The 66527-nt window shown below is 44.8% G+C and overlaps 2 protein-coding genes, 1 long non-coding RNA gene and 1 pseudogene across 11 annotated transcripts; 2 read left to right on the forward strand and 2 right to left on the reverse strand.

The window, feature by feature from the left end:
* Window positions 1-33559: 33559 nt before the first annotated feature.
* LOC125529815 (uncharacterized) lies at window positions 33560-46619 on the reverse strand. Of its 8 annotated transcripts, none has more exons than XR_015598923.1 (6): window positions 46170-46619; window positions 44899-45079; window positions 44696-44754; window positions 42953-44590; window positions 34259-34331; window positions 33560-34124 (listed from the first exon to the last, which is right to left on the reverse strand). It is a non-coding gene; the product is annotated as an uncharacterized LOC125529815 (long non-coding RNA). The 8 variants fall into 8 exon arrangements; XR_015598920.1 differs by having other exon boundaries at window positions 33561-34121; window positions 34259-34323; window positions 44899-45082; window positions 46170-46617; XR_015598918.1 differs by having other exon boundaries at window positions 33561-34124; window positions 34259-34323; window positions 44899-45082; window positions 46170-46617.
* Window positions 34322-37744, forward strand: LOC125534994 (uncharacterized). Its single transcript, XM_087513944.1, has one exon. It carries the CDS (start codon window positions 35403-35405, stop codon window positions 36807-36809), a length of 1407 nt encoding a protein of 468 aa, XP_087370070.1. The 5' UTR covers window positions 34322-35402; the 3' UTR covers window positions 36810-37744.
* Window positions 46620-50980: 4361 nt separating the features above from the next.
* On the forward strand, window positions 50981-55478 carry LOC125529816 (cullin-1). 2 transcript variants are annotated; one of them, XM_087513947.1, is made up of 9 exons: window positions 50982-51088; window positions 52361-52514; window positions 52614-52707; window positions 53631-53816; window positions 53932-53979; window positions 54057-54242; window positions 54333-54419; window positions 54770-54856; window positions 54949-55478. In XM_087513947.1, exons 2-9 carry the CDS (start codon window positions 52387-52389, stop codon window positions 55033-55035), a joined length of 903 nt encoding a protein of 300 aa, XP_087370073.1. In that variant the 5' UTR covers window positions 50982-51088; window positions 52361-52386; the 3' UTR covers window positions 55036-55478. The 2 variants fall into 2 exon arrangements, with proteins under 2 accessions (XP_087370072.1, XP_087370073.1); XM_087513946.1 differs by having other exon boundaries at window positions 50981-51088; window positions 52361-52707.
* Window positions 55479-55491: 13 nt separating this feature from the next.
* LOC125529814 (protein LATERAL BRANCHING OXIDOREDUCTASE 1-like) lies at window positions 55492-58033 on the reverse strand (annotated as a pseudogene).
* Window positions 58034-66527: the final 8494 nt, after the last annotated feature.

Genomic DNA, 66527 nt, shown 5'->3' on the forward strand with positions numbered 1-66527 from the left:
AAAACAGAATGATTATTTGAAGGTTTAGAGTTTGGCACATACAAATTTACTTGGAACGGCAGGTAGATACCGCATATAGGAAGGTATAGTGGACTCATCTGGAATAACTTTGGGGTTTAAGGGATTGGATGCACAAGCAGTATTCCCGCTTAGTACAGGTGAAGGCTAGCAAAAGACTGGGAAGCGACCAACTAGAGAGCGACAACAGCCATGTACATGCATTAAAATTAATAAACATTGGATGCAAGCATGAGTAGGATATAATCCACCATGAACATAAATATCGTGAAGGCTATGTTGATTTTGTTTCAACTACATGCGTGAACATGTGCCAAGTCAAGTCACTTAAATCATTCAAAGGAGGATACCACCCCATCATACCACATCATAATCATCTCAATAGCATGTTGGCACGCAAGGTAAACCATTATAACTCATAGCTAATCAAGCATGGCACAAGCAACTAGGATCTCTAATTGTCATTGCAAACATGTTTATTCATAATAAGCTGAATCAAGAACGAGGGACTCATCATATTTACAAAAACAAAAGAGGTCGAGTTCATACCAGCTTTTCTCATCTCAGTCAGTCCATCATATATCATCATAATTGCCTTTCACTTGCACGACCGAACGGTGTGAATAATAATAAGAGTGTACGTGCATTGGACTAAGCTGGAATCTGCGAGCATTCAATAAATAGGAGAAGACAAGGCAATATGGGCTCTTGGTTAAATCAACAATAATGCATATAAGAGCCACTTCAATAATTTAATTATGGTCTTCTCCTACTGACCCCCAAAGAAAAGAAAAGAAATAAAACTATTTACACGGGAAAGCTCCCAACAAGCAAAAGAAAAACGGGAAATATTTTTGGGTTTTCTTTTTAATTATTACTACTACAGCAGAAAAATAAACTACTACTAATTTTTTTTGTTTTTCTTAAGGTTTAACAAACACACAAGAAGAAAGCAGGAAAAAGAAAATAAAGTAGCATGGATATTACAGTGAAAGAGTATGAGCACCGACATTTAGCAATGAGTGTGTGTGAACATAAATGTAATGTCGGTGAGAAATACGTACTCCCCCAAGCTTAGGCTTTTGGCCTAAGTTGGTCTATGGCCACGGCTGGCCTGGCGGATATCCATAATAATAGTTGTTAGGGTTGTACTGTGATGAGGAAGAAGAAGGCTCCGATTGCCACTGGCTGGCAATCATCTTCGGATCCCACTGATAGTTAGACTGCCGTGCAGGATCAAATTGTGGTTCCGGTTCTGGCTCCTCGGCTGGTGCAGGGTTCCGGTAGGCGTGAATAGCCGTCAAAGGAACAAGGTACGTGCCTATAGTCAAATCAAACAAAGAAGGAGCGGGCAGGATAATAGTCTCAGGGTGATGTTTGTTAAAGAACAATTGATATTTAAGCTCTCATGCCCTATTCTTAACAATAAAATCATGTGCCACCATACTTTTATGATCTAGATAAACACGGGGCAGCACCTTTTCTTCCTTCTCGGCATGCCTAATAGGTATGTTAAAATGTGCAGCTAGGCGTGTAGCATAGATGCCTCCAAAGATGGGACCCTCAGTACGGTTCATACTTAGCCGTCTAGCAATAATACCGCCCATACTAAAAGTGTTATCACTGTATAAACCGTGGTGCAGAATAATTATATCAGGGAAACTAAGGTTTCCACAGTTTCCATGTCCAATTAAACAACGACTAGCAAATAATGCAAAGTAACGTAAAACAGGAAAATGTATGCTAGTGATTCGTGCATCGGAAACCTTCCTAGTTTCTCCTACGGTCATAGTATCAATAAACCCAGCCACATCATCATAATGTGGTTCTTCTGTCTTGCCCTCAAAAGGGACTAAACAAATCCTATAGAAATCATAAAGTGACATCTCCTTATGCTCATCATATAAATGAAACTCCACCGTAGGTGGTGAGTTCCTAGAATGAAAATGAAAGTTTTGCACAAAAGTATTTGTGAGTAAGAGATACTGATCGCATTGGTCGTGGAGGAAAGCGGTGAGGCCTGCATTGTGAGCCAATTCATGAAAATCTTCATAGATACCGGCTGCTCTCAAGAAATCATCAGAAGTCCATTCACACGCCCGAATCTCCGCGGTGCGCGGCAAATTATACTTAGGCTTCGGTGCCTTTTCCTTCGAGCTTTGGCTCGATGAGCCCCTCAAAAATCTCCAATAAAACTGATAGCAACTACTCCTACAAGTGCCTAGAGCCTATATCAAGCATTAGAACTACTTGGAACCATACAAATTTGACATGCAAGCTCAAGAACATGGTCACCTATGCAGCACAAATTTGCAAAGAATAAAGCACTAGAACAAAAACTAATTGGACCAATGGAGGAGTCACATACCAAGGAACAATCTCCCCAAGCAGTTTTGCGAGAGGTGCTTTGAGCAAGGAGATCGAAAATCACAGCAAAAGTGGCTGCAACTCGTGCTTGAGTTGGTTTTTCGGGTTTGTGTGAGACAGAGGAAGAAGATGGGTGCTGGGATAAGTGGAGGAGGGCCACCGTGGGCCCACGAGGCAGGGGGCGCGCCCAGCACCTCCTCCCGCGGTAATTTTTGCATAGTAAATCCTCAAATAATCCAGAAAAAATCATATTAAATTGGCATGTCATTCTGAGGACTTTTATTTTCGGGATATTTTAATATTGCACGGATAAGTCAGGAAACAGACAGAAAAATACTATTTTTATTTTGTTTAATATAAATAACAAAAAGTAAAAGTGGGGTACAGAGGGTTGTGCTTCTAGTTTCATCCATCTCATGCTCATCAAAAAGAATCCACTAACAAGGTTGATTAAGTCTTGTTAACAAACTCATTCTGATAATCATGAAACCGAAGAAATTTCGAATAACACTAAGTTACCTCAACGGGGATATGAACATCCCCTATAATAAGAATATCATATTTCTTCTTGACAGTAGGAAGAGGAAATTCAAAACCTCCAAATATAATTGATGGAATTTTTCCAATAGAGTTGATACTATGAACTTGAGGTTGTTTCCTCGGAAAGTGTACCGTATGCTCATTACCATTAACATGAAAGTGACATTGCCTTTGTTGCAATCAATAACAGCACCTGCAGTATTAAGAAAAGGTCTTCCAAGAATAATAGGCATACTATCATCCTCGGGAATATCAAGTATAACAAAGTCCGTTAAAATAGTAACGTTTGCAACCACAACGGGCACATCCTCACAAATACCGACAGATATAGCAGTTGATTTATCAGCCATTTGCAAAGATATTTCAGTAGGTGTCAACTTATTCAAGTCAAGTCTACAATATAAAGAGAGAGGCATAACACTAACACTGGCTCCAAGATCACATAAAGCAGTATTAATATAATTTCTTTTAATGGAGCAAGGTATAGTAGGTACTCTGGGGTCTCCAAGTTTCTTTGGTATTCCACCCTTAAAATTATAATTAGCAAGCATGGTGGAAATTTCAGCTTCCGGTATCTTTCTTTTATTAGTAATGATATCCTTCATATATTTAGCATAAGGATTTGTTTTGAGCACATCAGTTAATCGCATAAACAAAAAGATAGGCCTAATCATTTCAGCAAAGCGCTCAAAATCCTCATCATCCTTTTTCTTGGATGGTTTCAGAGGAAAAGGCATGGGTTTCTGGACCCAAGGTTCCCTTTCTTTACCATGTTTCCTAGCAACAAACTCTCTTTTATCATAACGTTGATTCTTTGATTGTGGGTTACCAGGATCAACAACAGGTTCAACTTCTACATCATTATCATTACTAGGTTGAGCATCATCATGAACATCATTATCAATTTTTTCATTAGGTTCATGTTCATTACCAGATTGTGTTTCAGCATCAGACATAGGAATATCATTTAGATTATCAGGTGGTTCAGCAATAGGTTCACTAGAAGTTTGCACAGTTCTATCATTTTTCCTCTTCTTCTTTTTAGAAGAACTAGGAACATCAATATTATTTCTTTGAGAATCTTGCTTGATTCTCTTAGGGTGGCCTTTAGGATACAAAGGTTCCTGAGTCATTCTACCAGTTCTAGTAGCCACTCTAACATCATAATCATTTTTCTTACTATTCATTTCATCAAGTACTTCTTTTTGAGCCTTAAGTACTTGTTCTACTTGAGTGGTAACCATAGAAGCATGTTTGCTAACAAGTTTAATTTCACCTTTAATATTAGCCATATAATCACCCAAGCGTCTAATCATATAAGCATTTTCTTTTAATTGTCTACCAAGATAAGCATTGAAGTCGTCTTGCTTAAACATAAAGTTATCAAACTCATCCAAGCACTGACTAGCAATTTTAGTAGGAGGAACTTCAGCTTTATCATATCTATAGAGAGAATTTACCTTTACTACCTGTGTCGGGATATCGGGATCCGGAGGTTCTTCAATAAATAAAGAATTAAGATCATATGTTTCTTCAACAGGCGGTATATTAAGACCATGTGTTTCTTCAATAGGAGGTAAATTCTTAACATCTTCATCTTTAATACCTTTTTCTTTCATAGATTTCTTTGCCTCTTGCATATCTTCGGGACTGAGAAATAGAACACCTCTCTTCTTCGGAGTTGGTTTAGGAATAGGCTCAGTAATTGGAGCAGGGGCTGGCTCAAGAGGTGGCTCAGGAGGTGCCCAATTATTTTCATTTGTCAACATATTATTCAATAGAATTTCAGCTTCATCTGGTGTTCTTTCCCAGAAAAGAGAACCAGCACAACTATCCAAGTAATCTCTGGAAGCATCGGTTAGTCCATTATAAAAGATATCAAGAATTTCGGGTTTCTTAAGAGGATGATTAGGCAAAGCATTAAGTAACTTGAGAAGCCTCCCCCAAGCTTGTGGGGGACTCTCTTCTTTAATTTGCATGAAGTTGTATATTTCCCTCAAAGCAGCTTGTTTCTTATGAGCAGGGAAATATTTAGCAGGGAAGTAATAAATCATATCTTGGGGACTACGCACACAACCAGGATCAAGAGAATTAAACCATCTCTTAGCATCACCCTTTAATGAGAACAGAAATATTTTGAGTATATAGAAGTAACGCGATCTCTCATCATTAGTGAACGGGGCAGCTATATTATTTAACTTAGTAAGATGTGCCACAACAGTTTCAGATTCATAGCCATAAAACGGATCAGATTCAACCAAAGTAATTATATCAGGATCAACAGAGAATTCATAATCCTTATCAGGAACACATATGGGTGAAGTAGCAAAGGCAGGGTCAGGTTTCATTTTATCTCTAAGTGATTCTTTGTTCCATTTAACTAATAACCTCTTAAGCTCATATCTATCTTTGCAAGCTAAAATAGCGGCAGAAGATTCCATATCAAAAAGATAACCCTCGGGAATAACAGGCATATTTTCATCATCACTATCATCATCATATTCAGATTCAGTAATTTCTTTTTCTCTAGCCCTAGCAATTTGTTCATCAAGAAATTCACCAAGGGGCACAGTAGTATCAGGCATAGAAGCAGTTTCATCATAAGTATCATGCATAGCAGAAGTGGCATCATCAATAACATGCAACATATCAGAACGAATAGCAGAAGCAGGTGTAGGTGTCGCAAACTTACTCATAACAGAAGGTGAATCAAGTGCAGAGCTAGATGGCAGTTCCTTACCTCCCCTCGTAGTTGAGGGATAGATCTTGGTTTTTGGATCTCTCAAGTTCTTCATAGTGATAAGCAGATATAAATCCCAAGTGACTAAAAGAATAGAGCTATGCTCCCCGGCAACGGTGCCAGAAATTAGTCTTGATAACCCACAAGTATAGGGGATTGCAACAGCTTTCGAGGGTAGAGTATTCAACCCAAATTTATTGATTTGACACAAGGGGAGCCAAAGAATATTCTCAAGTATTAGCAGCTGAGTTGTCAATTCAACCACACCTGGAAACTTAGTATCTGTAGCAAAGTGTTTAGTAGCACAGTAATATGATAGTGGTGGTAGCAGCAACAAAAGTAAAGACAGCAAAAGTGATGTTTTTGGTATTTTGTAGTGATTGTAACAGTAGCAGCGGGAAAGTAAATAAGAGTAAACCAGTATATGGAAAACTTGTAGGCACTGGATCAGTGATGGATAATTATGCCAGATTCGGTTCATCATGTATCAGTCATAATATAGGGTGACACAGAACTAGCTCCAATTCATCAATGTAATGTAGGCATGTATTCCGTATATAGTCATACGTGCTTATGGAAAAGAACTTGCATGACATCTTTTGTCCTACCCTCCCGTGGTAGCGGGGTCCTATTGGAAACTAAGGGATATTAAGGCCTCCTTTTAATAGAGAACCAGAACAAAGCATTAGCACATAGTGAATACATGAACTCCTCAAACTATGGTCATCACCGGGAGTGGTCCTGATTATTGTCACTTCGGGGTTGCCGGATCATAACACACAGTAGGTGACTATAGACTTGCAAGATAGGATCAAGAACTCACATATATTCATGAAAACATAATAGGTTCAGATCTGAAATCATGGCACTCGGGCCCTAGTGACAAGCATTAAGCATAGAAAAGTCATAGCAACATCAATCTCAGAACATAATGGATACTAGGGATCAAACCCTAACAAAACTGACTCGATTACATGATAAATCTCATCCAACCCATCACCGTCCAGCAAGCCTACGATGGAATTACTCACGCACGGTGGTGAGCATCATGAAATTGGTGATGGAGGATGGTTGATGATGACGACGGCAACGAATCCCCCTCTCCGGAGCCCCGAACGGACTCCAGATCAGCCCTCCCGAGAGGGTTTAGGGCTTGGCGGCGGCTCCGTATCGTAAAACGCTATGATTTCTTCTCCCTGATTTTTTTCTCTCCGAAAGCAAATATATAGAGTTGGAGTTGGCGTCGGAGGGCATCCAGGGGGCCCACGAGGTAGGGGAGCGTGCCCCCCACCCTCGTGAGAAGGGTGTGGGCCTCCTGGTCTTCATCTTTGGCAAGGATTTTTTATTATTTTTTCTAAGATGTTCCGTGGAGTTTCAGGTCATTTCGAGAATATTTGTTTTCTGCACATAAAACAACACCATGGCAATTCTGCTGAAAACAACGTCAGTCCGGGTTAGTTCCATTCAAATCATACAAGTTAGAGTCCAAAACAAGGGCAAAAGTGTTTGGAAAAGTAGATACGACAGAGACGTATCCCTGGACCGGCCGGAGCTCGAAGTGTTGCTGAGGGGAACTGGAACCGACTGCCGGAGCCTTGATCTGAAGAAGAGGACGACCATGGCGTGAAGCAGCGGCCGGAGCAGGGAGCAGGGAGGCCGGAAGGCGCGTTCTGGGAGGCGCCATGCAGGTTGTCGGTGAGGGCGATGGAGAGGTCCAGCTAGCCGGGCCGGTGGACGGAGCGGCGGGAGCTGCATGGTGCCGGCGATGCTGCAGGTCTCACGGGCCATGCCGGGCAACGGACGCAGCTCAGGGGAGGCGCGGAAGCGGGGCTCGCTGGTGGTCTGCTGGACAGGCGCGAGGAAGGAGACGCTCAGAGGAGGCTCGCGGGCAGGCAGCAACGCAACTGCACAGGGCTCCGGCACGCGCGAAGACTTGGCGCGGGGTGATGGCGCCATGGGAGGTGCGCTATAGAGGGAGAGAGGGAGGCGTGCGGGATCGAGAGGTGAGGAGGGTATCGAGCAAATGGAGATGGGATCGGGCCTCTCCTGGCGGCGCGAGGTGAAGACGAGGGAGAGAGGGAGCGATCGGGATGGGGTTTCGCTCGGGCCTAGGGTTAGGTTAGGTTAGGGAGTGGGCTGGCGCTAGATGGGCCTTGGTGGGCTGAGGAGAGCATGGCTGCTAGGTGGGTTAGGCCCCAGAGGCCGGTTAGGCTCTCTCTCACTACTAAAAGAAAAGAAAAAAACAGAGATTAAGAAACAAAAGAAAGAGGAGTTAGGGGAAGAAGTTGGACACGCAGATAATTTTCCCGGACTCACAAAAATGTGCTTAATCCAAGAAAAATGGAGTGGGCATGAAAGAAAGATTAAATTCAAATTCCTTTGAATTTAATTCAAATGGTTCGAAAAGGAAGTGAGGGTTAGGAAGGTCCAAAAATGTTCGGATTTTTTGTGGAGCTCCGAAAAATGAAGAAAGGATATATGACAAAGTTAGAGACCAAGAGTTGTGATAACAAATGCATTGAGATTTATTTTGCAAGTGTGTTCCGGTTAATTTCAACAAATGGAATATTTAATATAGCTCCCTAATATCGGGAGGATATGTTATAAAGAGAATCACCATGTGAATTCCCTCGGTTTAAATGGATCAAAGATCCATGCAATTTATTTAGTTGAGTTAAGAAAAAGAAATGACATGATGGCATGATGACATGATGCAATGCACACGATGCAAAGATGAATGCAACAGACGATACAAATCACACAACGAAACCCGGAAACCCTGGAAGGCATCTGAAGCTCTGGTCTTGGGGCGTCACATCGTTGTTATCATGGCTATGCTTATTCCTTATACCAAGAAGTTATGCATGATATTGCACCTGCTGAGATGGAAGATATTGATGTCACAATTAAACTTGCCAATATACTATTTCACCAATGGGAATTGTTAGAGATGTTGAAGTCTTGTGTGGGAAAACTAAATATCCTGCTGATTTTCTTGTTCTTGGTTCCCCACACGATAGCTTTTGTCCCATTATATTTGGTAGACCCTTCTTAAATATTGTTAATGCTACCATAGATTGCAAAAGAGATGTTGTTACTATCGGTTTAGATGATATGACTCATGAATTTAATTTTTCTAAATTTAGTAGACAACACCGTGAAGAAGAATTACCTAGTAAAGATGAAATTATTGGTCTTGCTTCTATTGCCGTACCTCCTAGCGATTCTTTAGAACAATATTTGCTAGACCATGAAAATGATATGTTTATGAACGAAAGAAGGGAATTAGATGAAGTATTCTTTAAACAGGAACCTATTCTGAAAAACAATTTACCTGTTGAAATCCTAGGGGATCCTCCTCCACCCAAGGGTGATGTCGTGTTTGAGCTTAAACCATTACCTGGTACTCTTAAATATGCTTATCTTGATGAGAAAAGGATATATCTTGTTATTATTAGTGCTAACCTTTCAGAGCATGAGGAAGAGAGATTATTGAAAACTCTAAAGAAGCACCATGCTGCTATTGGGTATACTCTTGATGATCTTAAGGGCATTAGTCCCATTCTATGTCAACATAAAATCAATTTGGAAGAAGATGCTAAACCAGTTCGTGATCATCAACGCCAGCTGAATCCTAAAATGAAAGAAGTGGTAAGAAAGGAGATACTAAAGCTCCTTAAGGCAGGTATAATTTACCCTGTTGCTGATAGTCAGTGGGTAAGCCCTGTCCATTGTGTCCCTAAGAAGGGAGGTATTACTGTTGTTCCTAATGATAAAGATGAATTGATTCCTCAAAGAATTATTATAGGTTATAGGATGGTAATTGATTTCCGCAAATTAAATAAGGCTACTAAAAAAGATCATTACCCCTTACCTTTTATCGATCAAATGCTAGAAAGATTGTCCAAACATACACATTTTTGCTTTCTAGATAGTTATTCTGGTTTCTCTCAAATACCAGTGTCAGCCAAAGATCAATCAAAGACTATTTTTACATGCCCTTTTGGTACTTTTGCTTATAGACGTATGCCTTTTGGTTTATGTAATGCACCTCCTACCTTTCAAAGATGCATGATGGCTATATTCTCTGACTTTTGTGCAAAGATTTGTGAGATTTTCATGCACGACTTTTCCATCTATGGATCTTCTTTTGATGATTGCTTGAGCAACCTTGATCGAGTTTTGCAGAGATGTGAAGAAACTAATCTTGTCTTGAATTGGGAAAAGTGCCACTTTATGGTTAATGAAGGTATCGTCTTGGGGCATAAAGTTTCTGAAAGAGGTATTGAAGTTGATAAAGCCAAGGTTGATGCTATTGAAAAGATGCCATGTCCCAAGGACATCAAAGGTATAAGAAGTTTCCTTGGTCATGCCGGTTTTTATAGGAGGTTCATTAAGGACTTCTCAAAAATTCTCGGCCTCTGACTAATTTATTACAAAAAGATATACCATTTGTCTTTGATGATGATTGTGTAGAAGCATTTGAAATACTTAAGAAAGCATTGATCTCTGCACCTATTGTCCAGCCACCTGATTGGAATTTACCCTTTGAAATTATGTGTGATGCTAGTGATTATGCTGTAGGTGCTGTTCTAGGACAAAGAGTTGATAAGAAACTAAATGTTATTCAATATGCTAGTAAAACTCTAGACAATGCTCAAAGAAATTATGCTACTAGTGAAAAAGAATTCTTAGCAGTTGTATTTGCTTGTGATAAGTTTAGACCTTATATTGTTGATTCTAAAGTAACTATTCACACTAATCATGCTGCTATTAAATATCTTATGGAAAAGAAAGATGCTAAACCTAGACTTATTAGATGGGTTCTCTTGCTACAAGAATTTGATTTGCATATTGTTGATAGAGAAGGAGTTGAGAACCCCGTTGCAGACAACTTGTCTAGGTTAGAAAATGTGCTTGATGACCCACTACCTATTGATGATAGCTTTCCTGATGAGCAATTAAATGTCATAAATGCTTCTCATACTGCTCCATGGTATGCTGATTATGCTAATTACATTGTTGCTAAGTTTATACCACCTAGTTTCACATACCAGCAAAAGAAAAAGTTCTACTATGATTTGAGGCATTACTTTTGGGATGACCCACATCTTTATAACGAAGGAGATAGATGGTGTTATTGTTGGGGAACGTAGTAATTTCAAAAATTTCCTACACACACGCAAGATCATGGTGATGCATAGCAACAAGAGAGGAGAGTGTGTCCACGTACCCTCGTAGACCGAAAGCGGAAGCGTTAGCACAACGCGGTTGATGTAGTCGTACGTCTTCATGATCCGACCGATCAAGTAGCGAACACACGGCACCTCCGAGTTCTGCACACGTTCAACTCGATGACGTCCCTCGAACTCCGATCCAGCCCAGCTTTGAGGGAGAGTTCCGTCAGCACGACGGTGTGGTGACGATGATGATGTTCTACCGACGCAGGGCTTCGCCTAAGCACCGCTACGATATGACCGAGGTGGATTATGGTGGAGGGGGGCACCGCACATGGCTAAGAGATCCAAAGGATCAATTGTTGTGTCTCCAAGGGGTGCCCCCCTCCCTGTATGTAAAGGAGTGGAGGAGGGGGAGGGCCGGCCCTCTCTATGGCGCACCCTAGGAGGAGTCCTACTCCCACCGGGAGTAGGATTCCCCCCTTCCAAGTAGTAGGAGTAGGAGTCAAGGAAAGGGGAGAGAGAAGAGAAGGAAGGAGGGGGCGTAGCCCCTCCCCTTAGTCCAATTCGGACTAGGCCTTGGGGGCGCCCAACCTTTCCTCTCTCTTTCCCCTAAAGCCCAATAAGGCCCATATACTCCCTCGCGAATTCCCGTAACTCTCCGGTACTCCGAAAAATACCCGAATCACTCGGAACCTTTCCGATGTCCGAATATAGTCGTCCAATATATCGATCTTTACGTCTCGACCATTTTGAGACTCCTCGTCATATCCCCGAACTCATCCGGGACTCCGAACTACCTTCGGTACATCAAAACACAAACTCATAATATAACCGTCATCGAACTTTAAGCGTGCGGACCCTACGGGTTCGAAAACAATGTAGACATGACCGAGACACGTCTCCGGTCAATAACCAATAGCGGAACCTGGATGATCATATTGGCTCCCACATATTCTACGAAGATCTTTATCGGTCAAACCGCATAACAACATACGTTATTCCCATTGTCATCGGTATGTTACTTGCCCGAGATTCGATCGTTGGTATCTCAATACCTAGTTCAATCTTGTTACCGGCAAGTCTCTTTACTCGTTCCGTAATACATCATCCCGCAACTAACTCATTAGTTACAATGCTTGCAAGGCTTATAGTGATGTGCATTACTGAGTGGGCCCAGAGATACCTCTTCGACAATCGGAGTGACAAATCCTAATCTCGAAATACGCCAACCCAACAAGTATCTTTGGAGACACCTATAGAGCACCTTTATAATCACCCAGTTATGTTGTGACGTTTGGTAGCACACAAAGTGTTCCTTCGGTAAACGGGAGTTGCATAATCTCATAGTCATAGGAACATGTATAAGTCATGAAGAAAGCAATAGCAGAATACTAAACGATCGTGTGCTAAGCTAACGGTGGGTCAAGTCAATCACATCATTATCCTAATGATGTGATCCCGTTAATCAAATGACAACTCATGTCTATGGCTAGGAAACATAACCATCTTTGATCGACGAGCTAGTCAAGTAGAGGCATACTAGTGACACTATGTTTGTCTATGTATTCACACATGTATTATGTTTCCGGTTAATACAATTCTAGCATGAATAATAAACATTTATCATGAGAATAAGGAAATAAATAATAACTTTATTATTGCCTCTAGGGCATATTTCCTTCAGTCTCCCACTTGCACTAGAGTCAATAATCTAGTTCACATCGCCATGTGATTTAACACCAATAGTTCACATCACCATGTGATTAACACCCATAGTTCACATCGTCATGTGACCAACACCCAAAAGGGTTTACTAGAGTCAATAATCTAGTTCAAATCGCCATGTGATTAACACCCAAAGAGTACTAAGGTGTGATCATGTTTTGCTTGTGAGAGAAATTTAGTCAACGGGTCTGCCAAATTCAGATCCGTATGTATTATGCAAATTTCTATGTCAACAATGCTCTGCACGGAGCTACTCTAGCTAATTTCTCCCACTTTCAATATGTATCTAGATCGATACTTAGAGTCATCCAGATCTGTGTCAAAGCTTGCATCGACGTAACTCTTTACGACGAACCTTTTGTCACCTCCATAATCGAGAAATATATCCTTATTCCACTAAGGATAATTTTGACCGCTATTCAGTGATCTACTCCTAGATCACTATTGTACTCCCTCGCTAAACTCAGTGTAGGGTATACAATAGATCTGGTACACAGCATGGCATACTTTATAGAACCTATGGCTGAGGCATAGGGAATGACTTTCATTCTCTTTCTATCATCTGTCATGGTCGGGCTTTGAGTCTTACTCAATTTCACACCTTGTAACATAGGCAAGAACTCTTTCTTTGACTGTTCCATTTTGAACTACTTCAAAATCTTGTCAAGGTATGTATTCATTGAAAAAACTTATCAAGCGTCTTGATATATCTCTATAGATCTTGATGCTCAATATGTAAGTAGCTTCACCGAGATCCTTCTTTGAAAAACTCCTTTCAAATACTCCTTTATGCTTTGCAGAATAATTCCGCATTATTTCTGATCAACAATATGTCATTCACATATACTTATCAGAAATGTTGTAGTGCTCCCACTCACTTTCTTGTAAATACAGGCTTCACCGCAAGTCTATATAAAACTATATGCTTTGATCAATTTATCAAAGCGTATATTCCAACTCTGAGATGCTTGCACCAGTCCATAGATGGATCGCTGGAGCTTGCATATTTTGTTAGCACCTTTAGGATTGACAAAACCTTCTGGTTGCATCATATACAACTCTTCTTTAATAAATCCATTAAGGAATGCAGTTTTGTTTATCCATTTGCCAGATTTCATAAAATGCGGCAGTTGCTAACATGATTCGGACAGACTTAAGCATAGATACGAGTGAGTAACTCTCATCATAGTCAACACCTTGAACTTGTCAAAAACCTTTTGCGACAATTCTAGCTTTGTAGATAGTAACACTACTATCAGCGTCTGTCTTCCTCTTGCAGATCCATTTAACTTCAATGGCTCGCTGATCATTGGGCAAGTCAATCAAAGTCCATACTTTGTTCTCATACATGGATCCTATCTCAGATTTCATGGCCTCAAGCCTTTTTGCGGAATCTGGGCTCATCATTGCTTCCTCATAGTTCGTAGGTTCGTCATGGTCAAGTAACATGACCTCCAGAACAAGATAACCGTACCACTCTGGTGCGGATTTCATTCTGGTTGACCTACGAGGTTCGGTAGTAACTTGATATGAAGTTACATGATCATCATCATTAGCTTCCTCACTAATTGGTGTAGGAATCACAGGAACAGATTTCTGTGATGAACTACTTTCCAATAAGGGAGCAGGTATAGTTACCTCATCAAGTTATACTTTCCTCCCACTCACTTCTTTCGAGAGAAACTCCTTCTCTAGAAAGGATCCATTCTTAGCAACGAATGTCTTGCCTTTCGGATCTGTGATAGAAGGTGTACCCAACTGTCTCCTTTGGGTATCCTATGAAGACACATTTCTCCGATTTGGGTTTGAGCTTTTCAGGATGAAACTTTTTCACATAAGCATCGTAGCCCCAAACTTTAAGAAACGACAACTTTGGTTTCTTGCCAAACCACAGTTCATAAGGCGTCGTCTCAACGGATTTTGATGGTGCCCTATTTAACGTGAATGTAGCTGTCTCTAATGCATAACCCCAAAATGATAGTGGTAGATTGGTAAGAGACATCATAGATCGCACCATATCTAATAAAGTACGGTTACGACGTTCGGACATACCATTACACTGTGGTGTTCCAGGTGGCGTGAGAAGTGAAACTATTTCACGTTGTTTTAACTGAAGACCAAACTCGTAACTCAAATATTTTACCTCTGCGGTCATATCATAGAAACTTCTATATTCTTGTTATGATGATTTTCTACTTCACTTTGAAATTCTTTTTTACTTTTCAAACGTTTCAGACTCATGTTTTATCAAGTAGATATATCCATATCTGCTCAAATCATCTATGAAGGTCAGAAAATAACGATACTTGTCGCGAGCCTTAACACTCATCGGACTGCATACATCAGTATGTATTATTTACAATAAGTCAGTTGCTCTCTTCATTGTTCCGGAGAACGGAGTCTTAGTCATCTTTCCCATGAGGCATGGTTCGCAAGCATCAAGTGATTCATAATCAAGTGATTCCAAAATCCCATCAGCATGGAGTTTCTTCATGTGCTTTACACCAATATGACCTAAACGGCAGTGCCACAAATGAATTGCACTATCATTATTAACTTTGCATATTTTGGCTTCAAGATTATGAATATGTGTATCACTACAATCAAGATCCAACAAACCATTTTCGTTGGGTGTATGACCATAGAAGGTTTTATTCATGTAAACAGAACAACAATTATTCTCCAATTTAAATGAATAACCGTATTGCAATAAACATGATCAAATCATATTCATGCTTAACGCAAACACCAAATAACACTTATTTAGGTTCAACACTAATCTCGAAAGTATAGGGAGTGTGCGATGATGATCATATCAATCTTGGAACTACTTCCAACACACATCGTCACCTCGCCCTTAACTAGTTTCTGTTCATTCTGCAACTCCCGTTTCGAGTTACTACTCTTAGCAACTGAACTAGTATCAAATACCGAGGGGTTGCTATAAACACTAGTAAAGTACACATCAATAACATGTATATCAAATATACCAATGTTTACTTTGCCATCCTTCTTATCCGCCAATTACTTGGGGTAGTTCGCTTCCAGTGACTAGTCCCTTTGTAGTAGAAGCACTTAGTCTCAGGCTTAGGTCCAGACTTGGGCTTCTTCACTTGAGCAGCAACTTGCTTGTCATTCTTCTTGAAGTTCCCCTTCTTCCCTTTGCCCCTTTTCTTGAAACTAGTGGTCTTGTCAACCATCAACACTTGATGTTTTTCATGATTTCTACCTTCGTCGATTTCAGCATCACGAAGAGCTTGGGAATCGTTTCCGTTATCCCTTGCATATTATAGTTCATCACGAAGTTCTAGTAACTTGGCGATGGTGACTAGAGAATTCTGTCAATCACTATCTTATCTGGAAAATTAACTCCCACTTGATTCAAGCGATTGTAGTACCAGACAATCTGAGCACATGCTCACTGCTTGAGCTATTCTCCCCCATCTTTTAGCTATAGAACTTGTTGGAGACTTCATATCTCTCAACTCGGGTATTTGCTTGAAATATCAACTTCAACTCCTGGAACATCTCATATGGTCCATGACATTCTAAACGTCTTTGAAGTCCCGATTCTAAGCCGTTAAGCATGGTGCACTAAACTATCAAGTAGTCATCATATTGAGCTAGCCAAACGTTCATAACATCTACATCTGCTCCTGCAATCGGTTTGTCACCTAGCGGTGCATCAAGGAAATAATTCTTCTGTGCAACAATGAGGATAAACCTCAGATCACGGACCAAGTCCGCATCATTGCTACTAACATCTTTCAACATAGTTTTTCTCTAGGAACATATCAAAATAAACAGGGGAGCTAAACGCGAGCTATTGATCTACAACATAGATATGCTAATACTACCAGGACTAAGTTCATGATAAATTAAAGTTCAATTAATCATATTACTTAAGAACTCCCACTTAGATAGACATCCCTCTAATCCTCTAAGTGATCACGTGATCCAAATCAACTAAACCATGTCCGATCATCACGTGAGATGGAGTAGTTTCAATGGTGAACATCACTATGTTGATCATATCTACTATATGATTCACGCTCGACCTTTCGGTCTCCGTGTTCCGAGGCCATATCTGTTATATGCTAGGCTCGTCAAGTTTAACCTGAGTATTCCGCGTGTGCAACTGTTTTGCACCCGTTGTATTTGAACGTAGAGCCTATCACACCCGATCATCACGTGGTGTCTCAGCACGAAGAACTTTCGCAACGGTGCATACTCAGGGAGAACACTTATACTTTGATAATTTAGTGAGGGATCATCTTATAATGCTACCGTCAATCAAAGCAAGATAAGATGCATAAAAGATAAACATCACATGCAATCAATATAAGTGATATGATATGGCCATCATCATCTTGTGCTTGTGATCTCCATCTCCGAAGCACCGTCATGATCACCATCGTCACCGGCGCGACACCTTGATCTCCATCATAGCATCGTTGTCGTCTCGCCAATCTTATGCTTCTACGACTATCGCTACCACTTAGTGATAAAGTAAAGCATTACAGGGCGATTGCATTGCATACAATAAAGCGACAACCATATGGCTTCTGCCAGTTGCCGGTAACTCGGTTACAAAACATGATCATCTCATACAATAAAATTTAGCATCATGTCTTGACCATATCACATCACAACATGCCCTGCAAAAACAAGTTAGATGTCCTCTACATTGTTGTTGCAAATTTCACGTGGCTGCTACGGGCTTAGCAAGAACCGTTCTTACCTACGCATCAAAACCACAACGATAGTTTGTCAAGTTGGTGCTGTTTTAACCTTCGCAAGGACCGGGCGTAGCCACACTCGGTTCAACTAAAGTTGGAGAAACTGACATCCGCCAGCCGAGCTTTGAGGGAGAGTTCCGTCAGCACGACGGTGTGGTGATGATGATGATGTTCTACCGACGCAGGGCTTCGCCTAAGCACCGCTACAATATGACCGAGGTGGATTATGGTGGAGAGGAGCACCGCACACGGCTAAGAGATCCAAAGGATCAATTGTTGTGTCTCCAAGGGGTGCCCCCCTCCCCGTATATAAAGGAGTGGAGGAGGGGGAGGGCCGGCCCTCTCTATGGCGTGCCCTAGGAGGAGTCCTACTCCCACCGGGAGTGGGATTCCCCCCTTCCAAGTAGTAGGAGTAGGAGTCAAGGAAAGGGGAGAGAGAAGAGAAGGAAGGAGGGGGCGTAGCCCCTCCCCTTAGTCCAATTCGGACTAGGCCTTGGGGGCGCCCAACCTTTCCTCTCTCTTTCCCCTAAAGCCCAATAAGGCCCATATACTCTCCGGCAAATTCCCGTAACTCTCCGGTACTCCGAAAAATACCCGAATCACTCGGAACCTTGCCGATGTCCGAATATAGTCGTCCAATATATCGATCCTTACGTCTTGACCATTTCGAGACTCCTCGTCATATCCCCGATCTCATCCGGGACTCCGAACTACCTTCGGTACATCAAAACACATAAACTCATAATATAACCGTCATCGAACTTTAAGCGTGCGGACCCTACGGGTTCGAAAACAATGTAGACATGACCGAGACACGTCTCCGGTCAATAGACAATAGCGGAACCTGGATGCTCATATTGGCTCCCACATATTCTCCGAAGATCTTTATTGGTCAAACCGCATAACAACATACGTTATTCCCTTTGTCATCGGTATGTTACTTGCCCAAGATTCGATCATCGGTATCTCAATACCTAGTTCAATCTTGTTACCGACAAGTCTCTTTACTCGTTCCGTAATACATCATCTCGCAACTAACTCATTAGTTACAATACTTGCAAGGCTTATAGTAATGTGCATTACTGAGTGGGCCCAGAGATACCTCTCCAACAATCGGAGTGACAAATCCTAATCTCGAAATACGCCAACCCAACAAGTACCTTTGGAGACACATGTAGAGGACCTTTATAATCACCCAGTTACGTTGTGACATTTGGTAGCACACAAAGTGTTCCTCCGGTAAACGGGAGTTGCATAATCTCATAGTCGTAGGAACATGTATAAGTCATGAAGAAAGCAATAGCAGAATACTAAACGATCGTGTGCTAAGCTAACGGTGGGTCAAGTCAATCACATCATTCTCCTAATGATGTGATCATGTTAATCAAATGACAACTCATGTCTATGGCTAGGAAACATAACCATCTTTGATCAACGAGCTAGTCAAGTAGAGGCATACTAGTGACACTATGTTTGTCTATGTATTCACACATGTATTATGTTTCCGGTTATACAATTCTAGCATGAATAATAAACATTTATCATGAGAATAAGGAAATAAATAATAACTTTATTATTGCCTCTAGGGCATATTTCCTTTAGTTATTAGACGTTGTGTACCTGAGCATGAACAGGAACAGATCCTACGCAAGTGTCACTCTGAAGCTTATGGAGGACACCATGCTGGAGATAGAACTGCACATAAGGTACTGCAATCTGGTTTTTATTGGCCTAATCTCTTCAGGGATGCCCGTAAGTTTGTCTTATCTTGCGATGAATGTCAAAGAATTGGTAATATTAGTAGACGTCAAGAAATGCCTATGAACTATTCACTCGTTATTGAACCATTTGATGTTTGGGGCTTTGACTATATGGGACCTTTCCCTTCCTCTAATGGTTATACACATATTTTAGTTGCTGTAGATTACATTACTAAGTGGGTAGAAGCTATTCCAACTAGTAGTGCTGATCATAACACTTCTATTAAAATGCTTAAAGAAGTTATTTTTCCAAGATTTGGAGTCCCTAGATATTTAATGACTCATGGTGGTTCACATTTCATTCATGGCGCTTTCCGTAAAATGCTTGCTAAATATGATGTTAATCATAGAATTGCATCTCCTTATCACCCTCAGTCTAGTGGTCAAGTAGAATTGAGTAATAGAGAACTCAAATTAATTTTGCAAAAGACTGTTAATAGGTCCACAAAGAATTGGTCCAAGAAACTTGATGATGCATTATGGGCCTATAGAACTGCATATAAAAATCCTATGGGTATGTCTCCGTATAAAATGGTCTATGGAAAAGCATGTCACTTACCTCTCGAACTAGAACACAAGGCTTATCGGGCTATTAAAGAACTTAATTGTGATTTTAAACTTGCCGGTGAGAAGAGTTTTTTTGATATTAGCTCACTTGATGAATGGAGAACCCAAGCCTATGAAAATGCCAAGTTGTTTAAAGAAAAAGTTAAAAGATGGCATGACAAAAGGATACAAAAGCATGAGTTTAATGTAGGTGATTATGTATTGCTATACAACTCTCGTTTAAGATTTTTTGCAGGAAAACTTCTCTCTAAATGGGAAGGTCCCTACGTTATCGAGGAGGTCTACCGTTCTGGTGCCATAAAAATCAACAACTTCGAAGGCACAAATTCGAAGGTGGTGAACGGTCAAAGAATCAAAGATTATATCTCAAGTAATCCCATAAATGTTGAAACCAATGTTATTGAAACCGTAACCCCGGAGGAATACATAAGGGACACTTTCCGGAACGTTTCGGACTCCGAAAAGGAATAGGTATGTGGTACGGTAAGTAAACCGACTCCAAAACAGTTTTTAAGGCAATATTTCTCTGTTTTGGAATATTTAGAAAAATAGAAAAATAAGCAGCAGTCCGGGAAGGACACGAGGGCTCCACGAGGGTGGAGGGCGCGCCCTACCCTACTGGGCGTGCCCCCCTACCTCGTGGGCACCTCGTGTGCTCTCCGGACTCCGTTTTAGTACACGACACGTATTTTGGTCGGTAAAAATTCATTATATAATCTCCTGGGGGTTTTGACTCCCGTATCACGCAAAAATCTCATGTCTTTGTTTCGAGCTATTTTTCTGACAGATCTAGATTATCATGGCGTCTCCAAGTGCTCCTAAGGACAAGTTCTTTGAGAAGGTCATCAACCCTTACCTCGCGGAGGTGCAGCGACACCCTCAAACCATTGAGATGCGTGATAGGTTGCTGCACATCCGTGATGCTGGGGGACCGAAGGGGACCGGAAGCATGGAGACGAGGCTCAAAGCAATGGAGCAACAAGTTTTCAAGTGTCAGGGGATGGTGGAGCGTGGACTCAACTCCAACCACATGATGATCGCAGAATTCACCAACAAACACAAGCTGGATGCCGACAACATCGGGGAGACCATCTTCAAGCTTCACGAGAAAATTGAGCACCTTCAAGCTCAAATTTATGACCTGCAAAACCAAAACTGTGAGTATGAATATAGATTCAAAAGGATGAGTTTGGTTGCAGATTTGAGGATCCCGGAGACTCGGTCATCTTTCTGTGATGGTGAGCCTATGCCTTGGAAGAAGGACGACAAGCCTACGCCATCAACAAAATCACCACCATCTCCATCAACAAAGAAGAATTGAGTATCTGGTATGGGCACTCCACTTGGAAACTACCAAGCTTGGGGGAGTGCCCCGGTATTGTATCACCATCACTTTTATCTTTACCTTTTTCTTAGTTCGATCCTGTTGGTAATATCTTGATCTAGTAGAATAAAAGTTCTTAGTATGATCTAGTTGTGAGTTTTGCTTTATTATCCTCCTATGTAATCGAGTCCGTGAGCTATATAATAAAGATTAGTGTTGAGTCAAGGGCTTGATTATTTTGCCATGATCCTAAGTGAATAAAAGAAAAAGAGAAAGAAATAAAAAGAAACAAAGAGATCATGTGAGTCTTATGGAGAGTAATGAGCTCACATAAAAAGAGTATGATGAATAAAAGTTATTGAGGGTTGACAAACATAGTTTTGTTCATCGTTGCAATTAATAGGAAGTAATAAAGAAAGAGAGGTCTTCACATATAAATATACTATCTTGGACATCTTTTATGATTCTGAGCACTCATTAAAATATGACATGCTAAAAGAGTTGACATTGGACAAGGAAGAAAACATAATGGGTTATGTTTTCTTACATCTGAGATGAATTATATTGTCTTGGATCTTCCAACATGATGAGCTTGCCTTTCCCCCTCATGCTAGCCAAATTCATTGCACCAAGTAGAGATACTACTCGTGCTTCCAAATACCCTTAAACCAGTCTTGCCATAAGAGTACACCATATCTACCTATGGATTGAGTAAGATCCATCAAGTAAGTTGTCATCGGTGCAAGCAATAAAAATTGCTCTCTAAATATGTATGATTGATTGGTGTGGAGGAAATAAGCTTTATACGATCGTGTGATATGGAAGTAATAAAAGCGACAGACTGCATAATAAAGGTCCATATCACAAGTGGCAATATAAAGTGACGTTCTTTCGCATTAGGATTTTGTGCATCCAACCATAAAAGCGCATGACAACCTCTCCTTCCCGCTGCGAAGGGCCAATCTTTTACTTTTATCTCCTACATTGCATAAGAATCGTGGTGATCTTCACCCTTCCTTTTTACATTTTATCCTTTGGCAAGCACAATATGTTGGAAATATCCTGGTATATATGGCTAATTGGATGTGAGTTTTCATGAAATATTACTGTTGACAATACCCTTGAGGTAAAACGTTGGGAGGCAAAACTATAAGCCCCTATCTTTCTCTGTACCCGATTAAAACTCCATACCCATAAGTATTGCGTGAGTGTCAGCAATTGTGAAAGATTATATGATAGTTGAGTATGTGGACTTGCTGAAAAGCTCTTATACATTGACTCTTTCCTATGTCATGATAAATTGCAATTGCTTCAATGACTGAGATTGTAGTTTGTTAGTTTTCAATGAAGTTTATGATTCATACTTGATATTGTGATTGAATTATTACTCTAGCATAAGAAATCATATGACAAGAATTATACAAGTTACTGTTCTAAGAATGATCATGATGCCCTCATGTCCGTATTTTATTTTTATCGACACCTCTATCTCTAAACATGTGGACATATTTTTCGATTTCGGCTTTTCGCTTGAGGACAAGCGAGGTCTAAGCTTGGGGGAGTTGATACGTCCATTTTGCATCATGCTTTTATATCAATATTTATTGCATTATGGGTTGTTATTACACATCATGTCACAATACTTATGCCTATTCTCTCTTATTTTACAAGGTTTACATAAAGAGGGAGAATGCCGGCAGCGGGGATTCTGGGCTGGAAAAGGAGCAAATATTAGAGACCTATTCTGCACAGCTCCAAAAGTCCTGAAACTTCACGGAAGATGTTTTCCAAATATATAAAAAAGTATTGAGAGCAAGAACTTCACCAGGGGGGCCACAACCTGCCCACGAGGGTGGGGGGCGCGCCCCCCTACCTCATGGGCCCCCTGGTGGCCCTCCGGTGGCCATCTTCTGCTATATGGAGTCTTTCGATGGAAAAAAATCACAAGCCATCTTCTCGGACGAAACTCTGCCGCCACGAGGCAGAACCTTGGCGGAACCAATCTAGGGCTCTGGCGGAGCTTTTCTGCCGGGGAAACTTCCCTCCCGGAGGGGGAAATCATCGCCATCATCATCACCAACGCTCCTCTCATCGGGAGAGGGAAATCTCCATCAACATCTTCATCAGCACCATCTCCTCTCAAAACCCTAGTTCATCTCTTGTATCCAATTCTTGTCTCCAAGTTCGGGATTGGTGCTAGTAGGTTGCTAGTAGTGTTAATTACTCCTTTGTAGTTGATGCTAGTTGGTTTAATTGGTGGAAGATCATATGTTCAGATCCTATATGCACATTAATACCCCTCTGATTATGAACATGTTTATGCTTTGTGAGTAGTTACTTTTGTTCCTGAGGACATGGGAGAAGTCTTGCTATTAGTAGTCATGTGAATTTGGTATTCGTTCGATATTTTGATGAGATGTATGTTGTCTCTCCTCTAGTGGTGTTATGTGAACGTCGACTACATGACACTTCACCATTGTTTGGGCCTAGAGGAAGGCATTGGGAAGTAATAAGTAGATGATGGGTTGCTAGAGTGACAGAAGCTTAAACCCTAGTTTATGCGTTGCTTCGTAAGGGGCTGATTTGGATCCATATGTTTCATGCTATGGTTAGGTTTACCTTAATACTTTTGTTGTAGTTGCGGATGCTTGCAATAGAGATTAATCATAAGTGGGATGCTTGTCCAAGTAAGGGCAGCACCCAAGCACTGGTCCACCCACATACCAAATTATCAAAGTACCGAACGCGAATCATATGAATGTGATGAAAACTAGCTTGACGATATTCACATGTGTCCTCGGGAGCGCTTTGCATCATATAAGAGTTTGTCCAGGCTTGTCCTTTTCTACAAAAAGGATTGGGCCACATTGTTGCACCTTATTTACTTTTGTTAATTGTTGCTCGTTACAAATTATTTTATCACAAAACTATCTGTTACCACTTATTTTAGTACTTGCAGAGAATACCTTGCTGGAAACCGCTTATCATTTTCTTTTGCTCCTCGTTGGGTTCGACACTCTTACTTATCGAAAGGACTACGATAGATCCCCTATACTTGTGGGTCATCACTGCACTTTATTTACTTTTGTTACTTGATGCTCGTTACAAATTATCCTATCACAAAAATATCTGTTACCACTTATTTCAGTCAATGTTGGGGATATCGCTTATCGGGAACTTATCGGTCGACCCATGATAAGGGGTAAATCGGCCAATTTAACGGCATATCAGCTAATTTATCGTCATATCGGTTGATTTTTCGGCCAATTTATCTTATCGGTCAGACACCGGTAAGTGATAAATCGGCCGATTTATCAGAATATCTGAAGATATCTTGAACAGTGATTTCAGTACTTGCAGAGAATGCCTTGCTGGAAACCGCTTATCATTTCCTTCTGCTCCTCGTTGGGTTCGACACTCTTACTTATCGAAAGGACTACGATAGATCCCCTATACTTGTGGGTCATGATGCGCGCGCCCGCATGCTGCCGCACCCCCCTACTCCGTCAACCTGCGTCGCGCCTTCGCCCGCTCGCCGCCACCTCCAACCGCCGCGCTCAACGCTCCGCGCCCCTTATCCCTGCTCGCTCGCAAGCCCCTGCTCCGCCGCCGCCGTCCGCTCCCCTGCAGCCATCTTGCTCGCGCGCCTCCTCCTGCATCCATCGTTGGCGGCCACCAGAGCTCCACCCCAGCGCCGCTCGCCGCACGCCGATTTCCCCCCACCAGCTGCTGTTGTTGTTGGCCATGGCATTGGCCATGGCCGAGCGGCCATGCATGCGTGCGTGCATACGGTGTGCATGTGTGCTGTGTAGGTGTGCGTGTGTGTGTGGTTAAGATTAGTTTAGGGGCTAACAAAATGTAATTAAAAACTAAGCCCCATGCTAATTACCATATTGTATCAATGACAGATGGGGTCCACTGCTTAGTATAATGTTAAATCAGTGTTGGAATTACTAGAGAGAATGATAGGTGGGTCCCGCGTGCACTGTTCACATCGTTGACCGGTCAACAGTTGACTGGGTCAACTGGGTCCCTTGGTCCCACATGTCAGCCAGTGTACATTTTTGTGTACACTGTGCTAGGTACATCTAGCAATTTAACATTAATTTTTTGAATTAAATAAATTAGAAAATGAATTAAAACTTTGGAAATTAATATAAAATAATTCGTAACTCGGATGAAAATACTTTGTACATGAAAGTTGTTCAGAATGACGAGACGAATCCGGATACGCAGCCCGTTCGTCTGCCACACATCCCTAGCATAGCAAACACGCAACTTTTCCCCTCCGTTTCATCTGTCCGAAAACGCGAAACACCGGTGATATTTTCCCAGATGTTTTTCCCCTTCACCGGTATCACCTCATACTGCGTTAGGGAACCCCTAGCACCGCTACTTGTCATGTCATGCATCGCTATGCATCTGTTTGCATTATATTCATTGCTTCTTCCCCCTCTTCTCTCCGATAGACTACGAGACTGACGCCGCTGCTGGTGCCCGGTCGACTACGCTGTTGACGACCCCTCTTTCTTGCCAGAGCAACCAGGCAAGCCCCCCCCCTTGATCACCAGATATCGCCTACTCTTCTCTCTACTGCTTGCATTAGAGTAGTGTAGCATGTTACTGCTTTCCAATCCTATCCTGATGCATAGCCTGTCATTGTTGCTACAGTTATTGATACCTTACCTGCAATCATAAATGCTTAGTATAGGATGCTAGTTTATCATCAGTGGCCCTACATTCTTGTCCGTCTGCCATGCTATACTATCGGGCCATGATCACTTGGGAGGTGATCACGAGTATATACTTATATATTATACATGATACATGTGGTGATTAAAGTCGGGTCGGCTCGTAGAGTACCCGTGAGTGATTCGCAGATTGGGTCCAAAAGGACGTTTATCCCGACGGCCCTCTGAGTGGATCTTTGTGGCGGAGCGATAGGGTAGGTTGAGACCACCTAGGAGAGAGGTGGGCCTAGCCCTGGTCGGCGTCCGTGGTTATTTCAAAATAACACGCTTAACGAGATCTGGGTATTTGATCTGAGTCTGGCCACTGGCCTATACGCACTAACCAACTACACGGGAACAGTTATGGGCACTCGACGTCATGGTATCAGCCGAAGCCTTCGTGACGTCAGCGGCTGAGCGGCACGCGCCGGGTTGGACTGGAACGCCTGCTCTTGTATAAGGGAGGCTAGGTCTGCTCGCCGGCCGCGTACGCAACGTGCAAGTGTGCAATGGGCGATGGGCCCAGACCCCTGCGCCATAGGATTTAGACAGACGTGTTGACCTCTCTGTTGTGCCTAGGTAGGGCTGCAACGTGTTGATCTTCCGAGGCCGGGCATGACCCAGAAAAGTGTGTCCGGACAAAGGGGATCGAGCGTGTTGGGAAATGTGGTGCACCCCTGCAGGGAAGTTTATCTATTCAAATAGCCGTGTCCCTCGGTAAAAGGACGACCTGGAGTTGTACCTTTGACCTTATGACAACTAGAAACACACCCTTCCAAGTGCCAGATACAACTGGTGATCGCTCTCTCATAGGGCGACGAGGGAAGGATCACCGGGTAGGATTATGCTATGCGATGTCACTTGGTGAACTTACCATCTACTCTCTTCTACATGCTGCAAGATGAAGGCGGCCAGAAGCGTAGTCTTCGACAGGACTAGCTATTCCCCATCTTATTCCGGCATTCTGTAGTTCAGTCCACATATACTACCCCCTTTCAATACCAATGCATATGTAGTGTAGCTTCTTGCTTGCGAGTACTTTGGATGAGTACTCACGGTTGCTTTGCTCCCCCTTTTCCCCCTTTCTATACCTGGTTGTCGCAACCAGATGTTAGAGTCCAGGAGCCAGAGGATCCCGATGATGATTCTACGTGGAGTTCGACTTCGAGGAGTAGTTAGGAGGTCCCAGGCAGGAGGCCTTGCCTTTTCGATCGTTTCTACTTTTTTGCTAGCCTTCTTAAGGCAAACTTGTTTAACTTATGTCTGTACTCAGATATTATTGCTTCCGCTGACTCTTGTGTATTCGAGCTTATGTATTCGAGCCCTCGAGGCCCCTGACTTGTAATATAAAGCTTGTATTATTTTATTTGTGTCTAGAGTTGTGTTGTGATATCTTCCCGTGAGTCCCTAATCTTGGTCGTACACATTTGCGTGTATAATTAGTGTACGGTCAAATCGGGGGCGTCACGGTTTATTTCCCAAATTGTGATCTTTTGGAAGCTGAGCTAGGAAATCATCCTTCCCAGATATGGAGGGTTGTTTGTGAGGGCACTGCGATTTTAAAATAAGGTCTGATTTGGAGGATAGGAAATGGTGAGGGTACAAGTATATGCAACCAGAATTGGATTCCTAGGAATGGCATGTTGAGATCTTTACACCCTAACTCCACTGATCCCCTAGAGTGGGTGTCCGAATTAATTGTTGCGGCAGAAAGGAGATGGGATCGGGATGTAGTTTTAGAACACTTGCACCCGGCCGATGCACAGCTTGTGCTAAATATTTCGTTGAGTTCCTATAATTCTGCAGATACTTGCGTCTGGCACTATAAAAAATCAGGAACGTTTACGGTACGGTCTGCTTATAGAATGGTCATGGAGACGAAGAGAATGAGGGAAGACTGGCTTACACACCGAGCCGACAATTTGGAACTTGAGAGAACCAAAAAACAATGGGCGCGGATGTGGAAATTTGAGGTACCAGCAAAGCTCAAAAAATTTGTGTGGCGATTGGCAAGAATTTCAATGCCAACAAACTCCGTTCGGAAGGATATGCATATGACAGAGTCGAGTGTGTGCGGGATTTGTACTGCTTCGGAGGATACTTGGAAACACGCACTGGTCGAGTGCATGATGGCAAAGTGTGTTTGGTCTATGGTGGATGATGAATTGTTGCAACACATGATCGAGTACTAAACCAATTGCGGTTTGGCTATTAACGGTGATGGAAACACGGCCAAAACTTATCACGAAGATCAATCCCCGCATGCAACCAAACAACAAGCAAGAAATAGATATGAAATCATAATTTGCGAGTATAAAACAATGGAGTTCCGATGATATTCATTACGAGGCCTCATTGACTCTTGTATATAGAAAAGGATGACAAACACTAAAACTCAATGAGGCTAGCCATAGTGGTGGTATCTTAGCCGGCATCATGCACTCGGGAATAGCAAACATGCTGATGTGGCAAAGAATTAAAGAAGAGAGATGATTAGAGTAACATACATAGATACTATATCATGCTAAATGTTGTGCTACTTTGTGTCATGCATGGCAATAAATATGATCATCTATGATACTACTCTATGCTACAATGCACTGTGAAAGTAGTATCATATGCATGATACTAGTACGTGATACTTCCCATTATGAGTAGCCTGAAACAAAACTCGAACCCTTATTCAATGCCCTAAGAGGTATTTAAGTAGGTACAATTTGGAGGTGGGGTCGAATCCAACATTGAGCCGGTCTTCTTCATAAACACAGACTCTGAAAATTGCATATAGTCTTGTAATCCAAAACTACGTGGGCGTGGCCCAACACTAAAGTGACACAGCCGGTGGCAAAAGCCATGTTGTGGCTATGTAGTCAAGCGAGTGCAAAGGGAATTAGTAAGTTAAATACCCCTATTACACGTAATGTATTATTCGATAAGAAATTTCCAAAAACTGGCTACAGATGGCCACCTATCCTCTCTTGGGCTAACATGCTGGATATGATGATCGTGTCGTGTTGGATATCGTATTTGTTCTGGGATATCCTATTTTTCTGAGTAACTTCATTCATTGTATTGTATTGGATAAGGTGATTTTCTCCTTCAAAGATTCGACTTCTTCGTTTTTTTTCGTCTTCCCGTCCATGTAAGCCTCTCCATGACCGTGGTCCGTGAACAGCCACAACAACCCCACCCCCCCACCCCCGCGTGTACTTCGGCCACTATCTTAGCCTCGTCTAAGGGTCACCCCGATTATTGGGTGTGGAAAAATTTGAGATTATGGTTAGTTACCCCACGACCTATAAATAGCCGTCTAGAATTAGAGTCACCCTTTCAGGCTAACTTTGAAATTCAACCCCACTGCTATTCCCCACTTCTCCAAATCATTATTTGGCCAATTTCTCTGTGATGGGGGGAGATTTCATTGGGGATTGGGATTTGGGAGGGAAGCAGAACTAGAGTGAAACCCAAGCTTTCCCCTGTTTTGACCAAAATATTTGAGCAAGTTTTTAACTATCCCTTTGATCTTTTACTCTAGAGGTTGGATACCCCTATGCAACGCGTGTCACCGATAATCTTTTTTATTTTGTGTCTGGCCTGATGGTTGGAGGTCGTCTTAAGACCAATCCTTAGTGGTTTGATGTTGGAATTGGTTGGCTGAGGTCCAAGGTGAAGAAGATCAAAAATTGTGTTGCATGTGCTTTGTTGGGCCTCCAGATCTCAAATGGAGATTAGTGTCCCTCTAAAGACGTGAACTTTGGAATATATATCATCATCTTTATACACACTTTGATTATTCCATCGTACCACTTTATATATGCTTAGAGTAATTTAACTTGCTATATTGCTCACATACATGGGATATCAGTAAGTTGCATTTTTAGATACCGTATCTATCCACAATCACTAGAATCAACCAGAAAAGATTAAAAAATAGTGGCTTATTCACCACATCCCTCTAGTCAGTTTTTTGATCCGTCCTTCGTAAATCTAAAGTCGAACAAAAACAACAATAAACATCCACTAATCCAAAATAAATAAATAATAGACATCCACAACATTACAAAGCTAGCCATGTAGGATGCACAAACCAATCGCACCACCCCCTTAGCAAAAATGCCCAATTATACTTGACAAAATAGATGATTGCACTTATTTGCTCCAAGAAGTTGCACATAAGAAAAATAAAAAATGGTCTTGTTGTTTTGCATAAACTAAAATACACCACACGTGTCATTGCGGAAATCATGAAGGGTACAAATGGAATACATTTCAGAATTATTTTGGCTTCGTCGTATTTAAGAGATGCCATCATATTTTCCTTGTAAATTCACAAATTCGTTTTCATCGAATTCCAGCACTTATAGAATTTCAATTTTGCCCATTAACAACTTAACTAGCGAAAGGGCCCGTTCGTTGCAACGGGGGAAAAATTCATAATCTCCGATGACCATATTTTGCTGCATCACTGAGGTACACTATCACTCTCAATTTCGTTAAATCATGAACAATTTTTGAAATCATGAACATTTTTCTAAACTCATGAACATATTTGAAATCATGAACATTTTTCAAATTTATGAACACTTTAACATCTTTTGAACTTAGAATCAAGAATATTTTTTAAATTCATGAACATTTTATACTATTTGCAAACTTTTTTAATTATGGACATTTTTTAAACAATTTTCTTGAATCGGTGAACATTTCTAGAATCGGTAGACAATTTTTTTTTGCAAATTGGTGGAATAAATTTTTGTATTCACGAACATTTTTTGAAATGCATGATCATTTTTTGAATCATTGAACATTTTATGAACGAACAAACTATTTTGTAAGTCAATAATTGTTTTTTCAAATTCCCTTGCAAGTAACGAGTTCAAGGGGATTGACGACCCTCTTGCCCGCGTTGGGTGCAAGTATTTGCTTTTGTATGTGCAGGTGCTGAAGATGGGAATTTGTGTGGTTCTTCTATTGGTTCGATAATCGTGGTTCTCATTGAGGGAAATACTTATCTCTGCATCTCCTCTCCTCTTCGACGAAAATCCCAACATAGTTTACAAGTAGCAGTCTCCCACCACGACGCGTTCCAGGCCTGTCGCCAATTGGCCATCGTGCCCGCTTATGGCTCGCCCGTGCCAATGAGCCGATCCACCCTGGCTCGTCTATTACTTATGAGTGTTATTGATATAGTAGATTTGTTAGTTATTTGGTTTGATTGCAAATGATTGCTGACTCAAACATGTGGCTTTTGGTTGTAGATGGTGCAGCGAGGGCTAAGCTGGATAGGATAATGGCATCAGACAACTGCATATCAGCTGCAGTTGGAGGGACCTACGAAGCTGAAGGTGTGCATGCACATGAGAGTATTACTGTCTGACCAGAGGCACCTTCACTACAGGAGAACCTAGCTGCTGAAGGTCACAAGGTGAAATGGCAAATTACACTCATCTTGTAATTTAATACAGTATATGCTTAGCATGCTGCAATTATCATTGCTCTGAAAATGTGTTATGATCTTTTGTTGATAATTGATCTGCTGTAGTGCACAATACTCCTAGTATCATTATTATTTATTGCTGCTGTTTCTGCCGATTCAATAGTAATGATCAATGTAGATTATATAAATTTTAACTGGAAAACAAGGTCACTCCATTTGGGGTGTAGATTATGCTATTTCATATGGCCATTGTGAGGAGTGTGGCGTTTTGGTGGCCGAGCACCGTGCAGGCCGGAATCTCGTGCCGCGCAATGCAGCGTCGCGATGTGTGCGTGCCCGTTTCCACGTAGCTATACGGGGACTGCTAAAGTCAAAATACATCGGGGCCTCGCTGGCATTGTATGTGGGCCGTGTGTGTAACCGAATTTTTCACGTGTGGTGCTAGGGCCGACCTGGTGTGTCATTATGCTATGGATGGCCCGTTACATTTACTTGGAGGCGATGCACGGAGTCGTCCCCTTCATCTGGCACACTGGATATTCTAAAAGGAAAAATCTGGCACATTGGACATGAGCGATTTCGTCATCGATGGGATGGAATTCTTCTCCGAGGAGTGCCATTCAGGTAATCATTTGGCAGATATGTCAAAAATTGTGCTTCTTCTAGTTTTGGGATTTGGTTGGGTGTGCGGGGAATATCAACTACTATGATGCAACAAACCCAAAAATGGTTCTTCGTACAAGTTAATGCAGTGCTAGTTAGAAAATACAAATAAAACCGGTGACAAACCTGGTGAGCGCAATTCATTTAAAAATAGAATATGAGCACACAACGTGTTCTTTTAGGTGCTTAAGAAATAAGAAATATTATTTAAAATGAAAAAATAGCATAATTTTTGTCTAGCTTCCTCTGGAAAAAAAGTCGCCATAAAATGGTAGAGTGCATCTTATTGAAATGATTAGGAACATTGGGTAACATCTGTGGTTGGCAAAAAATAGTTGAACGGTTTCCATCCTTTGTTAAAGGGCTTGACAATAAATATTATTCCATATGCGTGATTTATCTTCTGCCCATGTGCATATAAGATATGAGGATTTCTTGGAATTTTCACACCTAGAAAATGTCGATTAGTACACTCGAAGTGCCATGGTGGTTGACGTGAGCCGCAATTACGGTATGACATCAAAGAACTAAGGGGGGTGGTGTCTGTTCAATTGGTAACGAAATTATTAGTGCTAGGGGAGCGGTTGTTTTTTAAAAAAATGCTTGTATAAAACGACAAACAATCCGAACGCATTTTTGTTGATAGCGTGTGAAAATTTCATCATAAACTGAATCCGTGCGAGGGTGGCTGTGTTTATGTGTTAAAAAGGAAATTTGTCACCAGAATTTTCTAACAAAAAATTGTGATGCAAAAGTAATTTGGAAAATGCATCTAGACAATTAATGCATTTGGAGGGAAAATGTCATTCCGAGATGTGACAGGCAAAAAAATTTGAATTATGCACAATTTCTCTTTTCTTTAAACCCGTCAAGCAAGAAATGATGTTTTCATGACTCGAAAAGAAAGAAAGAAAGAAATGATGTTTTCAGGTGATTTCGTGCACTAAAATGGGCATATTAAGTTGGTGGTTACACAGTGACGATTTGTCCTAGAAATTTGATACACCAAGTTGGACGAAGTGGCGCAGCTCATGGTTTGTTAAACTCGCCGTAGGGACCATGCGATGTGATCTTTCCCAGTTCGCTTCCTGGCCAGAGTACTATTTGAAGCATAGCTGCTCATATTGTTTTCTCTTAGCTGCTTCACCAAGTCTCTGGTATCTCTACTCCCAAAGGAGGAGTCTGCGGTTGTGATGGTACGTTCGTACGTCGTTCGCTCGTTCGCCTCCCCTTCGTTCGTTCACCACTTCTTCGTCACACCCTCCCACGTGAAAGTCATACATTGGAAACAATTCAAAAGAATCCAAACAATAATATGGAAACAAACCCAAAAAATCAGCATCATTGTAGCCTTCCTCCCACCCTCCTAGCCTGAGTACGTGCTAACAAAAATTAGCCTTTCTCACTCTTGTAGTGCAAAAGTAATATATCTCTACTCCTAAAGGAGGAGTCTGCGGTTGTGATGGTACGTTCGTACATCGTTCGCTCGTTCGCCTCCCCTTCGTTCGTTCACCACTCCTTCGTCACACCCTCCCACGTGAAAGTCATACATGGAAACAATTCAAAAGAATCCAAACAATAATATGGAAACAAACCCAAAATATCAGCACCATCGTAGCCTTCCTCCCACCCTCCTAGCCTGAGTACGTGCTAACAACAATTAGCCTTCCTCACCCTTGTAGTGCAAAAGTAATATATCTCTATTCCTAAAGGAGGAGTCTGCGGTTGTGATGGTACGTTCGTACGTCGTTCGCTCGTTCGCCTCCCCTTCGTTCGTTCACCACTCCTTCGTCACACCCTCCCACGTGAAAGTCATACATGGAAACAATTCAAAAGAATCCAAACAATAATATGGAAACAAACCCAAAAAATCAGCACCATCGTAGCCTTCCTCCCACCCTCCTAGCCTGAGTACGTGCTAACAATTAGCCTTCCTCACCCTTGTAGTGCAAAAGTAATATATATGGGAAAAACCAACAGAGAATCCTAACAATAATTAGCCTAATTATTACATACTAAACATCAGGCACGAGATAAGGAAAGCCCGACAAGATTGATTATGCCTTCAAACATCTCCACCATATTTGGTAGGAGTATGTATTTAAGTAGTACGTTTCTCCATCAAGCAAGGCGATACATCGCTGCGAGATCACACCAGGTCACCAAGACGATACATCACCGGGAGATCACACCAGGTCACCATGGAGGTCACATGAGTTTATTATCACCCTCTCAGCGTCGCTTTCATCACCCGAAGGTGAGTTCACCTTTTGACAGAGCCATCTGTTTCTCCGACGTGGTGCCGTCTTTCTTGTGGATCTTCATGGCGAACTACTACAAAAAAATGATTCTCATAGTTTCTGCAATTCCTAGGCCAGATAGGTTGTAATTACACAAAATCACTTATCAAGAAATATTCTGCCACGTCTTGATTTGAATAAACTTCAAGAATGAAACACAACGCTCACCTGCATATCGACCGCTGGTGGTCTCCAGGAACTTTCAACCTGGGCAATAAGAAATGCAACCTCACCTAGCAAACTTATACAAATTCATTAAAATTTAGTTGTCTGGAGAAGACAATAATGTTCGCACGGAGGAAAAACTGCGTATGTAGGTAATTATTATTTATTTTTCTTTGTTTATGAACCATGGTGTTGAAGGTTCAAAGGGGCTTAATCACTATCCCGGCACACCTAAATATCTCTAAGACATAACAATTGTCCTCAGAACAAGAATATGCCTACCGCTCTGCTCCCCCCTGCTCAGGCGACCGCATCGGCGGCGGCGACCTCGCCGGCCGCGCGTGGCTCCTTCCTCGCCTGCTGGTCCATGCCACTGCCCCCGCCACCGTCGCTGGCTAAGTGGCCAGCTGCTCCACCTCCTCTGGCCATTCTGCAGCGGCTGCCTGACGTCGCGCCATCCCTCGGCTCAGATCTGGATCCGCCGCCCCGCCAGCCTGCCCCAGCCGCCGCATCAGGCTCGGGCGTCGAGGAGGAGGTGGCTGCTTCTCCGCTGGTCGTGCAGCATGGGCTGCTGGCTCAGGCCGCGGTGTGTGAGTCCTCGCGCTCTCTGCTTGCCCAGGGCATTCAAGGCGATGCGGGCTCCTCGCGCTCTCTGCTTGCCCAGGGCATTTAAGGCGAGGCGGGCGTCAACCGTGGTGGGCAGCCTGCTGCTGCGGGGCATTCAAGCCCGGGTGCAGGGGGCGAGGAGGAGGCTGATGTGACCAGCGGCTGGTAGCTCGTCCGGACACGCAACGCCCCGCGCCGCCCGGCTTTTGCCTCGCCGGCATTCAAGGCGCATTCCATCCCAAGCTGGCTTGAAGGGAGGTGTTGCCGCTGCATCGCCCCCGGACACCGAGCTGCAGACTGCCGAGACCCCATCCGCTGCACTCGCTGCCTGGAGAACCACCACCGTGCCCGCGACTGCCGGAACAAGTGGCGCCCGCTGAGCTACCTCGCCCACCTCATCGCTCCTCCGCCGCTACCCCGTCCTGTTGTCGCGCCTCAGGAGGGCACTGCCCCACACTTTGGTGCGGGTCGAGGCTGGGCGCTTCCTCCCCAGCAGCCTGCAGCGGCTGCCGTGTTCCCCAACCTCGCCGCCGCTGCTCCAATGGCCCGCAGGCTTGGAGACGCTGCTTCAAGGCCAGAGGTGGACTACGTGGTCATCCCGGCCACCCCGAAGATGCAGGAGGAATCGGCGCTCCTCTCCAGCAACGTAGCTGTCGCCTGGCTCGAGGGGGCTCGCGACGACGTGCCCGCTGCAACTGTTGCGGCAGCTTTCGCTGCCAAGTTCGGCATCAAGCAGGCGGACGTCACCGTCGTGCGCCACTACCCCGAGCAGTTCTTTGTCCGGTTCATGTACCAGCACCACTGCGCCAATGCAACGGACCGCGGCGACTTCCACCATGACGGCCTCCACACCTTCGTGCGCGCCTGGCGCTTGGAAGCCCACGCTGGGAATGAAGACCAGCTGCATCATGTGCGCCTCTGCATCGAAGGAATCCCGGTCCATGGCTGGAACAACTACGTCGCCACGTTCGTCATCGGGCGCGGCTGCTCTCTGGACTACATCGAGAACAGGTCGCTGCGAAGGGAGGACACGAGGTACCTCGCGCTGTGGGCGTGGACCGCCAACCCCGACGCGATCCCGAAGCTCAAGTGGCTCACTTTGCCGGCACGCGGCCAGCGTCGGCGTAGGCGGCGTGGCCTGCGGCACCGCATGCTCATTCATCTGGACCTGCATGAGGACCACTCCAACGCACGCGAAGACGGCGACAACCCTCCCGCCCCAGACGTGAACGAGTTCATCTGGTACCCAGGCATCGTCGACGGTGCTCCGCCTCCTGGTCGCCGGCGCGTGGCTCCAGCTGCTCGCGACGACCGCCGCAACGCGCGGCGCGACGATGCCGACGACCGCGACGGCGGCCGCGGTAGAGATGGATCAAGAGGTCGGACGGGGTGGGGCGACCGCATCCGTCGGTCTCTCTCCTGCAACGCGCGGGAGCGCCAGCGCGGGGCGAACAAGGACCGCTCCCGTGATCGCTCTGGTGGTGGCCGCCGCCACGATGTCGCGCCCATGGGTATGCTTGCGGCAATCACCACCAGGGACGAGGTCAGGGGTCGCGGCCCGGTGCGTCAGGCGTCTCCACGATCTGGCCGCCGTCTCGCCCGCGACAACCTCACGCCGCCGAACTCCCCGACGTCGGTGCTGCCATCAACGCCTGGTTCTAAGCATGGCGGCTCGGCTGCGTCCTCGATGTCTGCGGCGGCGCGGGGCGCCGTCGTGATCTGCGCTCCGGCTCACCTCGTCTCCCTGCTGCCATCGCTTTCCCCGGCTCGCCCCCTGGCTTTGAGGCATCCCCGACCTCGACGACGATGCCGCCACTGCCGCTGGTGTCATCCCACACCCCTGCCGCCCCTGTGGCCACGGTGCTGGTGCCGGAAGACATCGCTCCTCTGTTTCTGCCGTGCCCTGAGCCTATCATCGCGGAGCCCCCAAGGGCTTCCCTACCACTGATGGCTGCGGGGCGACGCAAGACGATGGCGGGGATGGACATTGCTCGTGATGGCACCGGTGGCCTATCTATTCGCCGCTCCAGTGCTCGGCTACGCAAGGGAGGAAGACGCAAGGCCATTCCAGCTGCCAAGGCGGTAGAACTGCTGGTTTGCCGTAACCTGGGCATTGTCTAGGATGGAGAGGATGTCACTGAACGGGCTCTGCTGCAGCTCTCGACCATGTTCAAGGAGCAGCTGCCCCTGGACGTGCTGGCGGCCTTGAGGGCCCTTTTCAAGGTCGATGATGTGCAGGCAACAGCGGCGGAGGACGCGCTCATCAACCACGGCAGCGCGGATGGCCTGGACCATGAGATGGTCTTTGGCGATGTGGCGAGGCAGGCACCAGAAGAATAATTGATGCTCCAGCTCTACGCCTGTGCAATTTAAGTTTCAAATGTTAGTTCTTCTTTGGTTAGCTTGTGTGCTCCCCAATGTTTGTTACCTCGAATGGGCATGTCCATCGAGGGTCGCTACTCTGTTCGTGGTTGCAGTGCTGACTGCTAGTTATTCCTGCCTTAGCTCTTGCCTATGTGTCTCCATGGTGCCAATATGTTAGAGCAACCTGTGAACATCCTAAGCTGGAACATCAGGGGATTAAATGATCCAGATCGTTGGGCTACGGTCAATGAAACTATTTCCGCATCATCGTGCCAAATCGTTTGCTTGCAAGAGTCTAAGCTTGAAAATATTGATTGCTACACAGCGGCCTTCCTGGGAGGGCAAAGGCTTAAAAGGTTTGCCCAAAGACCTGCCTCTGGAACTAGAGGAGGGATCCTGCTCCTTTGGGATGAGCTTGTCGTGGATGTGAGCAACATCACCCTCACGACGTTCTGCTTTTCAGCCATGATACATGTCAAGGGCACCGAGGTGCACTTCAAACTAACAACAGCCTATGGCCCGACCGATCCTGCATGCAAGGATGCATTCTTCAATGAACTCGTCAGCCAAAAGCCACCAAATGGGGTGATGTGGCTAGCCAATGGGGACTTCAACCAAATCATTCGTGCTAGCGACAAGAATAAAAGAAATGTTAATAGGAGCCGCATAAACCGCTTCCGGGCCGCCCTTAACACTTGTGAATTGCAAGAAATACATCTTCAAAATAGGCGTTTCACATGGAGTAATGAACGAGAAAACCTGACTTTGTGCAAGTTGGACACCTTCTTCTGCAATGTTGATTGGGATGTCCAATTCAGCACCCATGTTCTTTATGCTCTGTCTTCTTCTCTGTCGGACCACTGCCCCCTATTACTCGTAGACGACAGGGGGCCTCGAAGGCCTAGGGCTTTCAAATTTGAAAATGTTTGGACCTCTATGCCAGGCTTCTTTGAGGTGGTGGAGAAGGCCTGGAATGAGCCATCAAACCACACCGAGCCATATCACGTGCTCCACCACAAGCTCAAGAAAACTGCCCTTCGCCTGTCGGAATGGAGTAGAGGCCTATTCTCTAAGGCAAAGATCCACCTGCATGCCGCCCTGCTGGTGATCCTCTGGCTTGACCAAGCCCAAGAGGTGCGGACCCTTTCCGACGAGGAGAGCGACCTACGGACAAAGCTCAAGAGGAGGGTGGTTAGCCTTGCAGTAATTGAAAGGGCCCGCAAGAAACAATGCGCAAAACTGACCAACCTCAAGGAGGGTGATGCAAACACTAAATTTTTCCATCGACGGGTCAATGCTCGGAGACGGAAAAATCACATTCATAGGCTAAAGCACAATCAAGGGTGGGTCACTGAGCACGAGATGAAAGAGGAGATTATTCATGGACATTTCTCTAGCGTCATGGGGCAAGGGCCCCCCAGTGCGCTAGATCTCAACTGGGAGGAGCTAAATTTAGAGGAAACTGACTTGTCCACCTTGAACGACTGCATCACCGAGGAAGAGGTGAAGGAGGCCATTAACGAGATGCCAAAGGATAAAGCGCCCGGGCCGGACGGGTTCACCGGAATTTTTTTCAGTAAATGTTGGGGCACTATCAAAGGGGATGTGATGCGGGTGGTGCACCTCTTCCAGGACCTCCATGGAACCAACCTTCACTGGCTCAACTCGGCGAATGTGGTTTTGCTTCCCAAGAAGGATGGGGCGGAGGGCATTGCCGACTACAGACCGATTAGCCTCATACACGGGATTGCAAAAATTATTGCAAAGATTCTAGCGATCCGACTACGACCTCACATGGATGTTTTAGTTTCCAATGCCCAGAGTGCCTTCATCAAGCGAAGGAGCATCCACGACAACTTCATGTATGTACAGAATCTCGCACGCCGGCTACACAAAAGCAAGACTGCATCTCTCCTCTTCAAACTTGACATCCGCAAGGCTTTTGATTCGGTGCGTTGGGAGTATATCCTCGATCTCCTGCGTAGGAGGGGTTTCCCATGCAAGTTCCGCAATTGGGTGGCTGCTCTCCTAAACTCTTCATCATCCAGGATTCTCCTCAATGGGGTGCCCGGCCCCGCAATCTTCCACCGCTGCGGGTTCAGGCAAGGGGACCCCTTGTCACCTCTCCTATTTGTCATCTCTATCGACCCCCTTCAACAACTTCTCGAATTGGCTACAAGAAAGGGGCTACTCCACAAGATCCGGGGTAGAGGCACTATCATGCGAACCTCCCTGTATGCGGATGATGCCGCGGTATTCATGGCGCCCATTAAGCGAGACATTGACAACCTCGCCGCCATCCTCAAAGGCTTTGGTGAGGTCTCAGGCCTCCAAACCAACTTCAGCAAGAGCTCGTTCGTCCCAATCAAATGTGCACACCTAAACCTCGAGCATATCACCCAAAGCTTGCCGGCGGTGAGGGCTTCCTTTCCGATGAGATACTTGGGGCTTCCACTCTCGGTGTGGCAACTCAAGAAAGTGGACTTTCAATTCCTAGAGGACAAGGCGGCGGCTAAGCTCATCCCATGGGAGGGTAACAACATCACCACCATCGGGCGCACCACACTTGTCAAATCTTCACTCGCCTCGCAAGTGGTCTACTACATCACGCCGTTGATTGTCCCCCCGAACATCCTACACAGCACAAACAAGATTGCGAGGGCATTCCTTTGGTCCGGCATGGACAGGACGACTGGTGCCAAGTGCAAGGTCAACTGGGACGTGGTCTGCCGACCTTTTGAGAGGGGAGGACTCGAAGTACTGAACACAACAAAATTTGCAAGAGCCCTAAGACTGAGATGGCCTTGGTTCGAGTGGAAGGAACCAACGAGAATGTGGGTCGGCATGGGAAATCCTTGCGACGAGATGGACCTCAACCTCTTCTACGCATGAACAACAATCACGGTTGGTAATGGGGCGAGGACCCCCTTTTGGGAAGCTCCATGGGTTCAAGACCGGAAGCCTAAGGAAATCGCGCCTCTTATCTTCGAGGCATCCTCGAGGAAAAATTGGAAAGTCAAGGATGCGCTCCTCAATGATGCATGGATCTCCAAGATTAAGATCACGATAAGCTTCACCGTCGAGCACATTAGGCAATTCATAAACCTTTGGACTCTCATCAATGGCTTTCATCTTGTGGAGCACGTCGAGGATGAAATCATCTGGAAGCACACTGAGAACGGACAATACTCGTCGGCAAGCGCTTACTTGGCACAATTCATGGGCTCTACACACTCTCCGATGCCACAGGCGGTGTGGAAAGCCTGGGCGCCGCCTAAAGTGAAGTTCTTTGCGTGGTTGGCTATCCAAGATAGGATTTGGACAGCTGACAGACTGGCAAAGCAGGGGTGGCCAAATTGCGACCTTTGCCCCCTATGCAAGCGTGTTCAAGAGTCCGGCGCCCACCTCTTCTACAAATGTAGATTCACCATTCGCCTCTGGAATTTGGTCAATGAATGGCTACACCTTGAGCACCTTCACACTCCTACATGGCATCTTGAGCAATCTGTCAAAGATTGGTGGGTCAACCGCTCCAACATCTCCATGCCAAATCGCAAGGCCCGGGCTTCCCTTACCATGCTAATATCTTGGTCTATTTGGAATGAACGAAACGGGAGGGTCTTCCGCAACAAGTCCTCTCTGCCAACAATCTTGCTCAACAACATCAAGCTTGAAGCTAAACTCTGGGTCGCCGCAGGCGCAAAAAAGTTAGGGACCATCATTCCAGGAGAGTAAAATCCTTGTAGTTGGGGGCCTGTAACAAAACATTCTTCTCCTTCTTAATTAATATATGCGGCAAATCTTTTGCCCGTTTCAAAAAAAAAACTATCCTGGCACCATTTACTATTACAGTATTTTATTTTGCCCTTTTTGTCTGAATTCTCCCTCATAGCATCTTTACTGCCTGAAATCGTAGCACCAACTATTTTACTTTGTCTATGAACCACAGTGGTGAAGGTTCAAAGGTCGTTAATCATTATCCATGCAACATTTTCTTATAATATGTCGAATGATAAGGGAAAAAGCTACCTGTATTCTCTAACAAATTGTGGAGACATAATGTCTTAATTGATGATTTGAAGCTGACCATCTTGTAATCTTAATTGTTGTTGTGGAACAGTCATACAGAATGTTCATATGTGAAGCGTCCACCCAATCAGCTACAATGCTTCCCACAGCCGGTACCATGACAGCATTGGAGCCACAGGAGCATGTGGGAACATCAAATGGTATTACCCTTTCACACGGCGTTTCTACCATTGAAGTATGGTCATCTATACATCTAGATTTATTAAGTCTAACCATGTACTAGGTATATTGCTTCAATGTGAGTCTTGGATTTAACAAATTACACACTGGCCATGCAGAAAACCCTACAGCACCTCAAGGAGCACCGAGTGGTGCTGAACATATTGCTTCCCATGCAAGCGTTAAAGAAGACAAAAATCAACAAAGACGGAACCGTGATAAAGCAAGGAGAGATAGCCTAACACCCGAGCAAAGGGAAGAAGTGAATGCACGTCGAAGAGCATCTAGAAAAAATAAAACTATTGAAGATAGGAATGCAAGCCAAAGGGCTGTCAGACAAAATCTGACAACCAAGGAGAGGCAAGAGATGAATGCCCGTAGAAGGGCAGCGAGTAAAAATATACCAGTTGAGCAGAGGCAAGAGATGAACGCCCGTCGAAGAGCACGCAGGCAGAGCATACCACCGGATGAGAGGAAGGCATTGCGGGCTCAGCGAAACGCGGACCTTGCAGCTAAGCGGAAGACCCCGTGCGCTGAATGCATCGCAATGCCTTGCCCATATGCATATCTCTAATGCGTCACCATGTGCTGTTACTGAAGTTCTCATGTGTCCAGTCTATATTTGCCAGTTACTTGTTAATCATGCTTTCCAGAATTTAGCGTGCGATTGCTATTCTATCAGTCCTCTATGGAGGCAATTATCAAATGAAAGTTATACATATGTACTTGCAGATAAAGTTATGTCTAGCATAGTCTGTCTGAAAGTTCATGAGCTACGACTTAAATGGGTTCCTGAGCTATGACTTAAATGGGTTACAAATTATTATCCTATACCTAAATCAGAGGCCCGTAGTTCTGAACTAACTCTCCTATACCTAAGTCAATGGCCCATAGTTCTAAGCTAATTGTTCTGCACCAATTTCCAACTGTACAACTCAGATCTGCAGCAACTGATCATTGGGAGCTCTACCTCTACTATGATGACCGAGAAAATCAAGTCTTCTTCCATGAACTGAAGCCAACTTAATCAAATTGTTATGAAAAATTTAAATTTATAGCTCGGTCCACTTTTCCTACCCATCATCACCGCACGTGCTTGCAGCAGATTGAGCGACAAGAGGACTGGTCGCCCCAGAACAAGATTCCTCACATTCGCTCATTAAGATACTCGATTTGTTATATAAAAAGTTCTATCCATTGTAGTGAAACCAATTTAATCAATTTATAGTTGACACTGATTTTCTTGTTATTGGCCATGGCTTGAATCGTGATCAAATTATCCCTATGCACTAAAGTCAATTTAATCAATTTCATAGTTGACAGACACTAATTTTTAATTTTTACTATAACTTGTTATTGGCCATGGATTGAATAGAATAACTATCATATTATCTCTACGCCCACAAGCATAGTTCATGCTCCTAGGAAACAAGCAAAAACTGAAGCTCACGAGAGGAACAAAGAAAAATGAGAATTTACCTGTGTGGTTCTATCATGTCTCATGTGGAGGTACATCTGAATGTCCTTGCGAGTGAAAGAAGGCACCGCGGGAGCACTCCATCGGGAGCCTGCAGAGTCCGGGTCTGCCGCCTCCGACTATGTGCATATGTACCAGGACGTACACTAATATGAAAATGCTTGTGTCTAACTAGACAATAAATAATCCAGCAACAATCATTATTGGCAAAATTCAAGCTAGGAAGGAACATGACAGAGAGGCAAAAGTAACTTTTCAAAAGAAAAAAAAGGGATATTGTGAGGTTAAATAGATTTCACATTGAAAGCCACATTAAGAAGATCTACCTTATGAGGATTTCACATATGTCCATTTCAATGATATAATAAATAAATTTCACATATGTGCATTTCACACTGATAGGCCCATCTATCTTATGAGGATGGATTTCAAAAATTGCATAGGTTGGTCTGGAGAGAGAAATGGCGAGGAAAACGTGAAGTAACCAAAGTATCAAGAAGTATTGTGAGTACCCCTAGGTATGAACATCTCCAGGCCTTTCTCTTCTATCTAAAGCTGTAAGAATTATTAGATTCTGCTTATGCTTCACAAACTTATTACTCTTCTGACCTTGGGCTCTTCATTTCCGCGACAACCTATCCTGGATTATTTTCATATTTAACTAACATCCATTAACAGTACAAAATCTGAAATCTAAAGAGTCGATTGCAGTAGTGCATCTGTTCTTCCCCAATAGAAAAAAAAGGAGACACAGAACAGACAAAACAAAAACAAATGGATGCAGAAAAAAACACTTAAAAAAGACTAACCGTCATTCAGTACGAGCAAAAGTCAAACACCTTTGGTATCCTGCCCGTTACTCTGCCAGAAATCACATACTTGATGATGCCAGTAAGTATACAATCATACACAAGCGCATAGAAATCAAAACCACTTGTGTGCTTTGAATCAACAAGCAAGGACAAAAACTCAGTGTGAATCTGATCCATTGGCGGCTCCAGGAATTTGCAACCGGGTATTCATGTGTATTCATTTTGTCAAAATCATTGCTGTTTTTCAAGAATTGTTATTGTTTTGCTAAAATAAACACTGTTTTGTATAAATCATGGGTATTCATATGAAGACCCAAGAATACCCCTAGCGCCGCCCCTGATCTGATCCCTGGAAGATGGAAAAAGGAAGCACGACATTGCGATCACCATGAAGCATATGAAAGTGTCTTCCTCACTGAGGAAATCAGAAGATATGAGCATGTCTCCAAAGAAAGTATTGTTTGGCATCTTCGTCAAGCTGAACCGAGGCAAAATGAAGTTCCTCACACTATCCTTGTCTTGTGTCGCTAAATCACCACAGTTTGGCAGGCCCAGCACACAATGAACTGAATCCTTTGAGATAGAAATGATCTTCTTATTAGCAACAATGATTTGAGATGACATTGTGTCTACACATTCGACAATCCAGCGGACAAATCTTTACGGGATATCAGTTTTCTTAAATTTCAGAAGAGGCTCGAACCCGTATTCTGAGATCATATCCTTCCAACCACTGGACATATGCCTCAAGATATCTGCAAAGTATTTTGTGGAAAACACACTGAACACATGCCTCCCTGCCCCCATAACCTTTTGCCTCTTATCCTGCTGAAAGGCAATAATCATGAGTGGAATGTCAGGTGTAACTAACATAAAAAGAATGAAAGCGAAGAGGAAAAAAGGACCAAAGAAGAGGACAAAAAAGTGTAATACCTCAGTTTCGAGGTCGACATTCTTGCAGAATTTTGAAAAATCTTGAGTGATTTGATTGCCTGTTAGATGACATATGAAAAAGATGTTTATATCAGATAATTTCGCAATGGAAAGAAAAAAGAGATTAAAAAATATGTGCATACCATAGGTCTAGAAAAAAAATAGAAAAGAAGAGAAAGCACATGAGAGAAAGAGATGGATACCTCCTTTCTAAAAAACCAAATAAAGCATCTTCTAATAACTTCTTCCTCGTCGAAACAGATTCTTCATCACTAGATGCAATGCTCTCATCGCAACTCTCAGTGTTTCGCGAACCGTCATCAGGGTCGTAGTTGGGTTCATGGCATCCACTCATTGATCTCTGCCCCTCAAGAATCCCCAACCCTGCTGTTGAAAAAGTAAAAAAATGGAAGCAAACTGAAAAACTCCACATAGCTGACAAGAGAAAAGGCTACAAGCTGTAAAATATGTTGAAAAAACACGGATGGGTATTTCCCCCATTTTGCAAACATAGCTTCAACAGCCGCCGCCTCGGTGCAAAAGAAAAATTTGTTAGATGGACAGTGCCGTTTTCATCGAGTATGTATGAGGAACTTTCCCCTTGGACATTGCTTTACAAAATCAGAAAATAAATGCCGGCATGGTGCGCGCTGATCATTGTTACTTGGGAATTAATGACTTGGTAAAACTAGCTAACTATCCTACCCTAAACGTTAACTGAAGAAAGCAGCACCTACTGGAACCTGAAAAAGACACTTACTGAAGATGTTCCCTACATGCTGGATTCTCTCTCTTCCCATCCCCACCCCCACCCCCACCTCCATCACTAAAATGTTGCGTGTTACACAATCTGCACCTTAATTTCGAAACCTCAGTCTGAGAGAAACACTGAATAAACTTACACCTTCCACGGAAACTACAACCATAACTGAATAAAATGACACCTAACACTGAAACGGCTGAGAGAGAGAGAGATGCCTGGCTGTTCAGAAATCACGGAAACGCTAAGAACAAAATACAACACTACGAACTACTACCAAAATCCTGAACAACCACGTACAAAGTACTAACAAAACTGAATGGCACATCTGCCCAACACATACATGCGCACAAAACCGCCCATACGCTAGGCCCAACCCACTTTGTGTGTGGATCCTTAGTACATATAAGTATACTCATATCAATTTTCATCACCAAAACGTCCATAATCTGAAGAAAAAAAGGGGAAACATGCTGAGGGCAAATCCCCCAAATTTTTGTATCCGCGAAATCGAGCGGCATAAAAGTATCTGCTGAACTAATAACCCGGACATTACTATGATTCTCATCAAATTAGTCTGAAACACGATGAAAAAACAACCCCCGCACATCAAGGGATCTGCGCGCATGGCGCGCGGGGATGAACACAGAGCTGCACGACTGGAATAACTAGAAATCAGAGTTGTAGAGAGGGGAAAGGGATAACTAGCCATACCTCCCGCGCGAACGGCGCCGACGAACGGTTGCGACATCACCGGCGAAACCCTGCTGGTGGCGGGACCAGCAAAAAATCTTCGCCGCCCTCCTCTCAGTACCTCCCTCTCTCCTTCCCCCTGCTCCTCCATGACAGCGGCTCCCCTTCACAGGGCTGTGCTGCGGCAGCTTCCCGCGCTCCATGACCTCCAGCTAACCCCTTGCTGCTACTCCCGGACGGCGGTGACCCCCCTCCACCGCCACCGCCTCCGCCTCTCCTCCCCTTCCCTTCTCTCTCTGATACAAAATGATTACTGGGCCGCCGACCACCACCCAAAAAATAATTAAAAATCGTGTGGGTGAAAACAGATTGTAAGATTGTTCTTAAAAAACGAATCCGGGTGTGGGTGCGGAGCAATATAGCCACCCGAAGAGAGAAACAACTGAGAACCGACACGCGCCACACAGGGATAGAAGGCAACGAGCGAATAAACCAAAGAGAAAAGTCTGGAAAAACAAAACCCTTCACGAACTCTTAATTCTAAATTAGGACCCTGTATTTATCAATTCTGATCAATCCCGTCTTTAGACCTGTTTGTCACACCAGGAAAAGGGTCAATCCCGAACGGGATGCTCACGTGTCATCTACATCTTCTTCTTCACTCTCACTCTCTCTCTCACTCGCATGCCCGTGCAAGTCCAAGAATATGCGGACAACATTACTAACTTGTCGCAGACTCGCAGATAATAACTATGTTACTTAGTAGTGGTTGTCTCTCCGTGGTTGTCTCTCCATGGCATGGTGGAAAAAGAGATTAGCATGCTTGACGTTGTGAATATTCATGGCGTACATGTCTGGGCCCTTCAAGTGGGGAGAAGATGTGTGTGACAAGTGACCCCGCTTAGTCAGTGAGAGAAGTTATGATCCACTAGGGATTATCTGTTTCTCAGCGCCCCAAACTGGTCTACGTCAGTAGAAGCTCGGGATTGACTGGGATCGATAAGTACGGAGTGCTAATTTCAGGGATTGAAATTTCATGATTTAATTCAAACGGGCTCTACGAGTTTAAGGTCTTTTTATTAGATTATTCTCTAAACGAAACAGCGTTACGATTTGTGCAGATCCGACAGTCACAAAAAAGGCCTGAAAAATTGAAAATAAATGACTGAAAATTAGAAAAAAAAATTGTTCTTTTATACATGTGAAATTTGACATGCATTATGTTTATAGATGCAACCACACAAAACTAAAAAGGCCCGTGACAACTCACGGGCATTCTACTAGTACCTATCTATGTGCCAGTGCGACTTCCAGTGCAGCTTCTCCATGCGGTTAACCGATGGTGCATGGTTGTGCTTTGTTTTGTGTTCACATATGTACCACCCCTTATAATCTGATCTAAGCACCTGCATCAATGCGCCGCATCCACACCTTGTCGAGCGGCTTTTTGATTGCAACGGCTTGCCCTCACACTGATAGTAACTTTTTTCAACTGTTTAGCGAATCTCAGAATCCGTAGTATCGTTTGTTGTCAGAAGAATTTAGTTGGACATGATCTGTTTCCAAATGTGAAATCTCTTGTTTGGTCATGTATTTGCGTTGCTTTTGCTTGGTGTATCACCTAATATGCAGCCCCCCCCCCCCCCCCCTCAAAAAAAACCCCAAATTGTAGTTTTCCCTTTGAGTAAGGTTCGCTTAATGTGGAGTTTTCTGCTTCAGGTTAAGAAAAGTTAAGTAATAGTTCTTAAAAAGGGGGGGGGGGATGCAAACCTAAGAAATCATTATCATCTAAACAAAAGAAATTGATACAATGGAATACATATGTGAATGAGAAAGTTGATCATGTATTTTATAAGACGTTGAACAAGTATTTGAAGAAACGATGAAATAAATATTAAAAAATGTTGAACAACAATTTGAAAAAAATGTTGAACAAGTAATTTTGAAAAAAATGCTGAAATAAGTATTAGAAAACATTGACCCAGAGATATGAAAAAAAATGATGAACAAAAAATTTGAAAATGTTTAATAAGAATTTAAAACTGTTGAACATGTATTAAAAAATCTTGACGAGTGTATGGGAAATGTTAAACTAGAATTTGAAAATTGCTGAATAAAGTAGTTGAAAAGTTGAAGACATACTAAAAAAATGCGGAACGAATATATAAAAATTTCAACCAAGTATTTTGAAAAAATGTTGAATAAAGTATCAAAGTGTTGAACAAGTTTGTGAAAAATATTGAATAAACGTTTGGATTACGTTGCACGTGTATACCCAAAAATGTTGATCGCTTATTAAAAAATGTTTTTCACGTATGGAAAGAAGTATAATGAAAAACGAAAGGAAAAAATGTTTTTCGCGTATGGGAAGAAGTATAATGAAAAATGAAAGAAAAAATAAATAAAAACCAAGTGAAAAAAGGAGAAAACCGAAATATAATGTTGAATAAGAGAAATTCAAGGAAAAATAAGAAAACCAAACATGTTGACCGAGTCAATTCCGTGCCGTGTACATGAGGCAGGGACTGTTGCGCGCGTGAACGAGACATGCAGGTGTGCTGCATCTCTTGTGCCTGCTATGCAGCTGTGCTGCACTCGTGTGCCTGCTAGTGTACGTGAGCCAGCAGTGATTATTTAATACTAGCAAATACGGGCACTGTACACCAGACTATTCTATGAATACAGTCGCTATACAGTAGCTTTATGCACGCTGGGCATCGATCACGCCGAGCATTGACGGGGCTGATTCCGGCCTGCAGGGTGCTCGGCCACCAAACACTATTTTCGCATTGTGAGCCATTGCTTAGGTATAATAGAAAGTGTGCATTGGTGTTCGGGAAAATAATAAGTTAACCACTATGATCTTTTATAATATTATGTTTAGTGTCACTACTATCTAGGTTCTGGATGGTCTCCATGCTGATGGGTCTTCACAATTTGCAACATCGTAACTGAGTTTTTTCATTAGAAATTTTGTTTTATCAAGGATCTCTATTTACTTTCCTTACTTGTATCATCCGAAGTTCGGAACTGATGAACTGATGTTAGATTTGTTAATTCAACATAATGATTGGATTCATTTGTGCAATGTCTGCTCCCCTAATCTTATTAAGTGTTGGCACTAAAAAGGCAAAGCATTGTGTAGTCATTCATCACGCACCACGCCTTGAAAACATTGATGTTTTAGCCCCTATGACAAAGTTGTGACCTTGTGGAACAGAGTCTGCTACAATCAAGAGACGAATGCCATAATTTTAACCTGGCCGTAGCGTAATTTTGGGCCAGGGATTTAATCTTAAAATATCCCATTTCAAAGTCAAAACAATCGGGACTTTTCGGAAATTGAATGCAGTTACTAATTCATGATCTAGCATGTACAGAATAAAACCTTCATTCTCGATTCTACGAGATTTTTTTATGAAAGTGTTTCATTTGCTCCTCTTTAATGGAAGTTTCATTTTCTCAGAATGTATCCTAATTTCTGGCCTAATTCTTCTCCGGATGATTGATTCAATCCCTGATCAAAAAGATAGACCTCATCGGATCCTTACGTGCAATCTTGTTTTTGCTTCATTCTTTTGGCCCTCAACATGTGCTTGATGTTGTCTTTCAGTAGGCTGCAACACGTGTTGTGTGGCTGACTCGGCATCATCCGGAGCAGCGTGAGATGTCCAAATGTGACTCATGCATTCCACAATTTTATTCTATTGTTTTTCTGAATCTATATTCAGTATCCTCATTTTTATTTCCTTCCCTAAATGCTCCTTTCTTTATTTCCTAGGACAACTCCTTGATACCCAATGAAACCAAGGTGGGACTAAAGTAAACCAATATTTGCATCTACTATCCAAACCTATATAGAGATCTACAGTCATGGTATTTCATTCGGTCTTAACATTGAGATCATTGTCGTGTCTTGGTAACCATCATGATGTACAGTCTCGGTGATGTTAGCCAACAATACCAGCATCCATCGGAAATCTGGAACTATGTATCAACATGTTGTACATGTGCATGCCTGTAAGACAAATAACTCATGGGCTTCTTACCTGTTTGTTTCCGATCATTCTTCCCTTCGACTTCAATTTGGAATATTGAGGGCCTAACAAATCAGAAGCATTTTAATTCCTCTCATCAATCAGCTTATGTGCTAACTGCCTAGCAGCGGTGTTGCGAGAGCACATGCACACGACAGACCCTGGCTTGCAAGACCATGCCCCTCGCCGACCTCCATATCCCCTCCTACTCCGTCAGCGATGGCGACTACCAGAGTCCAACACTGGGGGCTGGCGGCGCATGGTGAGTCGGCGTGGGGCATGGCAGGAGGTCACAACGCGCTGGATAAAGAAAAAAAATGAGACCAATTCAAGGGCTAACCCTTGTTGGCTTTTCTTTATAGAAGAAATTCCGTGAGCACCGCACGTTCGTGCCGGGACTCGAACTCGGGTGGGCTGGCAGCAACCTCAGCTGCCCAGCCAACGGGTTGACGCCCCGTCCTGACGACGCGCTGGATAGGGAGATGGGATTGGGAGCATGGTCCTGCAGGTGTTTTTCTTTCTTTTTCTCGCGCAAACTGATTCGGTTGATTTATCATGAGGATTGCGGGTTGAATACGCAAAAACACATGGATCTTTCTGCAAAATTGCCAACAACATACGAGCAGCAGTGACAGCCGTTTTATTATTAAATTAAAATTAAAAAATTAAAAATTATTAGGTAAGGAGTAAAGACTAAATCATAAATATTATATTAATAATAATTATATATATATATATATATATAGGTCCAGAAGTTATTAAAAAGGAGCGCACCAAAGTGCCAAACCCCTCGAAAAAGCTGAAACCCCTCCCCCCCTCAGTCCCCCATCCGCCGTCGGCTGCCCTCCCCGCCCCACCCCACGAGACGACGGCGAGCAGCACCCGATCCTCTCCCCCTCCTCGGTAACCTCCTCCACGTCCTCTCCCCGCGCCCCTCCTGATTGATTCCGCTTTTCCGTATCCGATCGATTCGTGCTCCGTTCCGAGCAGTCTGTTCGCTCCGCCGTGGGTCGGGAATCCGAATCCATCTGCCTGGTCCGTCCTCGAATGCGTCCGTCCCCGTCGGTCTGTTGCGAATCCCGTCGCCTGCTCGCCGTCGCTGCCTTGCTGAATGCCGCCGCTGCCGTAGGGTTTAGTTTTTTTTTCCTTTCGCCGCGGCGAGACCGACGGGGTCATCGAACCCTCGCCGCCGCGCGGCCTCTCCCCTCCCAGGCCTCCTCCGTCGAAGCACGGAAGCGGTTCTATCGTGTGGTCGCTGTTCCTCCCCTCTGGCCCGCTCTACCGGACTGGTGTGGAGTGGGGAGTGGGGAGGGGAGATTCACCCATCTAGGTTTGAATTTTCCTTAGTAGCGACTAACCCTAACTTGCTCGAATTGTAAATAGGTTTATCCTGGTATTTTCCTATTTTCCTTGCTGGGAGCAATACTAGTGCTAATCCAAGGTGGGATGTTTAACTGAGGCCTCATGCTTCCTTGTTAGATCGACCCTGTTCGTGCTTTCTTGATACATGTCTTGTTAGATCCACCCTGTGCGCGCCTTCTCGATGCATGTAGTATTGTTCTGTTACTACAAATTAACAGTGAATGCTGAACTTTGGTTAAATTCTCTTCCTTAATTTGTGCTTGTATAGTTGTATTAAGCACACCCGTTCATCTTATTTTGGATATGAGTAGGCTTTCTATTGTGAATTGAGTGTCACTCATTTGGTGGGGACGCTTGAACGCTAACCTGCCCACCAGGGTTTGACTGCCATTAGCAGAATTTATTTGGTGGGGTGCCTGGTGTCTCGTATGTTCTTGTACAAACAATCCAACAAGTGCTAGTGCCTTGTGGCCGAGTCTTCTTTCATATATACAAATAGGCTTTCTGTTTTGCATCATATGTTTATAGTTAAATATGGAAGACTTGAATGTTGAAATGCGTAGACAAAGTTTCAAATCTCCTTGCAGAAGTTGCGGCCTAGTTTCCTAAATGGCGCATGAAGGCTTCTGGAACATTGTATATTAGTGAAATTAGGAGTATTGTTTGTATGGTATCGTAGGCCTTTATCGAGTTTGTATATCCAACTATGTTGGGTGATATTATTAATACCAGAAATTGATGCCTTTTACATAGTAAACAATTGTTAGATATCCAACATAATAGTTCTTCTTACAGATATTTCCATTGCTTCAGTTCACTGCAGGAGCAAAGCAGTAAAAATGAATGTGCACCTCAGCTTTGAGGATGGCTGGAAGGTCCTGGAGCAGGGCATTGTGACATGTTCAAAGATTTTGGAGGGATCCACTGGTACAAGGCCTACTGTTGCTGAGTACATGAATTGCTATGAGTATGATTCTATCATTATCACGTGTAATATGTATATCTTAACTATTACCAGTGAAGCACTTAAATTTGTTGCACATGATATGTCCATATACTTTTCCAGCTGTGCTTATAGAATGGCGGTGCAGACAACCAGCTATTGTGAAGAGATGTACAATGGTTACAAGGCTACACTTGCAGAATCTGTTCGTGCACTGGTACTATGTCGGCCTTTCATTCCATTTCACAGTTTTCTATTGCCGAGTCAGTATTTGTAGTTCTAACCAATCGATGCATTTAAGAGTGAGGAATTGATAAATGAAATCTTGTTTTTTAACTACTGACTTTTGTTTCCTCTGTTAGATCATATCTGCTGACCTAGTATTGGAAAACTTATTTAGGCATGGACGCATGTTTCTCCAGATCTCAGTGTTGGACGGCTTATGTCCATACTATCATAACATTCACAAAAGTTTAGTATCATAGTGTTGTGTCATCTTGAACCAAGTTACAAACCAGATAATGTGAGAACAGATTATCTTTGACATATTGTGTAGGATTTCTTGTTGTAAAAGGAAACTTGGAACTAATTTATTTGCATTTGAAAACTAAGTAGAATATTGTGATTTATGTTGACATAGCTATTTCACAGCACTTCCTGCGTTCTCGTGATAGTTCTTAACTAAAGCACCAAAAACAAACTAATGAAAGTGCTGCTGCTACGCTTTTCAGACTACAGGACAGCAGGTTTGATATCATACTTGCACATTCTTGCATGCATATGTAATTTCCATGATATCATACTCCCTCCATCCATATATATAGGGCCTAATGTGTTTTTCGAGATTGCCTTTGACTATTGATAAGATTGACACTATACGAGATGTATAATGTGAAAATTATATCACTGGAAGCTCCTTTCACGTATGAATTTGACGGTATGCTTTGTGTAACTTGCATGTCAGATATTATTGCTCTAAAGTTAGCCTCGTAAAACGCATTAGGCCCTATATATATGGATAGAGGGAGTATATAATTTCCATGTATCTCTTTGCTTTGGATGTTGAAGAAATGCCTTTGTTAGCATCAAAGATATGCATCATTCTTCCCTCTGTTGACTTTTTTCTGCTTATGTACTTAGGTTTGCCCCCATCTGATGCACCAGAGAGACGGCTACCTTTTGAGACAGCTTGCGAAAATGTGGTCTAACTATTGTATCATGGTTAAATGTGTATCTGGCTTCTTCAACTATTTGGACCGTTGCTTTGTTGAGCAAAGAAAGCTACCTTGTCTTGAAGACACTGCTGCCACTTCTTTTTTCTCTACAGTAAGTGACTAAGTGTTGTGCGAGAAATATTTTTGTTTTTACATCTGTTTGTTTTTATTACATGTTTCTTACACATTTTCTACCTAATATTTATGGACTTTTTCCCTTTTGCTAGGTCTTTTCCTTCTTCAGTCATGAAGTATCAGACGCTCTGCTGACTTCGGTAATTCTTAGATAGCTATTTTTGCCTGGTTGTTGTTAAAAGCATTTTCTTCTGTACATAACAATTGATTGATCCAGATTCGCCAAGAGCGTGATGGAATCAATGCTGATATGGACATCTTGATGGGCATTATGCGTGGCATATGTCGCTCTGAAGTCAAATCCTTCATGAAAAATGCTGTTGTTCAAGATACATATGCTTACTACTCCAGGAAAAGTTCTGAATGGATTGTTCAGTACCCTCTACAAGATTACCTTGCCAAGGTCAGTAATTTAATCTTAACTAATGGGTCAGTAGGTGTTATTTATTTCTTTTTAGTTTCTTAACACTGTTTATATGTGTGATATCTGTAGGTTCAGGATTGTATGGAGAAGGAAACCATGAGATTGATGAGCTATCTGAGTATTGCTGAGGGTGATAGCACAGAGCTCTGTTTGAAGGTTCTCTTTAATTAAGAAAAAATAAATATGTTTTCACTTTGCAGCTTGAACATGTCTGCCTTCTTCCAGTAGTAGTATGTAGGGTTGGTACCTCTTCTGTTGTGTTATTTGATGATTCATATTCGGTTTCCAATATCTGTGTCCTGGACATTTGGTTCCTAGTATTTTGGTCCTGCTTCTAAAATGCCCAAATAAGATGTTAGTATGAAAGTAAAATACGTTATTATGATTGGCTCAATTAGCAAATGTCTTAATTGTCTTCGACCACAGAAATTCAACTGCTTGAATCATGCAAAATGCTATTTCCTGACATATTTCTGATCCTTCTACTGCCTCCACTCCTGTTGCAGGTTGTTAGTGCTCCATTGATGCAAACTTATGACAGCTATGCAAGAGAGAAACAGATTGGTGGCCAACTTTTGCTTCAAACATACAAGGTGAACTCAGTTGCACTCGCATCATCGTTTGATACTACATAATTTGTTTTTCCTTTCTGGATTACGACTAACCATTCCATTACTCATATCAGACTGTAGAGGATGATCTGCTGGCCAGATGCAATCGCTTGACAATTGACAGCGGTGTGGACAACAGTTCTGGCAGTTACATGGAGTAGAAAGGAAATGTTCTTCAGCTAACATTCATCGATAACCAAGCTTACATACAGGAAGGGGTTCTAGAACATGGCCTACATCTGGAGGAATTTTTTGTGCGGTTCGGTTTTTGGTACCAAAGCAGAGCTCGTGTACTGTGGATTTTGTTGGCGAGGTTTGGCTAGATTAAACGCTATACTGAATCTGCAGGGGATACCTCTTTAGGGCCGCCTCCTACCCCATTATGGTTAACAGCATTTGAAATGTACATGATGGCGGGTCAATTTATGCCAATGGCAGTTTATTTTGATTGTCATCTAGCGAACATTAGGCCGGTCAGCACCTAGCACTCTTAGTGGCTGGACATGGAGTATGTCATGACACCAGAATGATTGGTGCATTGCCTGTGCCTTTGGCGTGCTTCTGATGCTGTCTATGGTTTAATCTTATCTATGACTTGATGCTACTTATCTGTGTTTGTGTGCTTGCCTGCATCGCTAAACTGTAGATTAGATGGGTTTATGTTTGTTCCTGGTTTAGTTTGCCGGTAAGGTTGCAAAGTTGCTATTATGACCTAGAGCCAGTGTGTGGTAATTGTTTGCATTTTTAGATTCTATAAACCCAGCTTGCATTATGAATGCTTCATGGATCCTATACCTGCTTGTGGCCTGATTTTGAGTGATTCTCACAGCATAATCGTATGTGAATCTCATTTTTTGGGAAGTGCTGAAACTATTTCAGCAACATTCGAAGAGGGTACTTGGCCATAGTATTTATCCTTTGCATTCTCTTACTTTCTAGTGATGGATAAAGGGTTTTCTCTCCAATTGATTGAAAGAATAACCAGTTTGAAGTCCCTTTATCTGTACCTTTGAAGTGAATATCAGCTTCCGATTGATGGAGAGTATAAATCAGCCTGGAAAGACGATAGAACACACACTTTTAATTGGCAAATTGTACATTACTGCCAAGCGTATTCAGGAGCAGCAGATGCACCATGAATCTTAATTACTTGGCATTACTGCACACAAGCATGATATAGGATTGTACTTCTGGCGGTCTAGTTGGTCTTGTGAAATGCAGTGCCTTCTTGCCCTGGAGTTTGTTGGATGTAGTGATGGCTGTACTCACCGTGGTTGTACCTCCGGTACCAGCATGGCTCGCCGTCGGCAACGAGCTCTGGCAGTGGGTCGAGCTCGACGTCGTAGGTTCGCCGTCGGCAACGAGCTCGACGTCGTAGGTCGGCGCATAGAAGGACAAGATGGACAGCTGGTTCTTCTCGCTGTCGGTCACTGCCCGGAGCTCGACGCTTTTGTACCTGCCGTTCGTGAGCACCTCAGAGCGAGTCGCCCAGGTTGACTACAAGGGCGTGCAGGACGGGGTGGACGGGCAGGCAGGTGCAGCCATTGACCACCTGCAGTCCTGTGCGTCCAGCATCCTGCTGGAGCACGGTGACCGTGCTTCCGTCGGAGCACGCACCGAGCCCCAGCACCAGGTCCGGCCGCGGGCACGGTGCGTACAAGTTCATCGGCACCGCGTCGCCGAACATGACCGTGAGCGTTCTTGGCGCCAGGGCTAACGTCTCGGCGATGTTCCCCAGGAGGCATAGGCAGAGCGCCCTGATCTCGGCAGAGTACCTTTTGAGCGTGCTGGCGTGCAGCGACGGGCGCGGCGACAGGGAGTTCTCGCCTTCTCGGCCATGGCGGCGCTACCGGCTAGAGGGAAATATTTATGTGGCTTGATACAATATATTCAAAGCCATTCAATAGTTTTCAGGATTATTGGATTCATATTTTATACATAGTAAAAATAAATCCAATTCAAATAGTTACTGATTTAATTCAAAGTCCTAAAAATAAATACTTTTAAGCCTCTAAAAATATTGGTTTGTGTTTTTGCCCTGGACAGTATTTTCAAGGTTTAACATTAACATTTTCTTGGGATCATTTGAGGAGATTTTTAGTTTTATCATTTAAAAAATGATTTCTGAGGCTTTGGAAATTTCGTCAATTCAAATTCCTTTGAATTGAAACATGATGCATGGATGCTCACTGATGCAACTAATTACAAAAAAAATGTCTAGGGCTGTGACAGAAAGCTTGGGCTGCCAGATGAAGGCCAGCGACAGGGCGAGCACCAGCGTTTTCCACCAGTCGGGCTTCTGGTGGTCGTCGAAGGCGATGGCGTGGCCTTAGCCCTGGATGCCGCCCGGCACCAGCACCAGCATGTAGAACTCCCTCGCCAGCCTCTCCATCTCGTCCAGCAGCTCGCCGTCGATGCCATGGTTCACCACCTACATGGGCGCGCGCACACACAACTGACTTTACAGTTATAGACGATTGATGAAGTGTTTAAGTGGGCAGTTGGTGCAGCGGACCTGGAAGAAGCCCCACTCCTCGCAGGCTCGCCTGTGCTTGCCCAGCTCAGCCCCGCCACCGCGCCGAAGCTTGCCATCGTCGTTCCTGTCCGTGCCCGTAACATGGAAGACCAGACACAACCCACAAAACTAGAACATGGCATGTGCCCGTAACAAAAACCGAAGACCCAGGAACTTCAAAACACGATCATCAGGGCATCTCCAGCCGCGCCCCCAACAGGCCCTTCCCAGGCGTTTTTGCCGCGCCGGCGCCAAAAAAACGGTCCAGTCGCGCTCCCAGAAGCCCGTTTTCCGCCGGCTCAAGCCAAAACTGGTGCCGACGGACCCAGGCCAAACCCGGCGCCCTGAGGGGCGCTTGGGGAGCCGGCACAAGCGAAAAAGGCGCGTGGGTCCGCCCTGGCGGCGTCCCGAGGGCCTTTTCCCGCCGTTTCTTGACGCTTTTCCCTCGCATCCCTCCCGCTCGCTCGCCTTCCTCCCGCCATTCCCTCCCTTCCTCCCGCCAAACCCCCTCCCGCTCGCCTTCCAGTCGCCGCCATGCCGCCGAAGAAGTACGCCATGCCACGCGCAGCGGCAACCACGACTGGCACCGTAGCCCAGCCGAAGTAGAGAAAGCCGAGGGCGCCGCCATTGAAGCCACCGGGCATGTCGAACGCCGAGTGGAGGGTGGAAGTTCAGCGACGCGACGCAGTCACCGCCGACCGGCGGAACAGGGCCATCGCCAAGAAGGCCCGCGACAACGCGGCGCGCGCGGCGGCGTCCTCCTCATCGGTCGACCACGCGGGGATGATGAATCCACCCGTCATCAGCCACGCCCAGTACGCGCCCTGGGGACAGCAAGGCGTAGGATCTCCATGGGGATCGTCGTCGCCCGGCTACGCCGACGGCGACGCGCACGATGGGTCCAACCCAAACGTGACCTTCCCCCATGGCCACCCCGCGACGCGCACACCCTCGCCCGCCTTCGTCGGCGTGCAGTACCCTCCATACAACTACTCGCCGCCCACCTACGCGTCCACACTGACGCCCCATCTCCGCCGTGGACCGTTGCCCTTCTCGCACCTCGGCGACACCGACGACACAGGTGCCGACATGGACGACATCATCGCGACAGGATCGACCGCGGCCGTCGCGTCTCCCGGGTTCGCCACCCAGGACGAGGTAGTGGATCTCAGCGGCGACATGGAGGCCGAGCTCGGCTACGTCTACGGCGAGGACGCGCACGAAGCGCAGGAACCCGAGGAGGAGGAGGAGGATGAGGACGACGAGGAGGAGGAGGAGCCAGCTCCTGATCCGATGAAGGGGCGCCAGAAGAAGAAGCGGGCGGCTAGGACAGGCGAAGCGTGCATCAAGTGGACGTCCAAGGAAGAGGAATGCCTCGCCGAAGCATGGAAAGTCGTCTGCCTCGACCCGACCACCGGCACGAACCAGAGCTTCGAGACGTACTGGGACCGCATCAAGGCCGAGTTCGACGAGCGGAAACTCGTCGGCCCCTACTTCAAAGGCGTCTACATGCAGCGCGGCTCCAAGGCGATGGCGAACCATTGTGGGCGTATCCATGGGGCGTGCAACAAATGGCATGGAATCGTCGAGGAGGTCGCGGCTCGCCCGGAGAGCGGCGCCAGCGTTGAGGATCAGGTACGCACGCCATTCGCCCGCATCTCTTCGTCGTCTACGCCCGCCGCCCGCCAACTGTTTGTTCCTCCGCGCAGTTGCTGCGCATGTTCACCATGTATCGGTGCGACAACCTCGACGCCGACTTCAAGTTCCTCCACGTCTACAAGCGCATTGACAAGTGCGAGAAGTGGGCGGAAGTCCGACGTACCCTCGACAAGGCCAAGGAGACATAAAAGCCGGACGCGACGACTCCGGGCGCGTCAGAGGGGCGGCCGGACGGCCACAAGTTGGCAAAGAAGGCGAAAAACGCCGATGCGGCAACCGCGCGAGTGCAGGAGTCCATCGAGCATTGCCTCGCCGACGCCCAGGCCCGGGCCGTCCTACGTGAAGAGAAGACCGAGGCGCGGTGGTCGTCGCTGATGACGAACAGCGCCATCAAGCTCGACCTGCTCCGGACCAAAGTCGCCGCGAAGAAGAGGAACACCGACATGGCTTTTCTGATGGGCGGGGCGGACATGCTCCAGAGCAATGACGAGCAGCTCAGGGCGTGGTACATGGCGGAGCGCGGCCTCATCCTGAACTAGATGCAGACGGCAACGCCGATGACGTCGATGACGGCAGCTCCCGCGCCCACGGCCGCACGGACGCCAAGCCCGAATGACGCCTCTACATCGCCGCCCAGCAGTACCGAAGCCGCGCCGACACAGCCCAGCACCGAAGCAGCTCCGACACCGCCGAGCCCGCGCACGCCGACTCCGCCAACGCTTGGAGCAGACCCCGCCGAGTGATTCGTTGCGCACGCGAACTTGCGGCATGCGGCGCTCTATTTTTTGTAACGCCAGACTACGTCCGATCGCCGGATTTGTGGCGTCTTTTGTGAGCGGGAACGACCTAGTTCAAATTTCCCGCATCCTGGGACCGGCGCTTGGGGGGCGTGACCGAGAGCTAGGTCACCCCCAGGGGCCGAACTAGCGCCGGCACGCCCCCAGGCCGCTCTATTTAGGCGCCCTGGGGGGCCGAACGGCTGGAGATGCCCTCGGGTGGCAGCAGCAAAAAGCTGCACCAAGACCCTAGCTCCGGCCAAGCACCAGAGTTGTCCCTCCTCCCAAATCCTACTAACGGGGTGTTTGGTTCCACGGACTTTTTTGTGTTGGGACTAAAAAAAGTCCCTAGCAAACCAAATAGGATAAGACTTTTTTGGAACTTTTTGCTAAAAGTCCTTAGAAACACCTTCTTGAAAGTCTTTTTCAAAAGGTTCTAGGGAATAGAAAAAGTCCTAAAACTAGAGAACCAAGCACCAACTAAGAATAGCTGGACACTCCGCGCGGCTCCATTAAACACACAATCATTCGGATGCTTCCACAACATCCGGAACGCCAAAGTGATCAGCGAGTTAAGCCCCTGTTTGAAGATATCTAGAGGCAAAGAATTGATTCTCAACCAACAATTAGAGTACACATTATCTTCAGTGTGTGGTGAGAAGTCTGGTAAACCAGAGTGACGGAAGAGGATGCACCAAACTTGTCTAGAGGAGACACAGTTTCTCAAACTGTGTTGGATCGTCTTTCGTCCTTGATCACACAGGGGCAATTAACTCGGGTGGGGCAATCCCCTTTGCGCCAATAGTCAAACATCTATTGTGCACTTCTAGCCATAGGAAGAATTGAAACTGTTATGTACAAACAATGCATATGGTCATTTAATTTGGTGTCGTGTTCTAGAAGCTAGACATAATGATCATGAAATTACGAATAATTAGAAATGGCTCCACATGGGTGATACTTCTTTTGACATATCATTTATTTTGGATGTGGAAACATTTGTTTCCTATGGTACAACTACCGAAAAATTCTGCACTCACAAACTATCGTTGCCCTTGCATTTGCGAGGGCCACCTTGCTAGTTTAGATAAACAAACAAATGTAATGCATGATAATTGAAAGAAGACAACATTAGTGATCCTATATTTATGGCGATTCATGCAAATGAGAACCACTGCATGTAGCTATATTAATCCCCGTTTACTGGGCATCGCTAGTGATAGACATGCATCAGCGAGAGGAGCAAACGGTTGCATGCAGGTTGCCTAGCCCTAGTTTCATGAAAGAAAATTTCGCTCATGATAATTTAGACGCGCCTTGGTCGCGCTACCTTAGATTCCCGTCCGGAGAGGTTTGTCTATGACTATGGCTTTTGCAGTTTTTTTCACTTGTGGCTTCCTCGCCCTCTCCCATTCTTTCCTCCTGCTCCATCAATTTTTTCAACGGAGCTCGAGCGCCGATTTGCAATGGAAGCCGGCTTGAATACCATGGGAGAAAATCAGGCCAACTTGGATCTCAACTGATTGCTCTTGCACTACAGGACTCGCGGTCTATGCCTACGGCCACGGGCCGTCGGCATAGGCCCCTAAGCCGTCGGCATAGATCTATGCCTACGGTTGCCGTCGACATAGACCCGTCGGCGTAGATGTCGTCAGCGTAGTCCTGTCAGACCATTGACATAGTATAGCCATCGGCATAGGGACCTATGCCGACGGCCTGGCGTCAGCCGTCGGCATAGTTTAGCCGTCGGCAGTGTTTTGCGTCTGACGGCAACGAACGGCGCCGTCAAAAGCGCTGACGGATCGTGCAACGCCACGTGGCAGAGGTATGCCGACGGCTTTGCCATCGGCATATCTCTGCCACGTGGCAACCCGTGGTACTCCTGGTGGCAGGGCTATGCCTACGGCAAAGCCGCAGGCGTAGATGAATCTATGCCGACGGCTTTACCGTAGGCATAGCTCTGCCACGTGTCATTTCCTGGTTACTCCTGGCAGCAGGGCTATGCCTACGGCAAAGCCGTCGGCATAGATATGCCACGTGGCGAGCCCTGGTAACTCCTGGGCGTATATATGCCGACGGCTTTGCCGTAGGCATAGTTTTTTTCTCTCGCTGTTTTCTCTTTTCCAATTCATTTGACAGCATTTCAAAACAGAATAATATGAAATTATGCAGAAATATGACAATTCATCATCTAAACATACTCAAGTTCATCTAAACATACTCAAGTTCACCATCATCATCTAAACATACTCAAATTCATCACATCATCTAAAGATCATCACCGACGGAAGTTCATGAACATAAAAGTAGTGCAAGACATGAAACATCATAAAAGTAGGAATATGAAAGGCATGGCACGATGGCCACATGCACGGAATCATCAAGCAAGACCACCTCCGCCAAAACCACCACCTCCGCCAAAAACGCCATCGCGACCACCACCACTCTGCCAGATCGGAGTGACTAGGGTCGACGGAGCAGTAGTCGAGCCACCGGTCCCCTACATGTTTCAGAAAAGATTCTAACGGTAAATATGATATGCTAGTGTTGAATGAACGAGAACTAGTTTGCCAGTAGTTAGGCAAATGTACTAACCGGACCATCACTGCCTAGTGCCACCCATTCATCGAACGTGGGCACGTGTGGGGGTTCTCCCGCAGGTGGTGGTGGGGGTCCCATTTGTGGTGGATCCGTGCGGTTACTCCAAGACGCCAACATAGCCTGAATGTTAGTTAAACAAGCAAACTAGAAGATTGGAAGGAATGAAAGTGCAAAAATTTAGCTTGGTTTTAAGAGGGCAAAACTAACCGTCATCATCTGACGGTTGTAATCATCGTTTGCCTTCACTTGTTTCAAGTACTCCCGCACCTCGAGATTCCTATACTCGACAAACTCCTTATATGCCTACATAATTTAGGTTGTTTCTAAGTGAGCAATGCTGAAAATAAACTTAGAATGCTAGATAGAAAAAGATAAAGAGGAAGTACTTACAGCATGCTGGCGGGCTAAGGGAGTCTGTGAACGCCCCGTACTCTCTAACTGGCTCGGGTTGGTAGCCCAAAGCCGTGTGTACGAGATCGAAGGAGTGATCAAGCCGTCGAAACACGGATACCGGCCATTCTTCTTCCCCTGGATGGCCACCACCGCCGTGTCGTCGATCTGAGACTGGGCGACCTCAGCAACAGGAACATCCGGATGCAACTCCTGATAGTGATGAATGTAAGACCCCAGGTGCTCCTCGGTCTTGCCGTAGTACTGGCTCTCGCCCTCCTTGCGATGACTCCGCTCGCGGGCCAGCTTCCACGACTCCATGTCTGAGAGTGGCCTCTTCAACTTGTCCTCCTACAACGTCAAATAGAAGTTAGCCATACATAAGAACATGACGGTAAAGAAGAACAAAAATGCATCATGCACATAGATATACCTTCATGGCCTTGAAGCCCCAGTGGTTCCTGTTTCCTTGGCTGTGTGTCCCGTCGGCTCCATGGTTAGCCCGGGCCTTGATGCTCTTGGCAGCAAACTCTGCATCGGCGCCGAGCCACCTATCCACCAAACTCGCCCATCCGTCATGCCTTCCATAGCACCAACGAGGAACAACCTATGCAAATTTTGGAAGCATGACATGTGAGCACGAAACATATAGTTGACTGCTTGAAACAATGAAAAGTTAGTAATAGTTACCATCATGAACTGCTCCCTGTTCAAGGTAAGTCGTTGCCTCTGCGCTTGAGTTTTGGTCATCTTTTGTTGCAGGTAAATGTGGTAGTACTGCGAGACGGCAACCCAGCGCACCTCATACTGCAACTGACGAGCTTTCTTCTTCGCAGCCACAAGCAAGACCACGTCGGCTCTGGCCTTGTGCTCGTCAAGAACTCTATAGAGTTGCTGCAATCATGCATAAACCAGAAGCAAACAAGGCATGAGTTGAGTGATCCAATGATAAACTATGAACGAAACTGAAGACAAGTGATTCAGAAGAGAACTTACCCAAAATTTGGTGATCACGGCCTTAGCGGCCGTCCCGTACTCCACGTTGCTGCAAGCCTCGTAGTGGGCCCAGCTCGTGGCCAAAACCCGCAGCTGCGGGTCCCTGTCTGGCCGCTGGCAGAATAGGCCAGGCCAAAACTCCTTCAACAGGACAGTGATAAGGCCGTTCGGTTTACGGCCCTTTCCGCGAAGGATCCAGTTTCTGCAAAAGAATCAAATGATTGCCATGTGTACAATAAGAAAATGTTGTCATGTGTTGAAAATATGATTGAGAGGCACTTACTCTGTCCCCACAGGTTCAACGAGCCACTTGTGCTCCTCGGTAGAAGGTGGTGTAGGTAGTCCGGCATTACCACGCAGCCACCCTGCGGAGCACCCGGTGGCAAGTCACCCCACAACTCGGGATCAACATCCCCTCCACCCTCCTCGCCCTCCTCCTCGGCCTCCTCCTCCTCGCCCTCCTCCTCCTCACCCTCCTCCTCCTCGCCATCAGGAACATACTCCTCCTCCTCAGACTCAGAAGGTGCCTCTGTATAGGAGGGCATCAAAGAAGACCCTCCTATTTCGGACACGGCCCGGAGTTTTTTGCCCCGGCTGCCTCTCCCCCCACCTCCTCCCCCTCTAGGGGCTCTCCCCCACCGCCTCCTCCTCTACGGTCTCCTCCCCCGACCCCTCCACCTCCCTGTGAGGTGTCATCCTCGCGTAGTCGGGAGGGAACCTTGTGGGCTCGTCCACTCCGAGTAAGTCCTTTGAATTTACTGAGGAAACTGGCGCCGCTGGACTTGCCCATGATTAGCAAACCTGCATTGAGAAGAGAATAAACAATTAGTAAGGATATCAATTAAACAAGCATACAGGAAAAACATTAATACCAGAAGAGCACATTAAGCATACTATTGTAATGATCATTAAAAGAACTTACATTTTCTAGAACCCATATGAATCATCACTATTGTAATCTATTTGTGGACCGGTCTCATCATCACTATCATCAGTTGCGAGATGGCATCCAGCACAGACAGCTTGGCACCCTCATAGAGAGGTTTCTTTGAGGAGGCCAAGATTTCCAGGAAGGCCTTTGCGGTTTCCGCCGGCTCCTCTGGTTCATTCGCTGAATGTGACAGAGGTGTTGGCTGTGCAGCAAAGACATCATCTAGCATGTCTCTAACCCCATCGTCCTCATAACCAGCAACGTGTTGTCGTATCACATCCTCTCTACCACGGTCCCGCTGGGCAAAGTTTATCGGCATATTAAAGTTGGGCATAAATCCATGCGTGCGAAGGTGCTTAGTCATCTCACTCTTATCTTTGCGGATACGTCTCTTACATCTGGCACACGGGCATTCTGGCACCATCCTCATTGGACTACGGAATATCTCTTTCAAAAACACATCAGTTTTCTCGACCCACTCTGTTGTTACTTGAATCCGATGGGAAAACCCACTATACATCCACTGATTATCTGCCATCTCTGCTTTATTGGAAGCCACACAACAAAATTAAGGATTCATTTAAATTACTCACATCAATATTTTTTTACAAGGTTGACGAGAATCGACATTTAATCCACCTACATCTCTAATAGGTAAAGATGGGTCCTAATCCCACCTGAGAATGTGTAGATTGAGTACATTGTCCATGCTCTACCCCATTCCGAGACAAAATTTCGGCAGCACCTCCCCGCTGTTCTCCAAATACACGTCTCGGCAAAATGCCGAGAGAATGTGCATCCGGAGAACAACAGGGAGGCGCCACCGAAATCCTGTCTTGGAACGGGGTAGAGCATGAACAACGTACCCAATCTACACATCCTCGGGCTGTCTGTGGAAAGCGCTGGACAATCCGAAAGAGCTGCGGTGATAAATATGCAATTGAATGCATATTTATCGATGCAACCCTTTCGGACGGGAGACGCCTAGGTTTACGCGACTTGACATGAAAATGAAATCTAGTGACATGGAAAAAAATCGGACGAGGTCATGGAATTGTTGCTCACCCTCCGATGTAGATGATGTAGTCGATCAAAGGATGGACGATCGTGGACCAACACCTCCAACGTCGACGATCACTCCACGAAGATGGAACGCCACAAATCCTGTTAATTCCACCGAGTGAAAAAATTAGGTCATCACCTCACATTAAGCATTGACACATTAAACTATGAAAAAAAATCATATTTTCTCAAGTGTCAATTTTGGAAGCACTTATCATATCCCAATTTAGGTAATCACCTCACATTAAGCACTGACATATCATTTTTTAGCAAGATCATCATGATGAAATAACCACTTCTCATATCCCAAATTTGAAGCACATCTCACATAGCTACTTAACAACATCACAAACTGAAAATAAAAACTAAATCATGCATCCATTCATTTTGCCGAGATTCATCCATCCATCTAAGACACATAGAACATTCATCCATCTAACAACCTAACAACATCCAACATCCTTCCATTCATACATCCAACATCCATCCATTCATACATCCAACATTAGCTAAATCATGCAAAAAAATGAAGAAAAAAAGACAAAGGAGTGCTAGCTCACCGAGGAGAGGGGTGTCGCGGCTGTGGAGTTGGGGCCGGCGGTGGAGGGGACGGGAGGGCCGGGGCGTGGCTGGGCCGGCCAGAGAAGCACGACCAACGGGAGGGCCAGGGCGGTGCGGCCGGCGGGGAGGTCAGGGTGCACAGGGGTGGAGAGGGCAGGGGCG

The sequence above is a fragment of the Triticum urartu genome, chromosome 3A, assembly GCF_056163025.1.
Source record: "Triticum urartu cultivar PI428250 chromosome 3A, HENAU_Tu73, whole genome shotgun sequence".
NCBI lineage: Eukaryota > Viridiplantae > Streptophyta > Magnoliopsida > Poales > Poaceae > Triticum > Triticum urartu.

What these genes read in the sequence shown, in the direction of transcription:
- LOC125534994 (XM_087513944.1), top strand. Translation starts at nt 35,403, where the DNA reads ATGGCCCGCAGGCTTGGAGACGCTGCTTCAAGGCCAGAGGTGGACTAC.
- LOC125529816 (XM_087513946.1), top strand. Translation starts at nt 52,387, where the DNA reads ATGAATGTGCACCTCAGCTTTGAGGATGGCTGGAAGGTCCTGGAGCAG. An exon ending in TACAAGATTACCTTGCCAAG is followed by an intron (nt 54,243 to 54,332) that starts GTCAGTAATTTA and finishes TGATATCTGTAG; the next exon opens with GTTCAGGATTGTATGGAGAA. An exon ending in TTTTGCTTCAAACATACAAG is followed by an intron (nt 54,857 to 54,948) that starts GTGAACTCAGTT and finishes TACTCATATCAG; the next exon opens with ACTGTAGAGGATGATCTGCT.